Here is a 72,089-nt window from a genome sequence, read left to right on the forward strand (position 1 = left end):
AAGGAGTGCTCACATTCATCTTTTCGCACAGTCGGTAAAGCACCAAGTCCCGCTTACGTTTGCCGAATTACTCGACACGCTAAAGCTGTCGTATGGCCGAATGCCAAGTAGGCATTAAGGAGACAAAAAGAAAAACATACAAAGAGGACGTCTGAGGCGTTCACGCGTTCGTAAACATCAATGAATAGTTCAACAATCTCGTTTTCTTCTCTAAGCGAAGGAGAATCAAAAGGTGTGGAATTTTTCTGCCGATTTACGTCTGCGTCTTTTAAGCCTTTTCAATTGTACTCAGTCTTCGGCCGGTTGGCACATATTTAAAACGTGAAATGACGAAAAATTGAGAAGGACATTATTGCGCACCTAACTTATTGCGATAAGCACATGGGCTTGTAGTGTGTGTGCACTCATACATTTGAATGGAGGGGCATATAACGAGAGTCGCGTTTCTCTATGCCCTCATATATTTCGCACCATCCATTAAATAAAACAACGCATTGACGAGTCCGTTTCTGCTCGTCAATGAGGGTTTCTGTCATTTCAAGGCGCGAGCCGCGTCGAACGAAGAGCGCATGCTGCCTAAAATCCCGTAGCCAATTCAAGCCAGCGTCACGTTGAGCCACCTGCTGCTGGCTACGCGTTTATGCTCCACTGTCAAAAGATAATTTTAAACATACCGCCAAGATAACGCGGAAGCTATACTACTGAGCTTAGATGAAGTTCAGCAAATGTCTGCAGCAGCATTCCAATAGAATAAATGGTTCAAGACCGGTCAGAAATGGCTACCAACTTATTACGAAGACGGCAGGCTGGGAACCACCAAGCCGATCCACAATGTAGTTTCCGCACTGTTTTGACACCTCAAGTCTGTTGAAAAGCTACCATAAACCGCTATTTTGTTAAAAACGAGGAACATGGCGACCTGGCTTGGTGCCGTACTGGTTCTGACGTCGAACTGCTAAGCCTGAGGGCACGGAACAAAAAGGTAATCTGGCGTACCTCGTTATGGCTTGCCTCAAAATCATATTGTGGGTTCGGCACGTAACACCCCAGCACATAAGAAACACCGCGAGAGTGGTAGTCTTGAATTATCCGGTTAAATATGCTGAAAAGCATGTATGATTCTCTTCATTGCAAGTTCTAATTGATCGCGTGTTTCAGATGTACACTTTTTGGTAGCGCTAGCATGTCTTTAGTTCCTAATGTAGTCGTAGCAGGGGGCTCCGAAACAATTTCGTTCGCCTGACGTTCTTTTGTACGCACGCAAAGTATCCTTACAAGTACTTCTGTTTTGCACGCCTGCAGCAATACGGTTCCCGGAGTACGGAATAGAACGTGCCACCCTATACTCAGCATTGTTAAATAGTGACATACGCATACGACTTCTCGGAGAGCCCTGAAGTCAATTCTTCTTTATTTCAAGGCATGAACAGCTTATAAATCTGTTGATGGGGGAATCTAACGCAGTTTTAAGCGAAGGCCTTCACATAAACTAAATTTACCCAATTTACAAGTATTTGTAGCTGGTCGAAATATAAGCAAAACAGGATTTTATTGATAGTGAAGTTCCATTTGCCAGTGCTAGGAGAACAGAGTGCTAAACTTTCAGCTGGGCATCTGGCTACAGAAATGTAAAAGTGGAAAAATTTTTAAAATTTAAAACTAGTTCTGTGTACCGGTGGATAACTAACATTGGCTGAAAGTGGCATTCTAGAGTGCAAAGATAGAATATTGATACCCCAGTGAAGAAAACCCGAATGATCTCTCCTTGATACATGCAGACTATTCCTGGGACAATATTATAGGATAAGTAATCTTAAGTCTGCGATAAAAGGCCATATGAGCGATACACACTTATTTATTTTACATGCTTTCAAAGTAGGCGCTACTGGAAAGGATGGTACACACACAGAAACAGAAATGCAGAACAATGAATAAAAGATTTATTAGATGGCATTGAGAACAGCGGTCTTGAACCTCGATTCGTCTGTAATAGTGGCGACCGATGCGGGAAGGTGGTTCCAGTCATTGCACATACGAGGAAAAAACGAGTAATAGTACGCATTCGTACGACAACATGGTACGAAAGTTTTATGAAGGTGATTGCTGCAGGATGAAAAGTGAGAAGGAGGTGTTAAAAGTTTGTTTTTTTACTGTGTTGTGGTAAATTTTGTGGAAAAGGCAGAGGCGACTGTATGCGCGACGTACTGAAAAATCCGGTACGCTTAGGGCTCGCTTCATGAATGTTACGCTAGCATGACGAGAGTGATTAGATAAAATAAAGCGGGACGCGCCATTTTGGATGGCTTAGAGAGAGAGGGTTGGGGATGCTTGAGGTGGATGCCCGATAGCCGAGGGATATTCTAATTTTGAGCGAAGAAATGCTTTGTTGAGCGTCAGGTTGAAAGATGCAGGAACTGCGTATTTTCTGCGCAGATAGCTTACGTGCGACTTGCGTCAGAGGATATATTCAGCATGCTGGTGCCATGATAGACGGTGAGTGATATAAAGGCCGAGATACTAGGTGAAATTAACTTGCCAGAGAGGGGCGCTATTCAGAAAATATGTGCCTTTGTCAGTATTTTTAGAGCGGCGTGAAATGTGCATATATTTTCATTTATTCACGTTTAATTGCATGCTATGGGTACATTATTAAGGTCTTGAAGTTTAGTTGAATCGACGGGGTCACTAATCTTATATTACGCAGGCATCGGCGAATAAGGTATTTGCCTACGATTTCACGCAGTAAGGGAGGTCGTTAACATAAAGATAAAAGACCCGAACACGGATCCCTGCGGGACTCCTGATATAATTGATGAAAAAGCAGAGGGAGCATTACTAGTTGTCACGTGCTAGGTTAGATTAGAAAGAAGGTCCATAATTCAAGCAAATACTATAAGATCAATGTTAAACTGATCGAGTTCGAGGTTTAGCAGATCGTGCGTTACGGTATCATAGGCATTAGCATAGTCCAAAAGATACAGTCAACGTGAAATTTATTGGCAATTGCAGCAAAAACATCATTAGTAAAGAAAGCCAGTTGGGTTTAGCCCGAGAACATTTTTCTCAAGCCATGCTAACAGGAATGAAAGAATTAATTTGTCTCGGAAAAGGCAACAAGGTGAGAGTGAATGATACGTTCCAAAGGTTTGCATGAGATGCTTGTCAATGAAATAGGGCGGCAGTTCTAGAAAGCCTACGCACTGCCTGACTTTGGGGCTGGAACCACCTTTTCCTTTCTTCCAATCATGCGGGAGCGAAGAACACTGCAACGACTGAGCGGAAATTTTATAAAGAATAACGGATGAAAAAGGCCTCAGTGCATTTTAATATTTTAGAATTATTACTATCACGCCCGCTGGCAGACAAAATCTTTAGGTTATTGATTAGCCGACTAATAGCAAACCAGTTATTTATTATGGGATCCATCACAGGGAAGTTTAAGCTTGGTGCACTCGGTGAATGGGCGATGATATTAGTATTGAGGCAACGAACGCCTCATTCAAAACACTGCAACATTGATTAGGTGGAATACAGATGCCCTCAAGGTAAGTTCAATGTATAATATATGTTTCAGTGCCATCGACAACACCCCAAAACATGCGCGTGCTGGTTTTTAGAAACGAAGGCAAGGTAACATTTGAGAAGGTATTTTTAGCTTTTCTAGTCGTCTGGGTGCACTTGGTCTCCACGTGACGGTACGTTGACCAATGAGCAGGCAGGTTCGTTTGCTTGACCTTACAGAATAACCGTTTCTTTGGGTTGCGTAGGCGTTTAAGAGAGTTGTTGAACCATAGCGATCGTATGTTTGAGGGTATCTTTCTTTGAGGTACATAGCTGACAACTAAATATAATATTTCATTTTTGAAAAGTTGGCAATTAACCTCCACTGAGCGGTTGGCTAAACCGGCGATGTAGGCTTTTGTGCACGATTGCATTTCTGTTATGATGGAAGCCGTAACGGCATGCTTGTAATCACGAACTACCTAAAGCTCTTTTTAGGAGAAACATGCGCACGCAAAGTGATATGAATAAGCAAGTGATCACTTAAACCCGGGAGGTAAGTAAGTTCGGAAACTAAGTCAGGTGTAGTAAGTAGCAAAAATGAGGTCAAGGATAAAAGTACAAAGTGCAGTAGTACGAGTGGGTTCATCAACAAGTTGTGCAAAGTTGAAATTGGAACAAACATAAAAAATGCGCGCATTCTGAAGAATTTTTTTTTAATAGTGGCAGAACCATTGTGGCATGAGATGTTTGAAAAGTTGAAATCTCCAGCAGAAAAATAAAGCAATGTGGGGTATCGCGTCACAATATTATTTGAGATGTCAGGAAGTTCGTCACAGAAAGAACGAGATGCAGTTGGGTTCTGAAACATGCGCAAAAAATACAATTCCTATTGTCAATGGTAATACGCACGCACACAACTCCTAAAGCTGACACGACTGGGACACTTGAGGAAGAAAACGCTTCATTAACAGCGATGAACGCACCCCCGCCCACACGAATATCTCAGTCTAATCGACAAATAGCGTATTTATTTTCACAGTCAAAGATTTCACTGCTTTGCGCTTTTACAGAAAGACACATTTCGGATAAAATAAAAATGTCAGCACAACATGAATCAGTATGAGCTGAGAGTGCCGTTAACCTGTTGAGCACACTGCGTATATTGATAAATAGTAGAGACGCATCATTTGCGTGGCGGGAAGAGGGCTACGCTAATGAAATGCCAGTAGTGCTTGAAGCTGCGTTGCGATTACCAGGTAGGCGTGCCTCACGAGGAGGAGTAACCTTCGCAAACGGTATCAGTAGGAAGTAAAAGATCCTTGAATAACATGAATGCAGTTTTTCTGGTTCCAAATGCTGGCCGACAGCACTTGCTGCACTTGATTGATTATATGCCAGTGGTAACCACATGCGGTTCCGAATGACCGCGCTAATAGTCGCCTTCTCCGTCCGGGCAAAGGTCCCTGCTGTGAGCAGGAGCGATGACTCCGCAAACGTCGACGAACTGATCGATGCAGTGTTGGGGCACGTTGTCTTTAAATTGCAGTCGTGTCCACAGCGTGCACACTGGAATGTATGATTATAATTACTTATGCCACCTGCAACAATACGTGATCTGTTTTCTCTCGTGTATGTAGCAGCGGCAATACAACGATGAAGTCACTGTGCCAGTACTATTTAGCGCAAGCTATGCTCATATAAACACAGTCGTTACCGCTTTTATAGCACAAATGAACAAGACGTCATCGGCCTGACTCTCTAAATGGTGAGTAAGTATAAGCTTCGAATGTGCCTTATTTAATGACTTACCTACATTGTTTTTTTTTTTGTTCAGTCGAGACAGAATTCACAAAACAGCAGTACTCTGATTCATGCGGCGTCGGAACCATCCGTTTTGTTGCGTGGTTTGAAATCATATGGTTCTATTTTTTCATCTTCCAGAGACTTTGTTAAGGTCCTAGCTAACGTTTGGTAAATGTGCATCACCATTTTTTACGGAAAGCAAAAAAGTCCAGTACAGCACCGCACCACCCAATGATACAAAACGGGGATATAAATGAACGAAGATATGGTAGATAAAACACAATGGTAGCTGCTATGTTTCCGCGACGTTCAGCTGCATATGTATGGCCCATCTTGTCTGGTTTTTCAATTCTCAGAAACGTTTTCAGGAAGCATGTCGAATATACAAATGATGAGAAGGGCCCGGGACCATCAAAGGGAAACTTAAGTGGCTGCAGAATTGGGTAAAAGCATTAGCAGGCGCAACCACACCATTGGCCTGCCAGTGTTCGTTGTGCGCGCCTACCGGTGCGAGCTTCACCGCAGCGGATACGTGCTTAAGGCAACGTTTTCCAACTACATCCGTGTTTTAAATGCATCAACAAAACTTGGATACTGCATAGAGAACGTTAACTGATGTGCTGACTTCACACGTGCTCACTAGTAGCGCAGCTCCTGCATCTGGGCTAGTGGTGTCGTTTCGGTGTTCCCTTAGGAAAGACTCGTGGCCCTCACCAGGCGTTGTGCTTACACGAACAAAACAACACTCATAAAAGATTTTAGGCAGGAATGTTCAGGGGTAGAGACGCTTCTTCAAACTCTTCGACCTTTTCAGCAAGCGAAAATAGTTAGCTCATTATTGACGACCGGGATTTGAAGAAGGCCGACTTGTATGCCTGCGTTTGTGCTCCTGTAGAAGTTTTTATGCGGTTTTTAACTTTGGGGACCATTGTTACAGCAAATGTTACTCGTGATAGCGATTAGTTAAATGAGCGACAGTTAAAGTTATTTTTTACCTCCCAATTAAGAACAATAGCAACAAATATATGATAAGGACATAATATTGTACACCCCAAAAATTCCTTTTTCGGATATTATATCAAACGATATCTTTCTTGAAGTTCTGCAAGTGAAGAAGTTTGCCACAAATGCAGGCTTTCTTGAAACAAACGTAAGGTTCGCTTGAAAGTCATGTCATTCACAAACCACTTTGAGCCTTACGTAAGGAGGCGCCACCAGATGCCTGCTAGCACAGTTTGAACCTGCGAAATTCGTGAAGTCAGACCCTCTCGGAAGCTAAAGTATCTGGAGTAGTGCTAGCCAGTAAAACCTCGCACAGGGACGTTTTAACTACGATGAATGTAATCAGGCCTGTGTGGTTACCAGGACAAAGTAACTTCCTTCGATTTTGTCCACTTATCTACCCCACGCAAAAAGCTTTCCATCCTTAACAATGCAGATTTGATAAATCTTTCTTTCCCACTAGCTGTCTATACCAGTCGGTTGCCGTTTACTTCATTCCGTTTCATTTCTTTTCATAATATCAGCCATCCCTGCTGATAATATGTGGCCGGAGCCAACCACAACAATGTTTTTTTTCTACAAGATCAGAATGACAGGAGCTCAAATCTAAATATTCCTGCCGCTAGCACGCTGTTGACATTTGAGGCATTCTCCTACTGAAAGTTAGGCTCACGTTAACGTTAGCCCAAGTAGCACACAACGTCCATTCGGCTGTTGCGTGCTCACGTTTGTGCATCTCAAATTTCACAACACATATGCCCACGCTCACCAATTTGGAAAAGAAAAAAGAACACAAATCAAATGTTTAATCTTGATAGATGCATAGCGAATGTTTTAAATGGCTTGGCAGCGTGCACATTAATCTCAGTGAGCACGGAGACAGGTAAATTGTACAAAACGCTTAGTTGGCGTAGTCTGTTCTAATACCAACTTACAATTTTGTTCTCCTTGCAAATCCAAATTTGCCACGACGCAGCTATCGTAGTCTGCGTAGTAGACCATGCCATATCTCGGTTCGGGATCTGGAAGAAAATGGCACATCAATTTCGTCTGCGTTCGAGACACAGGTCTCACTCGGTTCCTTGAGCCAATAGAATCAGGACTGGTTAGTGGCTGTGCCAATTACAGGTGTAATGGAGGAAAAACTTGTCCACTAATGGGCTGCGAGTCATGATATTCATTTGAAAGCCTGGAGGTGCAGAGCTGTACATCTCTATAGCGTGTTCTAGGTATAGCGTGAAACTTTACATTTCTGTCCTGTGCTCGGTGAGGCTGCATTAAGGCGAACTTAGGATTCTGAGCCGCTTGCTCAAAAGTTATCGAGGACAATTTAGCAACACATTTGCTTGATCAACGGTGGATAAAGTGGTAAACCTTTCAAGTCATCTTCATATGAACATGTTATTTTCTTGCAGTATGTGTATCAACAAGGCTGAATTCCTCTCATTTACTCTAGCGGAAACACGGGGAAGGCAGGAGATGGAAATTCAAGACGATGAACAAATTTTATTGCTGCTGTGCTAGGATTTACTCTATATTTTTTTTTCGGACCTTCAACTAGCCTTCGGCTACAGGTCCGCCAAGTGGTTGTTACTTGTGTATAATAATCTGGAAAAAATAAACATCCTTCTTCGTGCAAAAAAGAAAACGAGGACAAGGTAAAAGCGGGCGCCCACGTTTTGACAAGTGGAGTAGTCTTTTTCAAGGTGACATAGGCTTTCCTCGGCACAGCATATATAAGTAGGGGTCTCCTAAATGAGAGAGGGGCTAAGGCGGGTGGGCAAGGCAATGACTGAGGGTGTATTAGTGGCGAGGGTGTAGAATGGAAAAGAAAAATGTGCTATTCAGGGTTGGTGGAGGAATGTGAGGCAGCGCCGTGTGTCAGCTGGTCGACGCACCACTGTAGGTTCCTTTTTCTCAGGGAAGGGCCCTTGGTGCAGGGGGGAAGGCGGGATTACCTGCTCCGCTCGAGGTTCATGAATGATCGTTTCTCTGCAAAAGGTAATAAAAAAAGCGGCAGAAACTGGTGCTCGTTAAAAAAAGCGAATAAAGCGGAATAAATTTATAAATAAGAGAAACAAAAGAAAGGAAGGAAAAAAAATAAAAATAAGCGATTAAAACCCAATAAAAAAAAGCTAAGTGCCGTTGCCTATAGCTTGAATTTTGGCATAGCGATTAGATTCTAAAGCTCCCTTGGAGATGTTTGTGCCTATTGGTCGCAACGTCTTGAACTTATGTATTAAGTATGATTACGTTATTTTCTGTCTCATGCAGAACGGAAATTTGACTGTAGGAGGTATAGTTTAAGTTCATGACTTGGTTAGTTCAAATGCTTGGCGATGGCTTTGGGAAGCTCTAGCTATGTCCGCGGGATGTCTGTTTAAGCTGACGTTCATTGATCGTCTTATTTCACCGATATATTGTTTCTTGCAGAAGTAACATTCAAGCATGTAAATCACATCGACACTAGTGCAAATAAAGGCTTGGATGTTCCTTCTCTGAGAAAAACTATATCGGTGAAGCGGGACAATGAAGTGTACGTCAGGTTAAAAGGAGATCGCACAGACACGGCTAACATTCTTCCCAAAGCAATCGCCGAACATTTCAACCGAGAATGACATAACAGATGTACCTAAACTCTCCATCGTGCGGTGAAATTTCCGTTCTGCGCAAGGCAGAAAATACAGAGAATTATACCTCATCCGCAAGTTCAAGAAATTGCAACCAATAGGCATGAACGTTTCAAAGGGAGCTTTAGAGTCTATTCGTTCCGTTAAACTTCAAGCTATGGGAAGAATACTGAGTTATTTTCATTGGGTTGCTTAATGTTTTGTTCTATCTTTTTCGTTTCTTTCCTCCCTTTCTTTTGTTCTTTTATTTGTATATTTATTCCGTTTTATTTTTTTCCACGAGCACCAATTTGTACCGTTCTTTTATTCTCTCTTGCAGTGTGCAGTTCACTGACTTCCAGCAAAGCGGATAATCGACTCCCACCACGCCCTATCGTCCAGGCCCCTTCCACAAGAAGAAGGAACCTACAGTGACACGTCAACCAGCCGACACACGGCGCTACCTCACATACCTCCCCCGAGGTTGAATAGCGCACTTTTCTTTTCAATTCTACACCTCGCCCCTAGCACACCCTCGGTCGTTGCTATTTAATATACAATACGTCATGGTGTAAGTTTTGCAACGTGTTGAGAAAAAAACTTGCTATTTCGGAAAAACATAAGTAAGTCCTTAACCAGGTAGCATAGTACATGCGCGGGACCTGTATTGCAGTTTTGCCTTCGGTACTGTGTTTCTCTGTTGCAGCACGAAACAAGATGTATTGTTCGAATCTCCCATTTTCACTGCAACAATCAAGTTATATATGTCCTTTTGTGCTTGAAACATTTGTTTATTGTTTTCTGGAGCTGACTGCAGCACTGTTTTCTGCATCTATTTGATGGTAACGCAACTGCACCTTAACGAAACGTGATATAGGATCACTTTGACAAAACACTCACACTTGAATGTTAACGCGTGTCTTCAGTGGTTCATAAACTAGATACTCCGGACAACAGTATAGGACATTCACAGAAGTTGGTGATCTGAGAACATTATTCGGTGCTATTGGGCCTAGGTTCGAACAATGAGAAAAGCAGCAGTAAGAGAAACAAAATGCGCCAAAACATCGAATTCTATAAATGAGCGGGCTGTGGAATTTTGGGCGATTCCAAATTTATCGATGATCATGCGCTGATTGGTGATAATAAAAGTGCATAAAGAATAGAGGGTCAAAATATTTTCACCGACATTGCCCTAAATACATGTGATCTAAGGACGTGATATCAATAGTAACTTGATGAATGTAATTGATGATTCTATAGTAAATAAATACATAAATTTATAAGGACGTAATTACCTTCGGTCGAAGTAAGAGTCAGCGTGCCAGGAGAATCACCCGGAGTTATGTCAAACACAAGTTTTTGCCTGTGAAGAATTGTAAAAACAATAAGTTATTTCGGAAAGTCTTCTGTTAATTACACGTATCGTGAAAAAATTATGGGCGCATTTTTAAACTTAGAGTAGTGTTTCCTTACGTGCAAAAATTGAGAATTGCCAAAGCTGCCTATAAATATATAGCGTTATAGGCCTTGTTATCCGCATTGTTTGGACCGAGCCAACGAGGCGACTGGTTCTGGTGATCAGAAACTCATTAAATATGCTTAATCAGGCGTCTAGTCGGCCTTCTGTCGCGCGAAGAGGGCTGATTCAGCCGCTGAACTAATGCCATCAATGTGGCATAATAATGTGCCTCGGTATGCAGGATCTGCAGTGTCGAACGCGGCGTGTAGAAATGTTGGAGCTCCGCGCAGGCTCAGTTTTAAACTATGCTCCGGTAGGTTCGCTTGCACTACACATCAATGTCTAAACTGTGCCAAGAACGGGTCTAGCAAGAGCACAAACGACGTTTGTGTCCTTGGTTACCCCGCTCATTAAGATGTTGCAAATAAGTAGGGGGGAGCGCCACGCTTGCAAGAAGTCACACGAGTGCTAAATGTACTAAACCCAATAGTAAAACTAATGATGGCTACATTACGGCTTCCACAGCTTCCCTTCCTTCCGGATGACCAGGAAGCCATGGTTAACATGCGTTGGATTTTCGACTTTGCCTTATGTACACATTGTTTTCATAGTGCCATACAATTTAAGGTCTGGGTACACAATTACGAAAAACAGTAGGGAGAGAAATTTTCTTATCCTGATACTGTGTATAGAGCTGACCGAACGGAAGCGCCCCTTGGTGCGTTTGTTTTGCAAATGTTTTGCCTGCTTCATGCCAAATGTACACCCTACAAGTTTTACTGCGCTTGTGCTTTGGTGGCTCCAGACGTGTGCTGAATATTTGAGTCTCGAGCCACTGTGGCTATATACAGGGTTACTCCAACTACGTGGTGATTTGCAAGAGAACGCGTTAAGTAGGCATGTGCCTAGGCCCCCTCCCCCGAAATTAAGCGGCATACACCCCCCCCCCCCCCCTTCTCAGCCCTACGGCACCACTCCTCATACACATTGCTAAAGCGCCGACAAATCAATATATTCGGCGGTCAACATTTTGCGGCCTTTTACAGAGAAAGCTGTATATGATTAACTTCCGTAGTTTTTTGGGCGTCCGTGAAGAGAAAAAAATAATTTAGGCCAGTCCTGGTGACAGTGCAGAAAGGGTCCAAGTTCAATGGAACATACGCTTGTGGGCTCGGTAAACTGAAACGCGCTTTTCGGTATCTTCGTAATGGGCCCACGTGTGGGGAGTGCTTAACGCCTGCTTCACCTCCACTGCGGGTGGGCCCAGTATTGCACCATCGTCGGGATCGGTCCACGTATGGGGAGTGCTTAGTGCCTCCACCGCGGCATAGCCTGTCCTGGCATAGCACTACCGTCGGGATCGGCCCACGTATCATCAACAACATCATCGTCATCATCATCATCAGCCTAGCTAAGCCCACTGCAGGGCAAAGACCTCTCCCATACTTCTCCAACTACCCCGTTCATGTGCTATTGTGCCATGTTGCCTTGCAAACTTCTTAATCACATCGGCCCACCTAACTTTCTGCCGCCCCCTGTTACGCTTCCATTATCTTGGAATCCAGTCCGTAACGCTTAATGACCATCGGGTATCTTCCCTCTTCATTACATGTCCGGCCCATGCCCATTTATTTTTCTTGATTTCAACTTAGGTGAGCACAGTTTATCCATTGAGAAAGTTATTTTGTTTGACAAACAAGTTGTTTATTTTTGCATGGACTGTGCGCGACCTACTGTATACATACTACCCAATAGATTCATTGTCGCATTCGTTGCGGATAGAAAATAAAAGGGCGTTGACCATTTTCACATTTAGCTAGGCTACCGTATCATTCAGCTGCGCCTCACTTTGTTACATATCGGTTCAAAATCAACAAACCCTGTCCTTCACAAGATTGTCGAGTATGAACAGTTTGTATAGAACCTGTCACCCTGGATTTCTGCACTGGCTGCGCAAATTTCATTGTTTCTGAAGTTACTGAATTTCGCTGCAATACGCAACTATCCAACGATGTCGCTGATAGAGAAATGAGGCGTCACTTTACGCCGTACATATACGTTTATTTAGTTCTTTTGCACATGGCATTGTTCATGCCACTGCGAAGCCAGGAAGTTTTTGTTCTCTGTCCAAACAGACCACGCTGAAATAAAAACGACCTATAAACCGACAATACCTTTTACACTAATAGCACTACACGCAGATAGTTAAATATAGCAAGAAGAAACTGTTCGTATCTCAATGGAAAACACTATTTCACTGCGTAACTTAAACTAGGTACACCCACCCTGATAAAGGCAAAATATAGACGTAGGTCGCCGAGTGAGTATCTGGATTAATGGCCAGTTGCTTTGATGCCAGGCACTCGAATACGGTGTCGTTGTCCCAGTCTGAGATGGCCACGATGAAGGGAAATTCCTCCATTGCCTGGGATGCACAGAAAACTTATAAATCACAGACCCACATAGTTACCACATGGACATGGAGAGTGGTGGAGCAACTTTACGGGCAATTATACGGGTGGCCACAGCCTGGGTCCTCGTGTATAAATAATGAATGATGCTTTAGTTGTGCACTGCATAGTCTAAAATCCAAGCATTGTTGATCTTCGGGGAATTTAAATCTGTCAGGTACGATTTTGCACACGCAACGCTTTTACGTAAGACTACAAAAGCCTCATTGAACTATACGGGCGACCTCACTGCCTTTCCTGAAATAAATTATCTCTCTCTTGAAAAATGCTATACTTTAATTAAATATACTTGCTGTTGAAGAGAAACAGTACACCAGAACAAGCAAAGCCGTGCTCTCAAATCATCGCTGCTTCGACAGTTGCAGAAAAACAAGCGAAAAGTGTGTAATAAAGATTTGGTTCTGATAACAAAGTTAAAGCAGGCAGTTTTAAATGCTGTTCGAAAAGCGGGCAATCACTACTACTTATTTTTTTTTTATTTTTGGCTGTGCTTGTCGTGCTTTAGACACCATCTTCTTGCCTCGCATAACTGTATTTTTTCTTTCTCTTGTGTTTTTTAGATACATATTTTCCCTTTGAACCTACAGAACGTGCTCGATTTATGTGCATCCCTTGTTTGGGCAGTTTTCTTCTCTTTGCATGCATGTTTTTTATTTGCACTGAACAACACGAATATGCAAGGCAACTTTGTACCCATACAGTTTACATTAATTCCAGCCACGATCGATCCCTGATCAACGGTATACATGGTCATGGAGGTATAACATTGGGGAAATGGTGCACAGCTGCGTGGGATATCGGGTTCAGAATCGTGTGCCTAAGTGAGGTCGGAAGTCGGCTCGAGCACGTGATGGCGACCACCGTGGGTGGGTGCTTGCGGTGTACGTCGCTAGTGCACGGGAACATACGACTGCGGACGTGACGAAGATGTGCGTGACGGAGTGCCAGGAAGGCGATGCTGCGAGCCTGAGGAAGCGTAGTACCCGATGATTGTGCGCCGCAGTTAATCTTATATGTGTGACTCTGGAGGTGGTAGTCGAAGCCACTTGGCAGCAGTGGCGGCAGGAATGAACCACGCTAAACTGGAGCTCTGCTTTTTGCAGCTTCGTCTACTCTGCCGCATCGCTGCCTTCGCTGACACCGTCTGAGCGGTACCTGGGATCCATCTGCGCCGAATCATCACACCAAATCATTGTGCTGCCCCAAACCACCCGTGGCGCTTCAGGTCGACGACCGGCAAGACAAAAGGTGGACAGCGCGGACCATCCCACACTTGGCGGCAGGGGCGGCAGGAATGAACCACGCTAAACTGGGACTCTGCTTTTTGCAGCTTCGTCTACTCTGCCGCATTGCTGCCTTCACTGACACCGTCTGAGCGGTACTTGGGATCCATCTGTGCAGAATCATCACACCAAATGATTGTACTGCCCCAAACCACCCGTGGCGCTTCAGGTCGACGACCGGCAAGATAAAAGGCGGAAAGCGCGGACCATCCCACACTTAGCGGCAGTGGCGGCAGGAAGGAACCACGCTAAACTGGGACTCTGCTTTTTGCAGCTTCGTCTACTCTGCCGCATCGCTGCCTTCACTGACACGGTCTGTGCGGTACCTGGGACCCATCTGCGCAGAATCATCACACCGAATCATTGTGCTGCGCCAAACCACGCTTCAGGTCGACGACCGGAAAGATAAAAGGTGGACAGCGCGGACCATCCCACACTTGGCAGCAGTGGCGGCAGGAAGGAACCACGCTAAACTGGGACTCTGCTTTTTGCAGCTTCGTCTACTCTGCCGCATCGCTGCCTTCACTGACACGGTCTGTGCGGTACCTGGGACCCATCTGCGCAGAATCATCACACCGAATCATTGTGCTGCGCCAAACCACACGTGGCGCTTCAGGTCGACGACCGGAAAGATAAAAGGTGGACAGCGCGGACCATCCCACACTTGGCAGCAGCGGCGGCAGGAAAGAACCACGCTAAACTGGGACTCTGCTTTTTGCAGCTTCGTCTACTCTGCCGCATCGCTGCCTTCACTGACACCGTCTGAGCAGTACCTGGGACCCATGTGCGCAAAATCATCACACGAAATCATTGTGCTGCGCCAAACCACCCGTGGCGCTTCAGGTCGACGACCAGTAAGATAAAAGGTGGACAGCGCGGACCATACCACACTTGGCGGCAGTGGCGGCAGGAAGGAGCCACGCTAAACTGGGACTCTGCTTTTTGCAAGTTGGTGTTTTCTCTCGCGCTGGTTTTTAAACAAGTTATGAATCGTCACTTCCTAAACTTCCGAAATGCTAGCCCGTACCCAAACCTTGCTTTAAACATGTGTTTGCTGCCGCTGCTGCCACCCTAATATTCATGCTTTTTGTGCTCTTTTAAGTACATTGTTCTTGTAACCAAAGTATATTCCTGCTGTGTGTGTGCTTTAGGTATTTTGTTCTCGCAACGAAAGTGTACGATGACCACAGATGTCTGCTTTTCCTGTAAGTATACGTTCGCGTCAGGAGAAAGTTTTGTATTATGCGATAACTGTAACCACCCATACCATCTCGGAACGTGTGTTGCGCTAACAGACAAACAATGCAAAAAGTCAGCAAAACAGAAATGGGTTTGCGCTACGTGCAAAACTAAGAAGCGCAAAGGAGAGAACCTGAATGAAAAGATGGCTAATGAGGAGGCAGCCGACATAAGGCCAATCCTAGTTAGCATAAACGAAAAACTTGATGAATTGATGCGACTAAAAGGGACTGCGCCAAACATAGAAAGATCAGTGCAGCTGGTGTCAGAAAAATATGAAGAAGTTCTAGAGCGACTCCCCACTCAAGAAAAGGACGGGGAAGAAATGCGCGAGAGACTGGAGGCCCTTCAACTAAATGCACAGAGAACAGAAGCAGAAAATGAAAAACTACGAAGTGAAATTAACAACTATGAGGGGCGAGGCAGAAGGCTAAACCTTCACACTAAGAAAAGAAAAGAGTATCGCTTACTCTTTTCGGAGAGTCTGGACTCGCCACGTATACGACACACTCTGTGGGAGACACCCGAACTCTCTTTCGGCAGAGAGTCCCGAGACTATCTGTGCTCGATGCAAGGTGGTTACGTGACTCCACACACAATAGTCATGCACACTCTGTTGTAGTAGTCTCCTAACCCTCTCAGAAGGGTTACACGACTAGTGCTGAGGGAGTCCGTTAATTCATCTACATGAGTCAGACGACTCAAGATAAAGGGTCACAAGACCACTGCTGAAGGATTCGAGTAACTATTCTTGATGGGTCTGATGACTCCAGCAATGTGTGTCAAGTTACCCTTAGTGCGTGGTGCATGACTCTTGCAAATAGAGTAAAATAACTAATCCATGTAAGTCGTTTGACTCTCAGATGGCAGTGTCAAGCCGCGTTTCAAGATGTGTCACCAACTTTTGCTGTATGCACACACGACTACGCTAGTTCTCAAGATGACTACTGTGAAAAGACAACGCATACGAAAGAATCCTGAGTAAACCTGCCAAAAGGACATGGCAGGTTAGCAACAAAAAGTTAATATTTCATCACCTTTTGTTATTGTCTTCTGGAAAATTCAAACGTATCAGTCAGCACAAAATCACCATGAAAGCAAGACAGTTCTTATTACTATTAAACTGGAATCAATAGCCAACCAAGCAGAACAGTCTTAAATAAACATCCAATATGTAGCCTGCAGGTGCATATGCATGACACTGCAATGCCACTCAGAACCATAATGAGACCCAAAAATATTATGTAACTCATGTAGAAGTTCAATTCACCAGTGCACAAATCTCTTATAATATCTCAAAAGATTTATAAGTAAAACCTACTTCACTGTTCTCCGAGACGTGTTTTTATTTAGAACTTACGATTTAACATCCTACAAAGGAGACCCAGACAATGAAGTGCAATACAAACAATATTCCAACTTAGATTATATAATCTATGCCTTATACTATGTTTGCTGAAAACGACTGGCTGGCAATTGATAATCCAATCTAACAGTAACGGCAGCTGTCTTACCTTATGGCACTCTTGTTGGCACTTTTCCCACACAACTTGTGCGTGTTAGCTTCAGTTGAAAATTGATCTGAAGAATACCGCATTAAAAAGTTGTGCATCAACTTTATTCTGTCATACAACATGCAACAGTGTATAAAAACTTCATAACTGACAATATTACATAAATAGATACAGCAACATTTATACTAATCGTTTATGTTGACAAACATACTTTTCTAAGACGAAGTATAATAGCTGACACAGACAACTTCACAGATTGCAATAACCACTAATACAAAACTTGCCATAATGCAAACACGCTGACAAAATATGTAGCACAGGTATTTGTTACGGCAAAGATAGCACATGAATGATGAGGACAAGGGAAGAAGCAGAACACATGAACAAACTATACCCAGCTGCATGTACGCAGCTGTAGCAATACACATTGTGCACCAAAATCCAAAAGAAACAAAGAGGTATATGTGAGAAAGGCTTCTTTTACTCATCAAAAGTCATCCTGTAAGAGCAGAATATGCACTGGCTGTAATCTACCCTAAGCACATACATAAATAAGTTACATTAGGTGCCACATTTACAAATCACTGATACTTGTGATTCTTGTGATTGTCCTTATTCCGATCTTTTACTTGGAAAACATGACTGATTTACGTAAAGCCTCCCTACGGCTTGGCACATATACAGAAAGAAGTGTTTTATAAACACTGGGGGTCATGGAAGGATGGCTGACACAAACCTCTTTTAATACTTTTGTTTTTGTCTTTATCATTATCTACCACAGTAGCCTTTTGTAGAATGAAACACATCCAGATATTGCACTCTGGGCAACCGAAGTGTGAATACCTGTTCTTGATTTCTACCTTTCTCTGGTGTCCCGCTAAGGTAAGATTGGCGCAAAAAATTTTCTTCCCAATGTATGCGTTCTCACAAAACAAAACAGGAGCAGATGATAAGCCACATTAATAGTGCGTGAAATAAAACATCTGTGCTTAACTTACCACTGCCATTCCAATCTGGCGTGAATTTCTGCATTTTTGTGTACTCTAGCACAGGTGCTACGCAGTTCACTTGGTGTCCAAAGCAACTCTCACACTATAGCAGGGTGTCAAATTTCTTTTTTCAAATTCTAAGCGAAAATCTGGATATGGGGGACAATTGCAAACTTATAGTTTTGCTTTGTATCTTCATTATGTTGTTGACCTTTAACTTTAACCACTTCACTACTTCTCTGCAGGTGCAGACAGGAGGCCTTTGCACAAATGCTAGGTTACGAAAACACCAGAGCAGGGTAGAAAGCAAGAACAGATATTTATAATTTGGTTTCCCACTGTGCATTACATGGATATGCTTCACTGAATGATACAACTACTTGGTATATAAACATATGAAAGATAAGAGAATTAAGCTCGAAGCTTACCAAAATAGTAACTGGGAATTTTATGTGTAAATGAACTTTTGTGCTTCCCAGTGATGAAGAAACAGTTTTGACAATATGTGCCAAGGCAACCAAGTCACTCATGCTCAGAAAGGAAACAAAATAAAAACAAGCAAGATTACAAGAAGTTCGAACTTGCAACCTAAAGTGAGACACCTCACCTCCCCTCACTGATTTATGTATTTACTGAGCATAAATTACATCTGGCGCATAATCTGCTTGTACAAGATGACGAACAATGAGTTACTGTTGCTTTCTCTCTGGGGCATTTGGCTCTTCTGAACACATGCACATTGTATGGCACAGCTGCGTGGATGTAGCTGGGCACAGCTGTTAGTCAGCATCAATCTGTTTTTATGGTCTTGTACTATTATCGTTGTAAGTTATAATTAGCAAATATCCTAACTATTGTGTAGATCAGCTGCATTTTCAACAAAACATACTGACAGATTTCCCTGTTTATCGCTAACAAAGAGATGGGTACATCATTTCAGATTTCAAGAAACCGCTGTGGAACAGAACAAATACTGAAAACACAAAATCTACAATGACCAGTACCTTTTTTATTAAGTACCATGTACTAGCTCTTTCTGCAATGAATACCATAATTACCAAAAATTGTAGTCTGAAAAAATAATTGGAGAATATTTACTAGCGACAGAGATTAGAACTGCATAATAATTGGAAATGTATTGTTAAACAAGATCACATTATTTGAAATTTCATTAAGTTCAGCAAAATGCTGACATCCCATTATTGAAGCTAGTCAGTGCTGAAGGTATTGTTAGTTTATAGGAGTCCTCAGACTGGCAGCTCTGAAATATTTGTCACCATACTTGGTGGAACATGCTTTGCTCTTTCAGATATTATTTTGCCAGACAATTCTGTGTGGAAGAAAAATCTATTTGATCATTACTTTTTGGGTATGAGTATCTCAGAACTGGTGCTAGTCTGAGTTCTTACAAAGTAGACGTTATTGAGTATTGTAATTCTAATGCCTGCCACTGCTATCAATTTCAGTTACTGAAAATTGTCGCACTGTCATGAAGCAGTTATGTTCAATAATTAGCAGCAGTCACCGCTGAAATACTCAGAAGAAAACACAAAATAAATAAATGGAGTCAATATGTAAATGTCGAACAAAGTTGTAATCAAGTCTACATTTCACAGAACTGTCTTTTTTTCTGTTAGTGTGTCAATACCAATTGCACATTCACAAACATTTTAGTATTGCACTTCTGGCAAATGCAGGAAAATTCAGTCCTTAACAGAAGCCCTTGGGAAGACAGCCCAGGGTCGCTTCAACAAGAGGACTTGCCTTAAACATTGCGTCGCTATGTTGTAGGTCACAGTAGCAAGGGGAAGGTATTGCTGATTGAATATTACTCGAAATTTTTTTTATTATTTCTACTAGAGATTTGAAAAGAGAGCCAAATGTAGTGTTCTTCATGCAGATTTCATATATTCCATTAGTTGTTGTTTAGCTGCTTCTTGAGTTGTCCTACACAATGGCAAAATACATAGTCATATTTGTGGGTACTTTCTTTTGTATTAAATTTTCACAAAAAGCAGTGTGCTACAGCTAACTCAGCTCCCTGTAGATTGCAAAGTGCCGATATCTATTCAAACAGCATGTAAAGTTACTAGAAGTATGCAAGATTATTAGGCAAGCAGGCAGGTCTGCCTACTAATCTTGCATGCTTCTCATGTACTGTGAAAAAAAATTATTGAGAATACTTGAATAATTTTTTCTCACAATAGCATGAGAATAAGCTTGTACACTTATAATTGTCCTATACAAATGAAATTTTGCATACATACCCTTAAAGATAATCAGAATACTGATATCTAATTGAAATTGCCATCTGTAAAAATTATTTAAAGTGGCCTAATATTTTTTGCATAGTTCCAGTAATTGTACAAGTTGTTTGGATAGGTATCGCCACTTTGCGGTATACAACTAGCTAAATAAGATACAGCATGAAACTATTTGCGAAACTTTATACACAAGAAAGTGCCCATGAAAATATTTTGCCACTATGTAGGACATAACTAAAAAAACAACAGCTATAGAAAAACCAATGACAATTCAAATCTACATAAAATTCCCTATGAATGGCGCTATATTCAAGTCTCTAGTACAAATAATAAAAAAAGTTGTTCCGAGAAGCATTTCCCCTTAATAAGTGGGTGTCACTGTTTCTACAAAATGGTTAGAAAATGCCTTCAGGCATACCATAGGGATTATATATAGCACATGCACGCATCTGCCTAAAAAGCCCCACGCCCTGCTTGTATTCCTTAGTCATTTTTCTGCATTCTGTTGTATGTCACCGTTCGGTTCCCTTAACACTGAGGGCGCAAAACCAAAAACCAGCCTATTAATACACTGAATTTTTAGCCTGTAAAGGGGTTATGTGCCAATGGGGGCAGCCAACTCTAGTGTGAGAATAAACAAATATTTGTTCTCACATTATTGAAACCAGTCAAAATATGATCTCACAAATTTGGAAATGAATGCACAAAGAACCTTGCTGATTGTCACATTAGTGTCCCGAACAAGAGCTTTTGATGTTTATAATTCCCAGTTTAATGCAGAGCCCTTTAGTAAATGGGCTCTGACCTAGAATACTCAGTGTAGGAGACTAACCCAGACCTGGAAGCCAATATTTAAACCTGAAATAAAGACATTCATTCCCTGATCACATCGCGCTGCTACGTCATCAGAAGAAGCATGCATGCATGGACATATAGTCTGTAAAATTATTTTTACATGATCTGTAGCGTTACTTTTGCTCTAACAAATTCTGAAAATTAGGAAATACATCTGCTATTTAAAGCAGTGCTGTAAACCTGTGTGTTTGAGAAATGCAATACTCAAAATGTGTAATACAATCAATGTGTGAATGAAACTTATGCTGCCTTTGACACTCGTCAGTGTCGCAAATAAGCACTGAGAAATGCCAAGGGTATCAAAGCTTTCATGTCTCAAACCTTGTATGTGAGTAGCACTAGTATCTTTGCAGTGAAAGGAAGTCACATTATTTCCAGACTTATGACGGGAATCCATGTTTCTCTAGTTTAATATTTTCTTTCTTGTGCTCCTATATCCTTGAGTTTTTCAATAACGGGAGCTTGAATTAAGTACTCTTTATTGCTCTTAAATTCATCCTGCACCAGAGCCCGTGTTTACATTTCTTGAACACATTGCAGTGCTGTAGATTTTCAAAGGAAGAAAAAATGCCGTAAGGTTGCATTTTACCCTTTTGTACAACAAGAATTAACCTATCAATTACGTCCACAAGTACAAAAGAACTACGAGAAACGGGGCATAAAGACAGGAATATCTTATAATAGCAGGAGTTGATGGTGAGAATTTTAAGAGAAAGGAACTATTAAAAACTAGGTACTAAAGACACATATGAATTATAATAACAGAAGTATTTGCAAAGAATTTGAAGAAACAAATAGAATGTCTGTTCAAATCACTCCACCCCAACATTCATCCATGGTTCGATAAGTGACCACAGCTGGTGATGCTGTTTCGATAGATGGGAGCTGAGGTACAGCTGTGAAGTAGATGGAACATGTAGAGGGGTCACCAAGTGTTGCGCGTTGGTTGTGCCGCAGGTTGCCTTGGTCTCTGGACTCACTCGACACTGATGCGTTGAGCCTGGTTACATGTCGTTCGCAAGAGGCCTGGCCCGAGTGTGTGGCATGGCTTGGGTCAAATTTCGAGGAAACCTGAAAAACACAGATCCATATATATAAGCACCAAACTATTCTGCACCATAGGGCAAATCTGAAGTTTACCATCTGCACATAGCAGATGGATGAAAACAGACACAAGTCACCAGACTCAAAGTATATAAAAGTTCAAAAGTGTAAATGAATGTGAAGGGCTGCTTATAGGATGGAATCCTTGATTTTGTCTTTTGTGGATCAATAATAGTATCTTAACATAAAGTCAAGTGTACATCACCCTCCCTATTTCTTTTTGAAAACTGGGGGCCCTTCAATATAGAACAAATCTCAATTTAACGCAATAATTAAAGAAAACTAAATTTTACTGGCGTAAACACTATGTCAAATTTTGTGTAACGCACCAAACTATGCATCATAAAATGGTATAGCCAAAAAATTGGTTCCTTCATTAAGAGGGCCAAATCTTTAACGACAATGAAGAGAGGCCTTATACCAAAAACTTAACTGCTTATTAGCCACTGCTCAGTTTATTATGGCTGATTAAAAATGGACGAAATGGCTTATTAACTTTATTTTCACAGAAGTGACCTACAGCAAAAGCTGCAAATTTATGTAATCCACGTGTTTAGGACTTGTGCTGTGCGCAAGAACTAGCTTCAGAAAGATACATTATGCAGCAGTGCAGAGAGAGGAGGATGGACTTGGAATAGAAGTCAGTTTTGGTGTACGTTTATCAACCTACTTACCATTGATGCAGCCCTAGTAAATTTATGCCAAATACCGTGAATGAGAGTACATTGTATTGTTTTTAAATTGGTAAAGCTTTATCAAAGTAGCTTTTATGTTAAGAAAGAAACGAAATTGTACAAGTGGTCTCTTGCAGTTTCAAAATTTCCATCGCGTTTCGTCCAACACACATAGTCTCTTGGCGGATAAGACAAAATGCATGGACTTGAGGATCCCTGCACAGATATCAGGGTGTTCTAAACTGCTTCGAAGTTACTTCTTTCATTGCTGAGTGGCTACAAGCCACTTCACTCAAAAAGACGCCGCCTAATTACAGGTATTTACCTGAATCTTTCCGTCGGCTGTCAGTTTGTTTGGCATCATCACTAAGGCTGCCAACTCTTTAGTGGACGTAGTCGGGACATGGTGGTGGCAGGATGCAGTGGCAGAAGCCGCCAAAGGCTCCCAACTCCCCAGTGGACATAGTCAGGACAGGGTGGTGGTAGGACGCAGGGGTACGAGCCGCCAGAGTGTACCTGCAACAAATTTGCACAAATGTTCTTAGTCCTACCATGTCACGATTTACAATAAAAATTGAGTTGTCTGTGTAACATGTTACCAATACAAATAAAGGCAAACAGTCGGGTCCTACGACACAACTAGAACTCCGGCAAAAAAGAAACGGTACTTATGTTCACTAAAATCCAAACAATTAAAAAAATGTGCCACCGATTTGTACATGGAAGCGCGGTTGAAACCTGAGCTCATACAATCAAGTGATCTGCTAGTCAACTGCAAGCCTGCCACCTTAAAATGTCATTGTAAATTTTTTTCACGCATTATTTTAAGCTGCATTAATAAAAGTTCGAAATCTCTCAACCAAGCTAATTCAATTAACGAATTCCAGTGGTCGTTAATGCAACAAAGTGCAAGCTCAGAATGAAGCTGGCCAAACTGGGCCGTGAAAAATAACAATGTGGTTCTCTACATCTTGTTTTTCTGGCTTCCACTCTAGCATTGGAATATAGAAGAATTCTGACATTCCTGATAATTCACCCTGCTAATTTTTATTGCATAATACTTCAGCAAGAGCAATAAAGCTTTCTTTTAACCGTAAATAGTGATAGAGCAAGGAAATTCACTGGAGCCAGCGTTTTGAGAAGAAAAATCTCCTTCTCTTTGTCAGAACATTGGCTCCAGCGATGGTCCTTCATCTACGGCTCTTCATAATTTCGAATTTAAAAAAGAATTGCGGGGTTTTACGTGCCAAAACAACTTTCTGATTACGAGGCACGCCGTAGTAGGGGACCCCGGAAATTTCGACCACCTGGGGTTCTTCAACGTGCACCTAAATCTAAGTACACGAGTGTTTTCGCATTTAGCCCCCATCGAAATGCGGCCGCCGTAGCTGGTATTCGATCCCGCGACCTCGTGCTCAGCAGCCTAACGCCATAGCCACTGAGCAACCACGGCGGGTGATTTCAAATCTCTGCCTTCCTGTGTACCTCTGTACTTTCAATGTTATGTCTATGAAATTGGAATAACGGATCATTAGTAAATGTAGCTGATGAGGAACTTGGGCTTGTTGGTAGATAACGACAGAGCAACTGCACAACATAGAGATACAGACAAAGGAGGCTTGTGTGTGTTGTATCCTCCAGCCATGTCTCCCCTTTGAGCAATTACTCTGTCTGAATCTAAAACCACTGCCCTTTGCACAATAATACTAAAATGCATAAAGACAGGAAAGTGGACACAAAAATTACAACAAACAGCATCATATGCTAATGAGACATGTGAAAGTGCCTGCTACGATTTGTCTCACCCATAAAGTGCTGGATAAGATGGCGATTTCTGGTTGTTGCCATTTCTTCAATACCTAAAATAAAAGACATTTCAAAATTATAAAAATACACAGGACAACAGCAGTAGCCGAGCACATAACGCATTGTTTAGTACAAGAAGGTAAACTAATCTCTGATACACGACAGACGAAATTTCCTTTATTAAGTTAGTAGAAAAATACACCACACTTCATTTCATTCAATGCTCTCAGCGTTTCTTGGTACAAGAAACAGGTATTTCTGCATGGAAGCAGTAAAATAATAAATAGCCTTCTACTTTTAGAAAATATGCTGCAGCGACTAAGCCAACTAGAGCTGTATATACCTAAAATTGTGGTATGCACAGTACAATAGCCAAGACAGGAAAAACTTGGGTTCATATGCAGCCCACTGGAAGGTATAACTTTGCAATGAACTCATTTCTGCTTGGCAAATATACGCACTAACATAAAACTACAAATAAAAGGACCTTTTTTTTTTATAAAACACCGCACTCAATATAGAAAATCCAGTAGTAATATTACAAATTCATCACATAACACACGCAAGCTTTGTAAGCCTTACTATAGACTTACTATATAAATGTTGCAGCAAATTCATGCTTTTAAATATTTACAACAGTGAAAATAAAGATTACGTAAAAATAATACATTACATATAGGCTTAGATTGTGAGCTAATGTGTTTTCTACTTACAGTCAAATGCACATAAAATGTGTTCTGTTTCAGCGCTTTTAAAGCACTGTCTGTTCGTTTGCGCATGCAGCAGCTTTACCGCTCTGAAAATATCTGTGCTGCCACATCGCCTGACACTGCCAACAGCGTTGTAGCGCTTTATATTATTCGCGGTAATATACCTAAAGCGCAAGTAAATCTTCAGAATACACAAGCTGTCTTTTCGACTATACCAGTCTTCGCCAGCGAAAGTCACACTGGTGCTAGTATTGTATCTACACTTCAAGTTACGCAGTACTTGATATTCTACGGATTTTTCGATGCGACAGGCCACTCGTCACTAGAGTCGTTAAGAACGGTGTTTCTCCTGGCAGTACAGCTTTGCAATAACTTAAGATGCTCTCCTGAGGCTTCCGTCTGCCAGTAGTATTTTCGCATACATACGCGCACGCATGCCTAAGAAACGTCTGTGAAATGCCAAGAGAAACGTAGCGCAAAATGTAGCTATACCGGAAGGGCCGAGTATGCGCCGTTTGTAAACTCGGAACAAAAGCTCATCTGCTTACCTGAAACGTTAAGAGAAATATGGCACAGGTCACTCCTCACTGGTAGTCTTTCGTATGCATCTGGCCGTCTCTGTGCGTTGCGATCACTCATGTCACAGTGAAAGACGCAGTGCAAACCGCAACACTTCGGGCGCTTGTGACGGTCGGGCGAGATGCACTTGCTCGATGTCGGCAAAGACGAAATCGGCGACACGCTGCTGCTGGCGGCGGTCCCCCTCGTCGCAATCATATAGCACCCAAAGAAGTTGCCACCGTAACTTGCCGCAACGCCTGGTTGCAGTCGCGCCTAACGCAGCGCTTTCAGAACCACTCAACAACAACGCACTCGCGCATGATGAAACGCAACTGCGAAATGGCGTCATGCTATGGACGGCTTCGGCTTTGGATAATTTTGTACGCGCACAACTGCGGATAACCTTAGTTTCTGTTTCCTTTCCTTGCGTTGAAATAAAAACTGTTTTGCTCACTGATAATATTGCGTCTCGTAAGTGATGTTCATGGAATGAAACAGCCATGAATTTAACATGCGTCTTGAAATACCTGCTACGTTCACTTCGCAGAAGCAAAATTTGCTCGTCCGAGTGTGGTTGCGTTTGAAATATCTATCGTTGGGCTGTCGGAGCGTACTCGAAGTGTGAAGACGCGATGCAATGGTCCTTAATTTGCTTAGCTGTAACGGTGTGGTGGCGCTTGATTTCTGTCGAGTGCAGTTTGCTCTGATGTAAGGTAGAACTACAAAGCTGCCCATGTTACTGCCGGAGCGTGCTCGAAGTGTGAAGACGCGGCGTAATTGTCCTTAATTTGCTTAGCTGTAACGGTGCGGCTGCCCTTGATTTCTGTCGAGTGCAGTTTGCTCTGATGTAAGGTAGAAGTACAAAGCCGCCCATGGTAGTGAATGATGTAGTGCTCTTGAAGCTGCCAGAACTATGATATTTCCTCCACAAGTTCTTGCGACTGTGTGCCGCTGTCACCAAATGCGAGCGTAGTCATTTGGCGAAGATTTAGCAACACATTTTCTAGAAATATCGTTCACCGCTCTATCACGACATGGAGAATCAGCGTGGTTGGTCCTTGGTAAAATTTTCTATTTATTGCGACTTTTGCGATAGCAATTTTATGGACACAACCGCCGAAATATATATATGTGTTGGTGTTGCAGTGAGCTTACGTATAAAGTCAAGTGCGATAAGCTCCTATCCTGCGCCGTTGGCTGTGCGCGTTAAAGGAAGTCTACGAGGGTGAATCGAGGTGTATAGTGCCTGCATGAGTGCCCCAAGTATCTATATGTGGTCACGTGATAAAACGTGCGCAAGCCGGGGAAAGGAGGCGCTGGTTGAGCCCGCTTCTCCTCTGGCCATTGCTCTAGCCCGGTCTGGCGCCACTCTCGCTTTGTCTTGGAGATAATTTCTGATGGGTGCAAAGCTGGGGGGGAGGGGGGGGGGGGCGAGGGCGCTTAGATAGCGCCATTTCAAGTTTCGGAGACGCTTTGAAGGACGAGGCAGCAGAAGCGTTGTGTCCGCTCTGTTTTGCTCCCTTCAACACGCCGACGCTGTGACAACGAGTGTTCGCGGTCATTGAGTGAGATCTGTTCATGTTTGCACATGCGCGCGATACCCGTGCTCGCTAATATAAGCAGTAAGCGAATGTTTGCTGCAGTTTATTCAGGCGATGAAACTACCCTTGGTTCGTGCGTTCGTGCAATGGTTCATGCAGCATTGGGGGGAAACTGCTACATTTTTATTTTTATATTTCTAGGGGGGTTCAAAAGCAGTGCTGCGTACGGTAATGTGTGTTTGCGGTCGCGGAACGCAACGCACTGCGGTAGCCCGGCTTTGGTGTTGCGCTGCTGAGCTCGAGGTCACGGGTCCCATCACAACCGGTGCAGTCGCATTTCAATGGGGGCAGAATGCGAAAACGCGCGTATACTGTGCATTCCGTGCACGGGAAATAAGCCGAGCTGCTGAAAATAAATCTGCAGTTTTCCATTACCGTGCGCCTCATAACAAGATCTTCATTTTGGAACCTAAATCCTCAAAATTTAATTTTACGTAGTGGAATTACATGTACAATCGACACTGTTGAGTGCGCCTAATGAATTGTTATCTCGTTGCTGTGCTCTCTTTAGTAGCTAATGCTTTTTTTAGATTTACTTATTGTCAGAATCCAGTGTGACAAAGCCGGGTCTTCCTTAGCATAGCAAACCAGCTGTCGCTTAAGCGTGTGAGATATTAACAAACATGGTCAAGAAAAATCGATATTTAGAGTTCGTTGTAATTGAAGAACATGACAAAGACGAAAGAATGATACACTGCCTTACAACCAGGACAGGAACACGAGGGCCTGCTTAAAACAGAAGACGTTGTCTGGTATTTTTTCTCCTGTAGTATAATCTTTCTCTCGCCAGACTCATCTCGAATATCAAAGGAGTCGCGATCTTCCACGACGACTCTTCGCGTGCTATTGAGAGTCAAACGACCCATACACCAATGTTGACTCTTGTTTTGTGACTCTACCCGTGCAAAAATGGGTCTTCGGAAGAAAAATGAGAGTCAAGTTGCCGTGACTCACTTTTTACTCTCTTTTTTCTTAGAGTGTTGAATTTCACAGAATTCAGGTATCCAATGATGACGATCTGTTAAGCAAAGTGAATTCTGTGGCCGACGTGATCGGTGTGTCCAGGCTTGAAGATACAGACATTGATGCTATTCACAGATTACCGTCCAAACTTGAGAAACGTCCCGGAATTATTGTCAGATACGCAAGGCAAGCAGTGAGGGATGTGTGGTTTGAAAAAAGGCATAAATTGAAGGAGAGAAAATGTAGCGCTTCCATTCTAGACACCTTGACAAACCATAACCGTCAATTGCTACAACAAACAAAATACTGGGCTAAGCAAAATACGCACCACTATGTCTGGCACAGAAATGGTAAAATTTTGATGCGTAAAGCCAACGGTGATTCAGTGATTGTAGTGCGCCGTGCACGTGATCTTCTTACATAATTCTCCCTATTACATCTATTCCATGTGTCTGAAAGTTATTTTTGATGTTTGCCATGGCTAATCGCAGTTACCTTCTTCCTGATGAGGTGAGCACAGTTGTAGCAAGTTATAACAAAACTGCACTAGAATGTCTTCACTTAAACACCCGTTCACTGTGTAACAAGAAAACCGAAGTTGACGCCTTTATCTATACTTTTCCTTTTGGTTTGATGTCGTCATGTTGACGGAAACTTGGTGTAAAGACGGTCAAAATAACTACACGTTCTCCTCTTATCAGTCGTTTTCGTTAAATGGATCCACGCGTCGTGGTGGTGGTGTTGTGTTGCTGATAAAGCCAGGTGTCAATTGTGAACTGCTTGATTCGTTTTGCGCTGTTTGCAATGACCTTGAAATACTCTCAGCACGTGTGAACAAACACGTATTTTCTGTTTGCTATCGGCCTTCTGATGGAAATGCTCCGAACTTCTTTCACTTTTATGAGCAATTCCTGCATTTCATTTCTAACAATGGTTACTATGTGATTTCGGGCGGTGATTTTATTATTGATATGCTGCCAAATACTAATCTGCAAAAAGCAATGGAAAAGCTCATTACCTGAAATGGGTGTGAGAATACAATTGCATTACCCACAAGAGTAACAAAAGACTGTGAAACATTACTTGACCTTTTCAAAACAAACACTGACAAAACGAACATCACAACGGCAGTTGTATCATCCGATCTTAGTGATCGCCTTCCGATAATTCTCATGATACAGAAACAAAATATGAAAGCCCGTAAAATGCGACAGCGCGTTGTTCGTCAACCCATTACGAAGGCTGGTCTAGGTAGCTTTAGAAACGAATTACTGCAGCCTGACTTTAAATGGCTTCTGGAAATAGAAGATGCTGATGACACATACAACAGGTTTATTAATAAGATAACGGGGATTTATAAGAAAAATTTCCAGCTGAGAACGTTTACCCTGGGTAGAAATATTCGTAAGCCCTGGATTACACGCGCACTGCACAGCAAAATTAACTACAAGAACTCGCTTTACCATAGTTTTGGTAAAACAAAAGATCTGAATCTTCTCAAGAAATATAAAACATATCGAAATAAGCTAAACAAAGAGATTAGAACGAGCAGATCTCGTTACCTTTACTCTGAATTTGAGAGTTGTTTATAAAGAAGTGATCAACTGTGGAAAAAATTAAATATCTTTATGAGGCCTAGGAAATCGACACCATGTATCTAGCAATTGTCATTGGATGGCAGGGAAGTAAGCGGCAACACACTTGCATATTCCTTTAATGATCACTTCCTTCAGTATTCTGATTGTGGAGTACTTAATGAGTTCATCGACTTCATGCCTGCTCACAACCAACGTGGCGCTTTTCTCAGTCCAGTAACCGGATCCGAGGTGATGTTAGTTTTTTCCTCTCTTAAAAATAGTCCGAGCTGTGACGCTCAACTTATGCAAATTCGTCCAATTAAATATATTCTTGACATTCTGTGTCCCTATATAACTAACATTTTTACCATCTGCTTGTCGAGCGGCTCATTTCCGAAAAGAATGCAAATTGCAAAAGTGCCTCATAAGATATAAAGGGTGATGCGAATGACATAGGTAATTATCGACCAATTTAAGTACTACCCATATTCTCTAAGGGATTAGAAAAAGTTATTCTTATTCGAATGTCCAGCTTCCTTGATAAACACAATTTAATCTCACCTGCAGAGTTTGGATTCAGCAAAAACAAATCTATGGCAATGGCGTTACTTGAACAGAAAGAATTTATTTGATCACATTTTGAAAAACAAATGTTAGTACTGGGTATTTATGTGGATTTCTCTAAAACCTATTACTGCTTCATCACTGTACACTACTTAAAAAACTTGAAATACATGGAATCCGCGGTAATTTCCTGCAACTAATTCAGTCATACCTTAGTCACCGGTAACAGTTTGTAAAAAATGAATCATATCAATCTGACTTAAAATCTATTATTAGAGGTGTTCCGCAAGGGAGCATTCTGGGTCCACTGCTCTTTGATATTTACATCAACGACCTTACAAATATCTGTACAAAATTAAAATATATTTTATATGCGGATGACGCCAGTATTTCTATAACAGCTCCCGATTATAATCAACTGGTAAGTGCAGCAAACTCCCTCCTTATAAACCTGAAAAAATGGTCAATAGCAAACCAGTTGAAAAGAAATGTTAATAAAACAAAAGGTGTTATATTTAGGCCGAAATCAAAGCAATTCAACGCTCCAGTAAACTTAACGTATGGGCGCGAACCACTAAAAATAACTGATAACATTAATATCCTTGGCGTAAGTTTTTCCAATAATATGCTTTGGGATAACCACATTGACACTATTTTGACGAAGTTAACTCGTGTAGTTGGCGTCTTATCTCGCCTAAGAACATACCTACCATTCGAGGTCAAACTTCTTTATAATTCGCTTTTTTACTATCATCTAAATTACTGTTTATTAGTTTGGGGCACCACTACTCAAACTAACTTACAGAAACTTTTTGTCCTCCAGAAAAAATTTGTCAGACTGCTTTATGACTTACCATATAACAGCCATACGCACAGTTTTTTTTCTTCAATAAACAAACATTATACCAGCAAAAGACCTTTATGACTATGAGCTAACACTAGCCTTCAAACGCGAAGTATTTGAAAATAGAACGTCTCTACGCGACTTATCATCACTAAAAGAGAACATTTCCATACACATTACCCGGCAGAAAGAAAAATGGAATGCTATAACCCCTCAGGCTAACTACTCTACAGAAAAACTGTCCTTCACCCTGCCCACTCTCCTGAAAAATTACAACAAACTGCAATACGGCAACACTATGTATATGGTATCTAGTCTTTCTCATTGGATAATTTTTGTGTTCATTTCAAGTGTTCATTTCGGTGCCTATGTATGTTTTCGATGTTCTTTCCTGTAACCTTTTTACTGCGCCTTGTAGAGGGAGCTGCGGGCCCCTGTCAAGCTGCCGTTTGTTCGTGCAGCTTTTACCTGCAGCCTCCTCCATCTTTCTTGATGGGAAATGAACATTATTATTATTATTATTATTATTATTATTATTATTATTATTATTATTATTATTATTATCAGGCCCTCTGAAAGCCTCGCTGTCCTTCGGGCTAGTGTAGCGGTGGGTCAGTCACGTTCTTGATGAAGAAATTGCTTCCAACTGCGTAAACCAAATGGCCGGATTGGCGTCGAACAAGTGCTACAGCCTGTAGAGTCGAAGGACGTCTGCTGGCACAGGTGTGTTGCCGTCACACTCGCCGCGTCTCAGTCGCTGCGTTGATGCTTGCAAAGCCGGCTTGGGCGCCCGGAGTCACTAATTACCTGGAGGCGTCTGAAGAGGGTAGGCCGTGGCGGGAATGTTGATTGTAACCCGCCAGGCAGGGTGTCTGGAGTCTAGGGGCGTGGCAGGAGGATAGTGGGTTCCATTTCCGTGTAGACGTGCGCATGGCGCTCATGTTTTCTATGTGCCCGGGGCGCGCCAGTTGATTGCCGCGCCGCTTACAAATGTATTTCTCGTTACCTGTTATCATTCCGTCTTAGTGTGGGTGGGCTAGGCTGTTGCTTTCGGCTCCGTCCCACCGCTCTGCACCTGACGCAACGTTTTCTGCTATTTAGGTCGGTTAAAACAATACAAAATAAAAGTAAGTCATAACGAGCCGCCACAGAATGATCTGATTTAGTGTTTCTAGGCATTCTGATAAAAAAATAACAAGGTACACTTACACCATCTTTCCTTCGCAGTTGCCGCATTCTTGCGTTCAGTAAAATATCACTACAATCGCAACTTTTTTTCTTGAAAGATAGAAAAAGCGTTTCATAAGATTATATCTACATCTTTCTTGGGCAGGGAAACCCATCACAGTTGCAAACATAGTTGTGCCAAAATCGCCATATTCATTGGGAAAATTATTGTGCATGAATGCTAGCCTGCTTGGTTGTAATACTTCCCGGTGTATAACAATGATGGGGAGTGGTTAAGGGTCTTCGTGGAAAGAACTATGCTTTGCACAACGCAGCTAAGCGCAACCCCAGTTCTTATGTGGCTGGCGAATGGGCCATAGCAGATTACACCTATTCGGTGTCCTTGTTACAAGTATCACGTACGCTGTCAATTCTTTCGCTGCCCATGACATCGAAGTGCGACTAGATTTTCCTAAATATGTTGATCCAAAGCATTGTGGGAATCGATGTAAGCGAAACTTTCTTTGCTGATTGACAATGCTTGGCGGCAATGCTTACGGTACACGCGTGTAAAAAACTTGATTCTATCGGTTTACCCGCCAAAACCACGACCTGATTATGTGGCCTGTCGTAACGGGAGACTCCGGATTAATCCCGAGCACCTCAGGTTGTATAAAGTGCATCAACGTCACAGCAGACAGGCGTTTTTTTTCATTACGTTCCCATCAGAAGGAGTCATCGCAGCCGGGATTTGATCCGGCGACATCGTGCTTTGCAGCCCAACGCCAAACCCACTGAAGAACCCAGGCGGGTGCATCGGTCGGTCGTGAGTAATGGTAAATGCCACCTTGAGCACCACTTGAGTTCAGCTGCAGCTTCATATATCGCGGTGGCGTTTGGAGCTTGCGAAGAGCTGTGCAGACGAGGCTCTGAACAAAAAGACTGCGGTCGTTTTCAGGCTTGAAATGACAAACCCTCACACAATGCAGAGGTTGGAAGACACTGGTGTTAGTTCTTCGTATGTACACTTACCAGAAGTAGCATAGACACAATCAATAAATCTGAAAGACTACGTGCTACTTGGTTAACTAATCAGGCCTAGAAATATATCAATGTAGTACCTGCTGGCAGCACTTAAATTAATAAAGCTGGTTTCACGGAAGGTCAAGTGAAATCTGAATTGGTAACCACGTTTAACGCAGCGTTCGACTTTGATGAAAAGAACAGAGACCACAAGAAAGAAACAGAGGTTGTAAAAAGTGCAGCAGCTCTAAGGCGTAGCTGTTCTTCTCGTTGTTTTTGAGGCATGGAGAGAGATAAGACGAAGAGCTTTCTCATCTCCGCAACTCACTGTAGCTTCCGTGCGTCCTTGTCACTCCAACCCGGAATAGGAAATCTGTGCGCATGTTTAGCAACATTGCTTGCTTAAATAACTTAGTCATAGCTCGACGTATTATGAGACCATGGCGACTACGAAAGAATGTTGCTCTACGCACACCGCCGCTTTTTTCACGTTCTCTTTAGTGAAGCAGATAATTGGATTGAATAGCGTAGAAAAGTAGGGCGCAGGACGCCTTTCAGAAAAACTACGAAGCTCGAATTTCTTGAAATTCTCAATTTTCAATTTTATTGAGGCCAGCACATCGGTCAATGGTGATTACTCGGCAGCTGCGGCATGGTTACCGTTTTGTACAGTGAATATCATACGAAAGATTGCATAACACCCACAACAATGCACTAGCCACACAATAAGCACGGTGATCTGAAGTGCAAGAAACCCAGTTTGGAACTTTTGAGAAGTGCTCGTTATTCTGCAGCGCTTAGCGGTAAATGCGTCTAATCTTTTAAAGAGATCCGCAACAAGGATTCGTTTATTCTGTCCCTGTCTAGCTGTAGCAATAGTGCCTATCTAACTGTCAAACATGTAGGACCTTTGAAGTACTTAGGAAAAGTTTTACATCAATAGTTTGTAAAATCGGTCACAGGGCTCGCTTGCTAAAACCACATGTGGGGAAGACATGTACCAATACCGCTTATACTTTGGCAAACCTATTACCCTTAGTTTCGTAGTGTTGTGTAGTGGACAGAAGCCATTACTCGAGCATACATCTGTGGACAGAGAAATGTGGAGTTCGATAAAAAAAGGGTACCTGAAATACATCTACCGGCTCTCGTTGTAGTTTCATGGGGCCTGGTGGTGTGCCCAACTTGCAAACGGCCGTGCTGAAACATAGAGCTAAGAAAGCGAATACCTGGTATCTCCCCATCGCTGTGGCCTGCGAGCCTTTGTAATTCGAGGATGGCCGCTGTCTATTTATTGGAAGCGGGAGCATGGTTACAGAAACGAAAATAAGGAAAAGAACGTTTGACTCTGCTTGATAGGATTACGAGAGATTGCTTGGTAATGTAGCGCAGCGACGCAGGTCGCACAGCTGGAGTTGACGCTGTGTCAGCTGTCAGATACTAAAGTTTCGCAGTATTACTAAATGAACGCTAGTCTGCGAGAATCCGACACACGTGTTTTCAGATCAATTTGAACTATCCAGCACAAGAACAAAAAAGATAGTTTTGGTGCTCCACAGTTTTTATGACTGGAAATCCGGAAACGAGAAATATAATAGGTGCAAGCAAATATCTACATGGTCTCAATGACTTTGTCTCAATGACTCAGCGTCTGCTAATAGGAGCCAGTGCTCCTGAAGAATAGCGTAATAGAATATTGGCTGCGTTTTTTTATATTGTCGTTAGATCGGAATTATCCGTGTTACAGGCAGCAGGTCTGTGGACCTAGCTATACCCAGGATTCTAGTCGGTTCTCCATTGTTCTCCAGTCATATTTCACCGCAATTCCTAGGTCAACTTTTATGAGAAACTGTATTTACAAAGATTCCTCAATTTTCAACAACTTTTTATTAACAGCATACGCATAAGCGGTACTTAGTCGAAGCTTCCCTTCTTTTGGTCCTGTTAAAACGCAGCTGAATTCCTCATTTTGAGGACATGTTCCCTCGTTCAGTCATTCACACACTCACGGGTTTTACCAATATGCCTTGCCACAACTTATATACCATGCTTACAGCCACAGAGAGATATATATACATAATTTACTAGAAATGCAGAGAAGTAGGCCTTAGCTAGTATGCTCTAGCTTGCTACTGTGCACAGGGCAAAAGTGAAAGGGGACAAAAAAGTGCGATGAAAGAAGATGATGAGGACAGGAAGAAGGGATGCATATGTATACCTAGACAGTAGTTTTCTTAAAGCCTTGCGTCTAGTCTGGTGATATTTAAGTAGTCCAGAGCAGCCCTTGTACAACAGGGCACCATGTCTGTTGCTATGTGTAGGGGGACACATTGCGGACAAAGTAGTATTTCAGACACTGTTTGCCTGCCAATGCTTAGTAACGTCTAAGACAGCGTCTTCCGCCGTGATAGTAAGCCATAGAGTTATGCCTTAGCTCTATGGGAGTTTATGCCACAGCCTGTGGAAGATTCCTAACCCGCACTGTGCCGTCATGGAAATGACGGTATATATGGACGTCTGAGGCTTGTGTTGGCTGGTGTTTTGCGAGTATTTGTATAAAGCGCAGATATGGCTGCATAGATAATGCTTTTTATTCCCATAGCAATTCTATGGGGACTCCAGGCTCATTGATGACGTCGCCGTTACCGTGATATTCCATACAAATTCCAAGGGCGATAACATTGTCATCTCGCGGCATATTCTGTATGTGCGAGTGAAAGCATGCAAACGGGCGCCGATAAACGTGGTTAAATCTCACGCACGCAAGGAAAGAAAGCGCTGGAGAAGCCCACCATCTTCCGTCGTGCGCAAGGAACCAGGGGGAAGGAAAGGGAGGGGGGCGTTCTACTCCGGCTGCGGTTGCTTATGGTGTGGCCGCAGGCACCCTATCTTGAACACGATCTGCGATGCACGGGAAGGAGTACGCCAAGCACTGATAGCTTCATGTCTGCTGTGTTCTCGGGGATGTTTTTTGCGTTGAAGCGAAAGGCAGCACGAAGCCTAGTTTGCTGACTGCTGCTGCAGCGCTTTCCCAGAAAACTTCAGTGTTTTGATGACGAGTGCGCGTGGTAATCGAGAGGCATGTGTTCAGTTTGCGTGTGTGCATGTGACACCATGTTCGTTAATGTAGTTAGTAAGCGAATGTTCACAAGTTTACACGGCCGGTAAAACTACTATCCTTATTTCGTATAGTTGTTTTGCCAGTTTGCTATCGCAATCGATCATTCGCCTTACGGGCGAAACGGGCTTTCTAAAAATAAAATCTTCATACTATGTTTTCAATTACCCATATTACAGTTTTTAATGGAGTTTACTCGCCTTCAGTAGATGGTCATGCGAAAAGAAGCAAAAATACACGACACGCTCGCGCGTACCGAGGGCTAACCTTCTTCATTTAAGATCCAACTTGGCGGCCACCTATAAAATGCTCGTGTGCATGCCATGGCTGAAACGAGATGACGCGAGAAGTTGGGAGCCTGCAGAAGTGCTCAATATGGCCGGGGTCATAAAGGAGCAAATAGTGCTTGCTTGCTTTCTTGGCCACGTGCTTGATTTCGAATAATAGGTGCGCAGGTGCGTGTGAGCTCGGGATGAGAATTGCATGCCTAATTGAGGTCGCAGCTCGAGTCCACCACCTGATGGCACGGCACTGGGCGGGCGCTGGCAGCGTATGTCACTAGTACGTGAGATTATGCGACTGGTGACGGGGCGAAGGTCTGCGTGACGGTGTGCCGGGAAGGCGATGCTGTGAGCCTGAGAAAGCGTAGTACCCAATGATGGAGCGCCACCGGTTAACTTTGTCGTGTGACCCTGGATGTGGTCCATGACTAGCTGCAATGTGGTCAGTGCAGGAAAAATACACCGCAAGAGCATGACCAGACCGATAAATAAAGGCACGGTAAGTGACACATGGCGCACAAGAATGCCACTCGCAGCAGTCTGGTCGCGCCGGCATGGTAGCCACAAAAAAAAAAAAAAAAACAACGGCGGGATACGTTTGCAAAACATCCACAGTGTGCATTGCCTTACAACCATAAAAGTTGTTGTGACTATAATAATAAATATAATACACACAGAGGAAAAAAGCTACGTATTTCTTACATCTCCTCCACCAGCTAGTCTTGAGTGTTGCCTTAGTAATAAATAGTAATTTTTCCATGAACACACTTTGCTCAAATTAAGAGAATGATAATCGATGTGCTGCTTACTCACCGGGAATACTTCTTATAAATTGTCGCATATTACCTTGAATGTATAAAAGCGCCCACAGATGAGGACAGTGGGAAGAACAGTGCGCTACATCGATGCGCTACACCAGAAAACGTTGTCTTCTCTTCCCCAACAAACTTTCCAGAACTTTTTGGATGGTCAATCCTGATATTAGAAAGAAAGCAGGATGCTCAATAAACCAGAATGTTCAGTTTCTTCATTGCGAGGAAGGTTTAATTTAGTCTCTCCCTTTGGACTGCCGGAAAAGCCATATCGGCCAATCTAATAGGTATGTGAAAGAGACTTAGGGAGCACAAGAATCTGGTTGGTCGGACTGTCGTATCGGGCCATCTGCGATTACACTGTAAAATTGTACTTGTAAACCGGCCTACGGGGAGCGCTCAGTGATTAAAAAAACAGAAGGAGAAGCTCACAAGTCAGGGGGTCGAAGCATATCAAGTCTATCTTGAGAAACATAAATTTGTAAGCGCGCATTCAGGAACACTTTCAAAAAAGGAAGCGGAATATCTGTATGACGCTTCGTAAAGGGCTGAGGGCGATATAATGAGAGTCCTACTTCATTTTGTTTTTGGTGTTTGCCTTCGTTAGCCTTCCCATTGGCTGTTTCAGCTCATATATATGTTGCCCCTTTCATTAAAATATGAGTTGTAGTTTAGCGCGCTGTACTGTTGTTGTTCACTCTGTCCTCGTGGGTGCACGCTGTTCACAATTTAGGATGCTTTGTCAATTAGCCCACCAAGCCATCCTTCTGAGAACCGCATAGTAGCTGCATGCATATTTCACTAACTTTATGCACAGGCGTAATGTGTCGTGGAAATTGCGTAGAGACTTGCGTAGAAAATTAATTAATAAGTTATAGTTGTCTTGGTTGTATTAGGCGAAAATAGCAGTAGTGTCACGATAACTCGATAAAACAAAACGTGGCAGTTGTAGAGGACGGATCATTGAGCGGCACGTAGCGAAACGAAGTCGCCACGCATGTAAAGAGTACATAAATCAAGGGGAGTGTAACCGATCACAATGCGCTTTAACTGACTACGAGATGATTCGCTGGAGAACCATTCACACGCTTCTGCTGTGGAGACCTTAATCTTGCTTTAAGAAATTAATATCTGCATATGTAGCTTTTCGCACGTGAATCAAGTTGCGCATTACGTTTTATCGCACAATAAGGCAGATCGCTCAAGTTACATAATTGCATACTTTGGTTCAAAGATCGTTCCGCATCCGCCACTATGGCTGCAAATGCCACAGGCTAGCGCTTCCAGGGCTAAATCTGCTCAAGAAAAAAGCTACCCCCGAAGGGTAAATTATGGGATCAGCGCCACTGTCGCTTAATTGCTAAAAAAGAATGACAGGCATAATGCAGAAGATGTCGATTCGTAGTGTTATGGCTGACGGGTGGCAAAAGGTTTAGAGCGGTGGGTTATCTAAACACGTGTAGATAACTGGAGAATATTAGTTTTCTTTCGTGTTGCAGGCGGATACAAAGCGCAAAGAAATTTTTCGCAGGTATCATAAGTAAATTTTATGTACTCTTATCTTAATATTTTGAAGGAATAGGTAAGTATAATGGTTGCTGAAGGCGGCGCCAGAAGGTAGCCGCTGTAGCCACAGTTTGTCGAGACCGGCCAGCTATGGGGCCGCAAGATCTTGGAAGTGGCAGCGGTAGGTCAAGCGCGCTAGCGTGTTCTTCCCTCTGGCTACCTGCATGTGAGCCGTCTTTTTCGCAGGCTCTGGAGACTATAGTCGTGCCGCTACAGTGTCCCCTCATAGTGCGAAGCGCCATTGAAATATGCGAAAAAGGCGAGCCTATAGTGACGACCAGCATGGCCATGATCTCGAGATAGCGTGGTCAGTCGGGCTCCTGCTCGTCTGTTGCGTAATTTGCCAGGGATGTTGTCAAAGGATCTATGGAAAGTAGATGCTGTTGTTCTTGCTAGTGTCGGGTTCACGCAATCCGAGAGGCATGCACCAGGTAGCACCGGAAGCGTAGGTTATGAGTGAGGCGCTGGCAAAGTGATGGCGTTGCTCAAAATAAAGATCGACCGCAAGTTTTCGTAGATGCCTGGACCTGGTAGAAGTCGGAGCTCTGTAGGAAGACCGTCTGGCTGCTCGCCACTTGCGTAGAGATAGCGCAAGCGTTGGTCACTGACGTTCTTGCTGCAGAAGTGATTCTCGAGCTGAAGGAACCAGATGGCAAAGCTGCTCCTCTAAAGCTTCGGTAGGGCATGCATCCGCGGACGGGGCGAGCAGGGAACATCGGCTTCTGGTGAAATCTCTATTGTCAATAGCATCAGGGTTGCGTTGGTCGCTGAAGGCATCGCGAAGGTACGGCTTGTGGCGTCACAATACCTGCGAAAGAGAAATTTGCGCCTAGTGGAGCCGGTGGAAGAGGTTCTGAATTGGTGATGAGCGAGGTGCTCGCGCATGGAAAGCGGATAGCTTGCCGGTGTGCCTCGGAAAGGAGAACAGAAGGCCCTAGAGCACCTGAAAGCCCTTGCGTGCGCTCCAGTGAATTTTTCGGAAAGACTCGTTGCGCAGCGACCTTTGTGATGACAAGGAGCCTCCCAGATCGATTAGAGGTTTGATGCTGGGGCTGGCCCCTGCTGACGATCGACACGGGCGGACGCAGGTGGTGTGGGACGGTAAGACGCAGAATGACGTGGCGGTTCACGTGGCGAGACATGTTGTGACTAAGCGCTCTTAGTAACCCATTGAGCAAGGAAGGCTGCCCGCAAGGCCTCGTAAAAGTTCAGGCAGGGGTTTGGCAGCCTGAGCCTCGAACGCAGCCGGAGCCTAGGAACCATGTTAAGGGGCAAGTGACTGTCCATGTGGATGAAACAGGTGTCCTGCATGTCGATGTAAAATTTCCGGGCACCCAACAACCGCAAGATGCCTGCCAGACCACGTGACGCCTTGGTACAGTTGGTGCGTTCACGTTGGCCTGGCTAGGCTCACTCGTCCGGGTCGCCAATTTCTGGGGGGCGGCGCGTAGAGGTACGCACGGCAGCCACTGTTTATATCGACCGTTCAGTCATGGTGCCGTGGGATCTCTGAAGCGATAGCTATACCGCGGTCGCTCAGGTCAAGTGCGCTAGCGTGTTCTTCTTTCGCGCTACCTGCATGTGAGCCATGTTTTTTCATGTGAGCGCTCGTGTTTGCCATCTTGTTATCCTTCTTCCTTCGTCCTTTGCTACCTTTTTCCCGCACTTCTGTGCTTTGCACTGCAGAAATTTGCACTATGATTTCTTCTTCAGCTGCTCTGGAGGCGATAGTTTTACTACTACATGCTGATGCACAGGAAAAGTTTGATGTCTGTAGCCCAATGACATTTGCAGCAAACTGATAATTCAAAAAATTTAAAGCTCTTCTATTCCTCAATACTACCTACATTTCTTGTAATACAAATTGCACAGAAAAACTTAGGCTTAATGTAACGTTCCACATTTTATGCGTCAAGTGCTAACTGAGTCTGAAGTTTATATGACAAATGGCGGGTTCGTAGTATTCTTGCTCAAGTAGCCTATATTTGAGAGCATATTTTACCGGCCACGAGTAGACTTCCCCAATTATGGGAGAACGAAGGGTAGTCGCGAGGCGATATTCCGTGCAAATAGTGGTCATGCTGCCCTTGGCTCATGAGTTTCGGATCCTTAACATGTCTGCGTAAGAACAAATGCTGCAGTAAATTACTGATAGGTAGGGGCGCTCACAGGCATCGTACAAGCGCTGTATATGCTTCTTTTTGATATTGTGGGCGACGTAACCATGACGTCAGCATTAAATTTGCAGAATATCGCGGTGATTTTATTGGCTAGATGCGGCTATGTTGTTACTCGAACGAAGGATTAAGAACGGAAGACTATTTACATGGTTTACTTACAAAGGACACCTGCAGCGCTGGCCTGTTCAGCCGACAGCTCGAGAGCCAGAGAGCGTTCGTTGTCTTCGTCGGGGCGCCCGCGTGCATCGTCCACAAGAAACACGCAATATGCATGTATCATTAACCCCGACTGCAGAAGCACCGTCCCAGGGCGTCTAAAAAATTAATATCTGTGATAACTGGAGAGCAATACAGTTTGAGGCATGCGACATGCACAACATCAGGGTAATTCGAGGCAGATGAGGCACTGGTAGGCACTGCAGCAATGAGGCACTGATGAGGCACTGGTACGTAACTGGAGTGAGGGCACACAGCACTCGATATGAGCATTTGTACCGAGAGGGGAGTTTTTTTGACAGGCCAACGTGACGAGTCGGGGCCGACAGGAGTACCAGAGATCCAGGCAAAAAGACGACGTCTGTGTGTTGGCGATCGTACAAACGCCGTCCCTTCTCTTGGGAGGTCAGGAGGCGAGCACTGGCGATTTCGCATGCTTGGGCTGCCATGGTGATGGAGTCAAGTGCATATTCGCTGGTCTGTGCTGCGGCAGATGGAAGGGATGCATCCAGTGGCAATGTGGGATCTCGGCCGAACCACAGAAAGAACGGCGAATAACCGGCAGCGTCGTGACGCAAAGAATTACATGCAAAAGTGACATACTGTAGGGCAAGGTCCCAATCAATATGGTCGGACGAGACGCACTTTTCAAGCATGTCTGTTAGGTTGCGATTTAGACGCTCCATTAGACCATTAGTGTGTGGATGGTAAGACGTAGTCAGCTTGTGCTTGGTTCAGCAGGACTGCATGACGTCGGCGATGACTTCAGAAAGAAACGTCCGACCACGGTCTGTGAGCAGTTGGTGTGGAGCACCATGCTGCAGAATCACGTCGTGTAAAAGAAAATCGGCGACATCTGTGGCGCAGCTCGTCCAAAGCGCTCTGGTGATGGCACAGTGCGTGGCGTAATCAATCTGTCGCCGACCCACTTGTTGCCAAACGTGGATAGAGAGCAAGGGCCAAGTAAGTCGAAGGCAACGCGAAAGAAAGCGAAAGAACGGCTCCGAAGGAATGTCGAGCGGTTGAAGGCACCAGGCAGGAAGCGTCGACGGTGCTTTTCGGCGCTCGCATTTTTCACACGCCGCAACGTATTTCCGGACAGAGCGGGCAAGGCCTGGCCAAAAGAAGCGTTAGCGAATCCGGTCATAGGTGGGGGAGAGGCGAAGGTGACCTACCGTTGGTAAATCGTGAAGTTCTTGGAGAACAGCTGACCGGAGGTGCTTAGAAATGATGAGGTTTAGGGCAGGACCGTCGGGGCGTACATTTTGACGGTGTAATACACTATCCCGGAGAACAAACAGGTCAAGGGACGAATCAGAATACTAGGATTCCAAGCCAATAATGACGGCGCGCAAAGTGGCATCGCGGCGTTGCTCGTAGGCAACGTGTAGCAGCCGGGAAACAGTGAAAACGGAAGCGTCGGTATCGGAGTCCGGATCAGCGGGTGGTTCGTCCCGTAGAAAGCGTGATAAGCAGTCTGCGTCTTGATGAAATCGGCGCGACTTGTACAGTACTGCATAGCAATATTCTTGCAGTCGCAGAGCCCAGCGGCCAAACCGGCCGGTAGGATCCTTGAGTGAGGAAAGCCAGCAGAGTGCGTGGTGGTCCGTGATTACAGAGAAGTGCGTGCCATACAAGTACGGGGGGAATTTGTAACCGCCCAGACGAGAACCAGGCATTCATGATCTGTAATCGAATAGTTGTGCTCCGCTGCTGTGAGGAGGCAGCTAGCGTACGCGATAACTCGATCTTGACCCTGTTGGCGCTGGGCTAAGACGGCTCTGATACCGTCACCACTGGCATCAGTACGCACCACTGTAGGAGAGGACGGGTCAAAGTGGGCCAGTATAGGTGGCGCGGTGAGAATGTGGGTAGGTCCACAAATGCGGCAGTTTGAGCGGGGCCCCACACAAACGGCACGTCCTCCTTCAGAAGATCAGTAAGAGGTTGGTCAATTGCTCCGGAGTCTTTAACGAAGCGTCGGAAATAGAAGCAGAGTCCTACGACAATTCGGACGTCTTTGACAGATTGAGATACAGAAAAAGACGTGACAGCAGGAATTTTCTCCAAGTCTGGTTGAATACCGGAAGCGTCGACGAGGTGGCCCAGCACTAATCTGCCGACGACCGAAGTGACACTTCTATGAATTTAGTTGGAGCCCAGCCTTGCGGAAGACTTGAAGAACAGCTGATAAGCGTTTAAGGTGTGTATCCTATGCAGGCGAAAGTACGAGAACGTCGTCTAGGTAGCAGGGGCATGTCGACCATTTGAACCCTTGAAGCAAAGAGTCCATCATACGTTCGAACGTTGGTGGCGCGTTGCATAGACCGAATGGCATAACTTTGAATTAATATCGACGATCAGGAGTGATGAACGCGGTCTTCTCTTGGTCTTTTTCCTCCAAAGAAATTTGTCAGAAAGCAGACAGAAGGGCAATTGATGAAAAGTAGTTGGCATCATGCAGACAATTGAGGGCGTCGTGCATGCGAGGCGAGGGGTAGACGTCTTTCTTGGTAATGCAGTTGAGAAGACAATAATCGATGCAGAAACGCCATGCGCCATCTTTATTTTTAACGAGCACCCCGGTCGACGCCCAAGGGCTCGGCGAAGATTCAACAATGCCTTTGGCAAGAATCTTGTTCACTTCATCTTGAACAACCTTACGCTCTGAAACAGAAACTCGGTATCGTCGGCGATGAATAGGGCTGGCATCATCAGTATTTATGTGATGTTTAACAATTGAAGCCTCGCCCAATTGGCGATTGTTTAGGTCGAAGGTTCCGTGGTAGGAAATCAAAATGCGACAAAGGGTTGCTGCTTGTTTAGGCAATAGGTCCGCAGCAATCATGGGACGAAATGTTGCGGCAGGGCACATTGCGTCCTGTAGACATGGTGATGAATCTGAGCAGACATCAAACGTCGTGACGTGATCATGTCCGACAGCACGCAGCGTTGCAACCAATATGTCTCGGGATAGATCTTTCTTTGTCAGGCCAAAATTGTCGATGGGGAGGCATGTCCGATTATCGTAGACGGTGACCACGGAGTGGGGCACAGTGATATTGCGCATCGAAACGACATCAGGAACATGTTGGGCGACATAATCACCATCGGGCGCAGGAAAAGATGATAGTAAATCGACGAAAGTCAAGGCTTTAGGCGGCAGGCGGACGAAGGGGATGGACTAAAGTTCTTCGGCCTTTCGGCACGAGTATACGCGAGTAGAGAAAGTTCGAGGCAAAGGCTACCGGCAGAATAGTCCATTAAAGCTGAATACGCCGTAAGAAACTCGAGTCCGAGGACTTGTCATGGGGACAATTGGTCAGAGCTGTAAAAAGAACAGGAACCTGGCGGTCGGCGATACTTATACGGGAAGTGCGCATTCCGGTGACGTCAACTGTGCTTCCAACGGCCAGGCGTACGGCTCATGCAGTTGCAGGCCTAAGCACCTTCGTCAGTCGGCGACAGAGGTTACAATTCATTATGAACACCTGAGCTCCAGTATCTATTAACGCTGTCGAAAGGACAGCGTGGACGTGAAAATCAAGTACGTTATGGTTCGTTGGCAGGGTCAACGGAGGATTTTGACACGGCAAAGATAATGCAGCACTTCCTCCAGGAGCTGCATGGTCTAGTTTTCCTTCCGGGAGGGTCCATAACTGGTCGTCGATGAAACGTGGCATGGCTGGAGCGACGGGGACCGACTGCGCTGAGGTGATGGTGCGCGAGCAGGATGACTGTCATGGAAGGAGTCGTCAGAGGTAGGAGGCATACGGCGAGGCGAGTAACGGCGCATGTTGGCATATGAGCGAGGAGACGTTGAAAAGTAGCTCGAATACGGCGATGTCCAGGAGGTGCGGCAGTGGCGAGCGACGTGGCCATTGCGGAGGCAACGGAAACAAATAGGCTTGTCGTCCGGAGTTCTCCACTCAGTAGGGTTGCGATATCTAGGAGGGAAATGTAGATTGCTGTGAAGCGTAGCAGTCGGCACCGGTCGGGCGTCAGGTCGGGAGATGGAGCAAGCAGCAGGAAAACCTATGTTTGCAAATTCTTGCAGCACAACTGCCTGAATGAGAGAGATCGCTGGTGCTGGTTGGTCAATGGTTGGGTCAAGGGGGCGTGGATGGAACGGTGCAGGACTTGTAGCCTTGAGCTCGCGGCGAACAATACGTGTGACGTGCTCTTTTAAGGGTAGTGAAGCGGTAAGGTCGACGCAAGACGACGTCACAGCCGTGTTAGGCAGCCGGGAGAACTGTGGAATGACGCGGCGGCTTTTGGCGAGCTGAAAGCCCCGGTATTCAGTGACAATTACATCGATGGTCGACACATTGTTGAAGACCAACAAGATCAGCGCGTCGTCCGTGATCCCTTTGAGTACGTGGCCGACTTTGTCAACCTCGGCCATTTCCTCGTCCACTTTTCAGCAAAGAGCGAGCACGTCTTGTATGGACGAGACATACGATTGTGTAGAAGACTGAACTCGGGTAGCAAGCCCTTTTCTATCAGCCAGCTGCCGACCAATGGTATTTCCAAAGCGGTCGCTTAGCTTTTCCTTGAAAGCATCTTAGCTAGAGATCTGGTCCTCGTGTGTCCGGAACCAGACACGAGATAGAATAGGACATTCGCAAGCATAATGAAAGGGTCCACATCGGTTGGTTCGGGTAACACGCTCATACAGGCTGAGCCTGTCCTCAACGTCGACATTATCTTGGCCGGAGAATACGCCAAGATCGCGGGGATGGGTAACCGTAATGTTGTTGGCGGGGTCGCGGGAGTAGGAGGAGACGATGTGTCCTCACTGGGAGCTATGGCGGAAAGCAGCACGGTGTGGCCGCTGCGGAGCTCCGTCGCGAGGATGGCAAACGGCACCCTCCACCAAAATATTATGCGAATGAAGGATTAAGAACGGGAGACTATTTACAAGGTATGTTTACAAAGGGTAATTGCAGCGCTGGCCAGTTCAGCCGACAGCTCGAGACCCAGAGAGCGTTCGTCGTCTTCGTCGGGACACCCACGTGCATCATACACAAGAAACACGCAATATGCATTTATCATTATTTTAGAAATGTAGAGCTCATTTACGCGTATTAGAAAGTATTACAACAGCTACTCGAAAGACTGCTCAGATGAAGATTGGAACCTTATTACACAAGATCTTGTTTTTCTGCTCCTCCATATTTTTGAGACAATGGATTGCCGGGCTGGTCGTTTACTTGAACTCGCCATGCATATAGAACAGTCAGTTTGTATTACCGCAATAAAAAAAAAAAACTGAGGGTACCTAAGCCCCTTTTAGGGGTTGCAAATGTGAAAGAAGTGATTTCGAATCAAATGCCGCTGAGCATTCTGCGAGTTCGGCACACCTAGTAATATACTGGAGTGTTGCGGGTTATGTTGCTCAGTTGTGTGGTTAAATTGGTGCGGGTTGTATTGCTTTAGAGTTTCTAAGCTTGTTGGCTGAAGATGCTGCACTAGGCGAAAAGGCGGCAGCCTGCGCTAGCTTTCAATGATGGTTCTCTTCTTCACACCACTGCCCTCTCCGTTCTGATAAATACTGCTCCGTAGCACTACCCGCGGCGGTATGAGTGCCGTCCTGGAGCATCTAAAAGCTGGGCTCGAAAGCGGTGTAGTAAGTCTTGAGCCTATTGACGTGCATGGTATCACTAAATGCCAGAGCAGACGGCGAGGTACAGCTGACGTGATCAATTTTGTAGGTCACTGGCATCACCTAGGGCAACATGTGCTAGGACCATTTGTATCTCAAAAGGAACATTGGTGAAAGCCTGAAATCACAAAACTGCGGCCGCAACAGCTCGAGCACAGCAGGATAATCTATGCATCTCAGAGACAGTTGTCGAATAGAGGGTGCTGATTGGAAATGGGGTTGGAACTTCTGAAAAAGAGAGTGAAACAGGACAGAGAGAAAGAAGATCGCGAGTTAAGAAAAATGCAACTTGTACTTGAAAGAAAACGTTTGGAGTTGTCTCAAGGAAATGAAGGGGCTCTGGGGCAATCAAGTGAGGCAGAATCATACCGCATAGACTGGCCGTTAAAGTCATTTGAGGTCGGGACCGACATAGGCTTGTTCCTAAGCAATTTTGAAAGGACTTGCGAGAAGATCAATACCGGCCCGAGTACATGGTCACAGTGGTTGCATTCTATGTTGTCGTGTGAGGCTCCAGAGGTAATCGCCAGACTCAGTGCGGAAGATGCACATGATTACTCGAAGGTCAAGGCCAGTCTTCTGAAGAAATACCACCTTTAAGCCGAAGCTTTTCGGCAAAGGTTTAGAAACACAGGCAAGAAAGATAGCGAGGGGTATTGGGAGTTTGCTTACGGCTTAAAGGCCAACCTAGTCGAGTGGCTGAAAAGCGCGGAAGCGTACGACAGCAGAGACAGGATCATTGAATGCATGTGTATCGAGCAGCTTTACAAAAGCATCCCCCAAGCTGTGAAACTGTGGGTGCAAGACAGAGGGAATGTAATCAATGGGGAAAGGGCGGCTCAATTAGCCGAACAGTACGCAACGCGTAGAAAGTGGAACGCCAAGGACGGAAATTGGGACGGCCTAAATGGACCGCGGAAACAATTTCCGTACAAAAAGGGTTCGCAGACTAGACGACCGGAGCCTGTAGACGTGGACGAAAAGCCCTCAGAAAAGAACGAGGAGAAATCAAACGGGAAAACAATACCAAAAGGTCAGACAAGAAAATTCGAATCTGTCAGACCAATCCGCTGCTATAAATGCCACAAACTGGGAGATATAGCTGTAAACTGCGGAAAACCTAGCGTAGGTGTTTCCTACGTAGATGAAAAAAGACGAGAATATGGAATTTTTGGGCCCGTATCTTGACGACCTGCAAGTTAATGGCAAACCATGGCGGATGCGAAGAGAAGAGACAATGCCGCCACGATGGACATTGTCCATCTGTCTTACGTGACGGTAGATGACTTCACTGCAGAAGTAGCATGGATCAAGCAGGTTGCAGAAGAACACAGCGTTTGCCTGCCCATGGACAGTCAAAATCAGTGGACCATTCTGGGAGCTAGGGACAGAGGCTGCAGTTTCCAAATTTTTGTCTCTGCAGTACCCTTACATTTTTTTCGAATCGTTCGAATCAGTTACTGCGTGACAAAGGGCTTAAACTGGGAGAAGCCGTAGTACACGCATTGACGCGAGGCCAAGCTAGTTAAACCGCGTCGCTTTCGGCTGAAAATGCACAAGCTGCTTTAGCGGAATCAGCAAAAGAGATAACTTCAATAACCGAATCCGAGCTAGGCTCGAATGATGAAAAAACAGTTGAGGAAAGCCTGCCAGGTGACACGCTCAATGAGAGCGCATCGCCAGGGTGTCAAAGTTCACACCTGCAGGAAGAGCCCGCTGATGCACTCGCAAGCGAGACAGGGTCATTACTATCCCCGGCCTCAAAGAAATTTGATCAGCTCTTACCTGTGGATAGAGAGTCACTGGCAGCCGAGCAAAAAAATGATGAGAGCTCAGCTAAATTACATCACACAGCTAAAGAAGGCATTGCTAGGCGCAACGTGACGATACATGAGAGAGGAGGATTGTTGTATCGGCACTACAGAGATCGAAAGGGTAGGATTTTAGATCAGTTAGTCGTACCTACTAAGCACAGGGAGGACCTTTTGAGTTTCTGTCATAGAAATGGGTGGTCCGTCCACCTAGGCATAAACAAATCAAAGGAAAGATTGCTCACGGAATACTACTGGCCTGGCTGTTTCAAAGACGTAGAAAACTTTGTAAGATCATGCTACGCCTGCCAGTGCTCGGATAAACCAGGAGAGACATGGAAAGCTCCACTAAAGGTAGTGCCCTTAATAACAGAACCTTTCTGACGACTTGTGATAGATACGGTAGGGCCTCTACCAAAAACAAAATTTGGTTACAGGTACTTGTTTACCATGCTGTGTCTACCTACAAAGTTTCCAGAAGCAATCCCTCTGAATTAACTCAGCTCCACCGATGTAGTAGACGCGCTTTTGACACTACTTGCACGAGTTGGGTGTCCAGCCCAAATTCAGGTGGATCAAGCGTCACTATTCACCAGTGCACTGACTTCCACATCCTAGCAAAAGTGCGGGGTAAAGTTACTACACAGTTCCGGCTATCACCCTCAGTGAAACAGTGTAGAGAGGTGGCATTCAGTGCTTAAGCGAGTTTTGCGTACGCTCTGTTACGAGCAGAAGGAGGACTGGGGGAACTGTCTGCCGGCAACTTTGTTTGCTTTGCGAACGGTTCCACATGAAGCGACGGAGTTTTCGCCAGCAGAACTAGTGTATGGCAGGGCACTCCGTTCTCCACTAAGAATGTTAAGAGAGATGTGGGAGGAAAGAGGAGAGAGTCCTACAGTGGTTGAATACGTGCTAACTTTGCTGGAACGGCTAAGCGCAACCCAAGAACTAGTCGAAAAGAACATGGAAGTAGCTCAAAAGAACGCCAAATTCTATTACGATAGGAATGCGAGGCTTCGTACTTTTAACGCCGGAGACCAGGTAATGATCTTCAAACCTTCAAGAAAGAACAAGCTTGAAATTCACTGGGGCGGGCCCGTTAAAGTGTTGCACAAACTTTCAGATACTAAGTATGCTCTGAAACTGCCCGGTCGCACGAACGAGGTGAGGATATATCACTGGAATTTGATGAAGCCGTATGTAGAGCGGAGAGGAGTCGTTAACTTTACCATCGAAGAGCAGGATGACACTAGTACCAAGTTTAAGGAGTATAAGGCGACTTACAACTCTGAAATCGGCCTAGAAGAAGTAGTAAAACAGTCGGTAAACTCGCACGCTCAAGGACCCGAGCAGCTAGATGAGCTAAAAGGGGTGTTAGGGGAATATCTCGACAGATTCAGCGATCAGCCAGGTAGAACCGAACTAATAACGCATGAAATAGAGCTGACATCAACCGAACGCGTAAGATCAAAGCCTTAAAGGGTGTCTCGAAAACACAGAGACATTATGGAGGCAGAGGTCCAGCACATGCTAGAGTTGGGAGTTATTGAGCCCGTTGAGAGTGACTACACGCCACCGCTAATACTGGTAGAAACCCCTAACAAAGACCCTCGTCCGTGTGTTGACTACAGGAAGTTAAATGCAGTCACTAGAGATCAGCTGCACCCGATACCCAAAATTGACGAACGAATTGAAAGAGCTAGCGCTGCTAAATACATTTCAATTATAGATCTCGTGCGGGGGTACTGGCAAGTTCCCCTTCCAGAAAGTGCCAGCCACTATGCCGAATTCATCTCACCTGTGGGCACTTTTCGCCCTCTCGCACTCAGCTTCAGGCTGAAGAACGCGCCGTTTGGCTTCTCTAAGTTAATGGATATTCTCCTAAAAGACTTGCAGGAGTTCCCCTTGCCATATCTTGATTATGTAGCAATGTTTTCGGACAGCAGGGAACAACACGTTTCGCACCTCAATGAGGTGTTCTCATGGTTGAGGGAAGCCGGCTTAACAATGAAAGCGCAAAAGTGTAGATTTGGTTGTTCGCAGGTTACTTATCTGGGCCATGTTGTCGGCCAGGGCACGAGACGGCCGGCCGAGCTGAAAATAGCTACGATTGGAGAATGTTCTCAGCCGCGCACGAAAACAGACCTTCGTTCATTTTTGGGACTTGAGGGGTACTATCAACGGTACATTCCGAATTACTCGCAAATGGCAAGTCCATTAATGGACGCCCTCCGAAAGGGAGCACCGAGTAGTGTACACTGGGATAAGGACAAAGAGAACGCTTTCCAAAGTTTGAAAACGCTATTGGTTTCTCGTCCTGTGTTTCGCACGCCAGACTACACAAAGGAATTCATAGTTCAATGCGACGCAAGGGACAGAGGTAGGGGCGTGTACTTAGGTAGGCGACGATAACGAGGAGCATCCTATCCTCTATGCCAGCCGTAAACTAAATGCAAGAGAGGAAGCCTACAGCGCTTCAGAGAAGGAATTCGCTTGTTTAGTTTGGGCCGCCCAGAAATTGTCGTGTTACTTGTACGGGGCGAAGTTCATCTCCGAGACCGACCACTGTCCTCTGACGTGGCTCAATCAAATGTCACACAAAAATGGCCGCTTGCTCCGATGGAGCCTCACTCTCCAAGAGTACAACTTCTCCGTTACATATAAGAAGGGAAAGTTGCATAGCAATGCGGATGGTTTGAGCAGGCTAATTTGAATTCTGCGTTTAAGGATCCCGCCTAAATTTTAGGGTTACTATTGTTAATCTTGTTAAACCAGGAAGATCCCCTCTCATTTAGCAGTATTCCCTCCATGATTGCTGAATTTGTCAGCATGAAATTGCTTCAAAATTTGGCACAGCGAAATGCAGCATTTTTCGTTTCTGCACTTATGTTCTCTTTGGAGCCTAGCGGATCTAAAGGAAGATCCAAGGTACGTCATCTCAGCGCAGAGCCGTGTTTTGGGGTTCGTTTTGCACTTGCCTGTCCTTGCTGGATGTTTTGGGGGCGGTGACATCATTACACAAGTGGTCGCTGCGAGCCAAGGCATCACCCCCTGGCCACCAGTCGTTCTCTTCCTGCCCAGCGGTTGTCAGCGCTGGACAGTCGAGATTTTCCGGGCCAAGGAGGCGCTGTTAAGAACGGCGCGCTGAGGTGCAAGCTTTGCCAGCCAGTTGCGACAGCGGCGTCAACTTTTCCTGGAACGCCACCGCAAACCTCTCGCCACGGCGTCACTAAGTCGACTGTGTGCGAAGAACAATACGCGCGTCCTCGACTCTCCGTCGATGGAGCCAGATGCGTTCGAGGAAGCAGGCTTTGTGCCTGAACTCACCACCGCCAACCGGGTCTGCTGTGAACAGAGCAGTCCCCGAGGGAACGTTGTTCGAGGTCCCTTCCCACGCACCGTTCCTGACGTCAGCCCGAGTTCTGCGAAGTCCGTCTGACGTCGGTTGACGACCGTGAACTTGTGTGGATGTGTGTGTGTGTGTAATCCCTCGCGCAGAGAGGCGACTTGTTTAGGATGACTGGTCAAACGTTTCCCTCACCTTGGGATCAAGGGAGGACCTAGTGTTTATAAACCGCTGTTGTGCGGCCGCTCAGGACACTTTTCTCCCGCAGTCATGCTAGACTGATGAACTGCAACGTCCTTATGTAGATACTGTAAATAAACCCATACTCCTCGTTCTCGATGAGAAGCAGTCCTTCCCTTCAACAGCGTCCTCAGCGTGGATAAGTTGGACGACGGCATGGGCCAGCTACCTACAAATTCATGCCCGACTCCAATCTTGACAACTGATTACGAGCGATGGGATTGAACCCCCAATCCTCACAACTGGCTGACAGCGGTGAGATGGACATTGCGACGTGGTGCCGTGTCTGCGGTGAGTTCTTGGTTCTTGCTTTGACTCTCTAGCATTCATTTTGTGGTTGTTCTATTTAGAACAGTAGGAAAGCTAGATTGTTGAGTGTTAGCTAGGTTGTGTTTTCCTAGGTAGATTGACCGAGGAGGACCAAGGCAGTAAAGCAGCAATCATGGAGTTAAGGACACTGCTGAGCGACAAATTGTTGATTGTTGGTGAGGAACTGGGCCTAGATGTACGCAAGGAAATGCTAAAATCGGAATTATTGCAGCTAATTTCCGAACAGGCCAGTGAAGAATAAATTGAAATGGGGTTGGAACTTCTGAAAAAGAGAGAGAAACAGGACAGAGAGAGAGAAGATCGCGAGTTAAGAAAAATGCAACTTGTACTTGAAAGAAAACGTTTGGAGTCGTCTCAAGGAAATGAAGGGGCTCTGGGACAATCAAGTGAGGCAGAATCATACCGCATGGACAGGCTGTTAAAGTCATTTGAGTTCGGGACCGACATAGGCCTGTTCCTAAGCAATTTTGAAAGGACTTGCGAGAAGATCAACATCGGTCCGAGTACATGACCACAGTGGTTGCATTCTATGTTGCCGTGTGAGGCTCCACAGGTAATCGCCAGGCTCGGTGCGGAAGATGCACATGATTACTCGAAGGTCAAGGCCAGTCTTCTGAAGAAATACCACCTTTAAGCCGAAGCTTTTCGGCAAAGGTTTAGAAACACAGGCAAGAAAGATAGCGAGGGGTATTGGGAGTTTGCTTACGGCTTAAAGGCCAACCTAGTCGAGTGGCTGAAAAGCGCGGAAGCGTACGACAGCAGAGACATGATCATTGAATGCATGTGTACAGAGCAGTTCTACAAAATCATCCCCCAAGCTGTGAAACTGCGGGTGCAAGACAGAGGGAATGTAAACACTGGGGAAAGGGGGGCTCAATTAGCCGAACAGTACGCAACGCGTAGAAAGTTGAACGCCGAGGACGGAAATTGGGACGGTCTAATTGGACCGCGGAAACAATTTCCGTACAGAAAGGGTTCGCAGACTAGACGACCGGAGCCTGTAGACGTGGACGAAAAGCCCTCAGAAAAGAACGAGTAAAAATCAAACGGGAAAACAATACCAAAAGAGCAGACAAGAAAATTCGAATCTTTCAGACCAATCCGCTGCTATAAATGCCACAAACTGGGACGTATAGCTGTAAATTGCGGAAAGCCTAGCGTAGGTGTTTCCTACGTAGATGAAAAAAGACGAGAATATGGAACTTTCGAGATCGTATCTTGACGACCTGCAATTTAATGGCAAACCATGGCGGATGCGAAGAGAAGAGACAATGCCGCCACGATGGACATTGTCCATCTGTCTTACGTGACTGTAGATGACTTCACTGGAGAAGTAGCATGGATCAAACAGGTTGTAGAAGAACACAGCGTTTGCCTGCCCATGGCCAGTCAAAATCAGTGGACCATTCTGGGAGCTAGGGACCGAGGCTGCAGTTTCCAAATTTTTGTCCATGCAGTACCCTTAAATTTTTTTCGAATCGTTCGAATCAGTTACTGCGTGACAAAGGGCTTAAACTGGGAGAAGCCGTAGTACACGCATTGACGCGAGGCCAAGCTAGTTAAACCGCGTCGCTTTCGGCTGAAAATGCACAAGCTGCTCCAGCGGAATTAGCAAAAGAGATAACTTCAATAACCGAATCCGAGCTAGACTCGAATGATGAAAAAACAGTTGAGGAAAGCCTGCCAGGTGACACGCTCAATGAGAGCGCATCGCCAGGGTGTCAAAGTTCACACCTGCAGGAAGAGCCCGCTGATGCACTCGCAAGCGAGACAGGGTCATTACTATCCCCGGCCTCAAAGAAATTTGATCAGCTCTTACGTGTGGATAGAGAGTCACTGGCAGCCGAGCAAAAAATGATGAGAGCTCAGCTAAATTACATCACACAGCTAAAGAAGGCATTGCTAGGCGCAACGTGACGATACATGAGAGAGGAGGATTGTTGTATCTGCACTACAGAGATCGAAAGGGTAGGATTTTAGATCAGTTAGTCGTACATTTAAGCGCACACCTCCGCAGACGGCTTTTGCGGACGGCGCGCGACTTGGTGAACATTCTGCGCATGCTCCGAAGATAGCAGTCGACGGCGCGCGCGTTGAAGTTAGAGGGGATGGCATCTCGGCTGGCGCAGCGCAACCGACGTAGCGTGACTGACCGCAAACGACGCTCGCCCGCGCGCAGATAACGTCGGACTATAAACGTGCCTTTAGTTTTGCGTGTATTAAATTTTAGTGGGACAAATTTATGACACTTTATATGGCCCTGCAACAACATATATCTTATTTCGGTACTCACGCTTGTCGAAAACGCGACGAGCGATTGCAGAGAGTGATAACACGGGAGTGTTGCTTGCGCCGACAGGAAGCGTAAGATAACACGGAGGAGCTCAAGAACTTGATGTTTATGTATTATGAGCGACAGAAAACAGGCTTTGCACCCATGAATCTGTCTTGAGTGCGACTAGAAGGCATTCTGCGAGCGTGTAACATGGTCGGGCTGAGACTGTGTTGTAGCCACCTTTGTGTACTTGGCGTACCATCGCGTCGACTGAGGCCAAGTCGTTTTGGAAACGCGCAGTCACCAGTGTATTTGTGCTCTTAAAGTGCAGGAAATAATGCCAGGGAAGGGAGGGATGCTTGAAAATTGGATGATGTTTGCTTCCGATTTTATGGCATTGTTTGGGAGGAGTATTTGCTACGAAATATACGGAAAAGTGAATTTATCTGCAATGCCGCTCATTCAACACTTACGCACGTTTCGCCTCTACACGCAATATTCCTGTTAGGTCAATGTACCAAAATGATATATGCTTGTAATTTACTTTATTTTTAACTGATGGCATCCGGTGAAGCTTCGTACGGCAACGACTGCTGCTTACCTGGTGCCACAACTTTGGATGAATGCAGAAGCCCGGAACGAGCATTTATATATGCAAAATAAACATTTCATCATTTCCGAAGACGTGTTGCGTTTTCTTTATAAAATTGCCCGTGACGGATTCGGCGGAGTATTGTAAAGGTCGTTCGCAATCATTTTTACTAAATAATGAAATGATTCCTCGCCAAGGCCACGCGTGGTTCAGCAGAAGCGAAAAAACGAATGCCGGATGCCGGAGCCGGCGCGGCATGTACCAACTGGTGTTCAACACGCGCGCGCCCAAAAACGAAACCGGATGGTGTTAATACCATCCGCTTGGTGTGCTACAGTCAATTCGGTCGCTGGGCTCTATGGGAGTGTCCGCTCTTGTTGAAATTTCTTTCTCTATGGTTTAACAGCGATGTTGTATAAGCTGGTGGTTAAACCAGCAAATGTGCGCAGCAAGACCGCCCCTAGCAATGACGTCATCGCGCGCCCCGGCACCGTTTCACCGTAGCTTTGCCTCGCCGCGCCGTACTGATGCCGCTCATGCGCAGACGCGGATCTAAGCCGTGACGTCACCACGGGGGTAGAAAGGCAGCTGGGCTCCGTCGCCGCGCCGACAGAACAGCCGGGTCTCCGACGAAGAGGGAGATGGGGCGACAGAAGAAGAACGTCACTCCCGAGGAAAAGGTAGCGCGGCGTGAAAGCCGCAACGCCGCTACTCGACAACGGCCCAAGCGTACCGAACCGGCACGCTTCCAAAACAACGCGTTGCACATGATTTAATGACCGAGTGTTCATTGCTCTTTGGGGGCTAACGACGACACACGCAGAAAACTTTGCCGAGTCTCCAAGCATAAGCACGCATAAACTTAGCCGAAGCAAGAATAGCCTAGGTGGGGTCGCCAGCTTCGCTGTTTGCCCATTATTCGCGCCACTAGTGCGAATCGGCAACATACATTGTTTTTCTAGCTGTCGCTTTAGTGTACAGTAATTTGCTGTCCGTATTACCAGCGTTCTTTGCTTCGTTTTTCCAGGGGTTTAAACTTTGTGCCAGAGTACAGCGTGACCATTTACCTTCTCTCGTAGATGAGAAACGCCGAGAAAAAGGTCACGCATTGCTTTGATACAACAGCTCGAAACTGCGCACGTTCCGTGCAACTGACAGGTAATCTGCTAGTGTCACTTGAGCTCGGCCGGTTCCACTTGCGGCATACTATCAAAAAGCGAGATTGCTACGATTTTGCGCATGTGAGGGGGGGGGGGGATGGCTCGCCTGCGCAAAAGCGTGGCAATCTCGCTTTTTGAAAGTATGCCGCAAGTGGGACCGGCCGAGCTCAAGTGACACTAGCAGATTACCTGTCAGTTGCACGGAACGTGAGCAGTTTCGAGCTGTTGTATCAAAGCAATGCGTGACCTTTTTCCCGCCGTTTCTCATCTACGAGAGACGGTAAATGATCACGCTGTGCTCTGGCACAAAGTTTAACACCGACAACACGCAGGGTGTTTTCTGTCAAATTAAAAAAGAACTGTTGTGATTTTATTTCGAAGTGTTCAATTTTTGTGAAAGTTGTCAATTTGGAAGGACAGCTGTAAGAAATACGTCGCAATGACTCAGCAGAGGTGACATTTCCGGTGGAACCCTAAAAATATTTGCTAGCGCAAAATGTTGCCATGGAGACGTAGTTTACAGAACACCAAGACGGCAGCTCTAAGGAGGATAGATGTTTCTATATTGTGCGAGACATTTATGAACGGCTTTGCGAGTACTAATGAGGCTTGAATACATTCTATTGATTTATGATGGGTATGTTTTGTTCATTCCATAGTTATTAAAATGCAATTCTCAAGAACGAAATGAACAGTCATGACACCACGATATGGCGAGTCTCAACGTGCCGAAATGGAAAGAAGAAATAGTATTAGCTCCTAATATGAGCAAGGTATTCGTCGTATTTTCTTGCTATAAGCGCTTTTGTAATGTCAGATCATGTTACAGTGAAGCTGTATATGGCTACTTTCAAGAAAAAATTGCGTGCTGCTATTGAGCTTTGTAGATTGAGGATCTCTCCCCGTACGTCCGCCGATTAAAAAGATAGTGCAATACCGGGCCTACCCGCGGTAAAAGTCAAGCAGGCTTTAAGCAGTCTGCGAAATTGCAAAAATAAGTTTAATATCTTGGGTCCGAACACAACCAGCATGAGATATTAAGCTGGTTAGAACAGGTACAACACATTGACCCGCGTCGGCCATGTCTACGTTCATATCAGCCTCTCTTTGTCCGCTCACCCGTGGTGGCGATGCTGTAAGCGTGCTGCCTGCCGGACTGCAAGGCGGAATGAAATGGAAGCGTCCACATGGCCCCGATCTCGCAAACTTGGAACATTTCTCCGGATAAACTTCGAGGTTTCAGAGAGAATTTGCGGGGAAAGCACCTTTTGTCGCCTTTGTTGCGTGTGACCACTTGTGTTTTTCGAGTGACCTCACAACCTTTACTGCATTGCCGGATGTTGATCAATGCACTATCGCCTTGGCTACAGTGAAGCATTATGTGCCTTTGGAGTGCACTGAAGTGCGTCCCTACTGAAAATTCCTTTATATATATGACCCGTACATACCATGTAATTGGATATGGGGTTTGCATTATACGAATGATATGGGGCCATATGGGTGACATGGGTTGTATGGGAACATAGTAGTATGGGTGATATGGGGCCATACGAGGCATATAGGAAAGTGGGCCATTTGCGGGTAGGTATGGCCAATTTGTGTTCTAATCATGTGCTTCTATGAGTACACAAGACTGTCTAGAGATGTGTAAAAATAATTGTGGACCATATGAAAGAAAAACAAGGCCTAAATTATTTCCCTCTGATAACTATTTATTTAAATAATTGAGTATCTCTGCAGTAAATCTGTTCATTTTTCGCAGACGATCTGTTGCTGGCACTTCGAACGCTTTCTTGTTGACGTAGGCTGCAAAGCCATCTGTTGAGAAACAGAAACAAACGTGCAGCACGTTTAAGTATTTTTCAGTTGCTCATCCGTAAAATAATATAATATTCTAAAATACGTTAGGATTAACATACTAACTCGCACCAGCGTGCTGCTTTTCCGGTGCCAGTGCCTTTTTTCGGTGGCCCCTCTTTCTCTTGCTTTATGAAATGCCGACAAGGTGCTCCTGTGAGGCTCCTATTCCTTGAGTTAGGGATACCCCACAGCAGCTTCGTGGCCTCCTTGGAAAAAGAGAGTCCTTTGGACGTAACAACAGCCACTTCCACTGCTTCTCTTTCAAAAACACTCCTTATCCAAGGTGCACCTGCATGGGAGAGTAAAGTTGACACCTAAGTAAGAACATCATGATTTAATAAAATTGTTATGTCCTAAAATAATTCTATTAAATAAATATCGCATGAAAAAGGTTACAAAAAGTTCTTTACAAGAATAGCACAAACTTTATGTTGATAAGCTCATGAGATTTTTTATTAATGTGCAACTCATATTTAAGTTGAATCCTCAAAGTAATATCAAGACAATAAAGTGCCAATGTATGTCGTGTAGGACATTGAGACCTAATTGATAACAGCCTTTAATGAAACGTAGGGCTTGCGGTGTATGGTCTCTTTTCCTGAAAAAAACACCTGGCAAAATGTTTAAATTACCTCGCGAGAATTAATGTCCCCGCAGCAATGACATCAGTAGTCTCATAAGTAAATTTAGTCACCTAGCACGTTGTACACTGCATGTGTGCAAACGACGGAAACGTTTGCAGCTTATTGTCAACCACAACCCTGCGGCCAAGCTACATGCACCATCAAACACACACTCCAAAAATACTGAAGCTAGAACGGGTTGCTTAGACTTGGGTTCCAGGGCTATATAACAACACAGTTGCGGCTGTGTAGCTCCCACTGACCGCCCAGATACTGCTAAATTAGGGAACCTCCTTTGATGTTTATACTTTGCTGCAAGATAGCACAAACGGTTCAGCACTTCCACTATCTCTGCTATTTATGAAATAATTTGAAAAATTCTTGCAGTAGAACACTTTTTAAAGGACATACAGTGACGTCCAGCGTATAACCGAAATTTGCTGTCTATCCTAGTGAGTATTTTAAGGTAATTTCTTTATCTATGAATGTGACGATTTTGATTACAATTTACAAAGAAGCGGTAAGGTAAACAATGTAAGCAGGCACGCGAGAAACTACAAAACCGGTGTCAATTGCATCAATGCCGTTTGTATAGTCAGCTTATATAATCATAGTGTTGTGCAACACTTCAGCAACTTATTAATAGTGCATCAAACAAATTCCGGAAAAATAAGTCTCCCTACCTCACTATTTATGAGAGTCAATAGTAGAGGCAGTTTGGTCACGGCATCTGCACTCCAAAAGACGAAAGAATAGGGAGTTAATGAGTAGCACAGTAAGTTAATTTCACGTATGCACACCAGTGCATGTCAGTTTGCTCCGTCTTGCCTACGCACCTACCATTTTCCATAAGAGACATGCATCTTTATGGATATGCCTCTATGCGCACAGCAACAGCTGACCAAACTGTAAATGCACTTTTCTTTACAACCGAAAAGTGCTACTGTACATCATCTCAATTCAGTTCAAGGCTCTTGAAACCACAGGTCATTTCAACCCTGAGGAACATGAACCATAACAATGGCTTGTCCATTGTCTACCTTCCTATGAACATAACTGCATTTCATTACAGGTTGGCATTCGGAATATGCAGCTTTAAGTAAACTGCAAAGTACCTGTTTGGGAAGACGAAATACAAGAATTACAATAAATTTCCAGTGTTTTAAATGCAAAACGCACCATCTTATTACGAGTCACACCATAGTAGGGGACTCTTTAATATAGATGTAAAGCCAGATGGAATATATTTACTACATAAAGTTAGCTAAATAGCAATTGTATTAAAACAGTACGTTCAACGTGTGGTACATAAAGCCATATGTGTCGTACTCAATGATCCTAGTTTTCAGAATATTGAATGGCCTTATTATGCCCGATTATCAAGGGAACACAAAAGAAATGCTTACTACATCAACACATTTTCATTTACTGAATGAATCAACAATTACTGTATTTATACAGCATAAATGAAGTGGAGAAGCTACAATTACCTGCATGTCGTGAGTAATTATGTTCGCAGCAGCTAGCACCTTGCGACTTCGCGGTGGGGCGACAATGCGAAAGACAGCTACACCTTCACCTGAGATGTGCTTCACTACACCATGCACATCACGACTGTTTTTCGCCAGTGAGCTGGTCAGAAACAGATTGTGCACCCATTAAAATACAGCCGGCAGATTAGATGCCAGCCTGTAGGCCGCGGTAGAATGCCTTCATCCCCGACAGCTTCCACTGAATTTGTGACATTAGAAAGTTTAGTATAGCCTAAAGGAGCAAACGCAGAGTTGGCTCTTTGCGTAAAGCGCATGCGCACCAGACTGCGCATGCGCTTTACGTAAACGGTGCTGGAGCTCTTACGCACGTACGCTACTTTCGGGATTTAGCGGTGAATGCTAACGCACGCAAGGGGAGCCTTAGGTACGGCAACATGGCGGCGCCAGTCGAAGTGAGACCTGCCCGCTTCGGATCTGTCGAGTCGTCGACCTGCACTGCACCACTTGGCAGTGGCGAAGGAACTGTGAACGTCGTGTTAATTTATCTGTTTCTGTACAGGCTCACGTGCATTCATTCACCGGTGACACCCAAGCGGCCCAAGCTTGTACGCAAGGTTGGCGTGGAACAAGCTGCGCCTGCGTGCTGTCGTGCGCCTGCGTGCTACTACTGCCTCATACCACGTGACAAGCTACAGTCTACAAGAGCAGCATTCCCGTCAGCGGCAGTGGCGACGGAACTGTGAACGTCATGTTAATTTATCTGCTTCTGTAAAGGTCAGTGTTTAGGCGAATTGCATTTCTTCTAGCGAATTTTTCTGTTAAGCGTTCCGCCACTGCTGCCAAGTTGTCAGTTCTATTCCTGTGTGTTCCCGCATCAGTCTGTAATTTCCTTACCTCGGTGTAAAAAGTCAGTAACTGATTTGTTATGGCAAAAATCAACGAGGAAGTAAAGATTGAATGCCTGATATTTAAGGAGCAAATACAGCAGGAACTTAAAATGTTCCGCGAGACTGTAGAAAGAGATTTCAGAAATGAAATACGAGAATTGAAAACAGAGCAACGAAACATGACGAAAAGTATCGACTATGCTCATGACCAAATCGCGGACTTAAAAAAAAAACTGGACGAAGCTGCCGGAAAAAACGTTCAGCTCGAAACCGTAAATGCCGCTCTGCGCCAAGAAAACGCGACCCTAAAAAAAACTCTTTGAATGATCTAGAGCATCGAGTAACTAGCAGTGAGCAGTACTCTAGGAATGTGAATTTGGAGCTACAGGGTGTCATTAAGACGGAAAACGAATCTCTCGTTGACCTGCTGTGCAAACTTGGTGCAGCCACCGGAGAGCCGATTGCTAGAGGTGACATGAAAGCATGTCACTGCGTACCAAATAGAATAGAGAACAAAAGCCACATTGTTGTTCTGTGCAAGTCTCGTGTACAGCAAGATAATGCACTGAGAAAAGCCAAAAAGGCACCCCTCACTAATGCAGACTTGGGCACAAGCTGCTCAACACCTTTTTCGCCGCCTGTGTACGTCAATGAGCATCTTTGCCCGACGCTGAAAAGGCTGTTGCCACTTGCGGTGAAAAAGAAATATGAAATGAAATGGAAAGCAGTGTGGTCCTTTACCGGAAAGATATATGCTAGAAAGTCCGACGCATCACCTGTTGTGCACATACCAAGGGAGTGCGACATCGCTAAGATATTTGTAAGGCAGGGTGGTTGTTGAGTTAGAGTAACGTGCTTGCCCTGTATTTATAGTAATTTTTTTTTCTTCTTGATATGGATTATCTGGAACTTTTCCTTCCCCAGTGCGTCAACTCACGTCACCAAACAAGTGACCCAGTTCTACATATTAATACAAGATCACTTAACAACAAGAAAGATGATGTCGCAATTCTTCTGGAACAATTTCAGTTAACCTTTGGCGCTATGATGTTGACGGAAACTTGGGGAAGAAATGAAGCTCAGGCATTCCATTTGGACGGTTACAATTTATTTTCCCTAAATCGTCCAAACAAACAAGGTGGAGGTGTGGCCCTGCTCATTACAACAAAAAAGAATTGCCATATTGTCACTTATTTTACTGTAGTAACTGATGATTATGAAATACTAACAATACATTGTAAGCTTGAGCTGTTTTCTGTGCTGTATCGACCCCCAGGCGGAAGTATTGCCAGTTTTTTGCAGTTCTATTAAACTTTTTTGGAATACTTTTGCAATGACAGCTTACATCTGGTTTGTGCAGGAGATTTCAATATTACTATGATGGCAGAAAGCAATGTCACCCGCGAACTAAACATCCTGTTAAGTTCCACTACACTTACTAACTTAATTATGACGCCCACTCGTAATATATGCTCCCCAGCATCGTCTTTAGTTCTTATCGTGACAAATATTGACACTATTGTCTACAGCTCAGATACTATCATATCTGATACTAGTGACCACTGTCCTGTCTTTCTAAATTACGATAACGAATCACTAGATTAAAATTTACTTCAGGAGCAGCTGATTATTCAACAAATAACAGCTGAGAGTATTGAATAATTCAAAAACGGCATTATGAATCAAAGCTGGCCCACTGTAAAGTAGAAGAAAACCGCAAATGACGCTTATGATTACTTCATTAAAATTTTCATTCGTATCTACGCGAAACATTTTTCTTTCAAAACTTTCAAACCTGTGAAAAACTCTAAAAAAACCTTGGGTCGCCCATGAACATCTGAAAATGATAAAAAGTAAAAATATCTGTTATTCATTCTTGCGCTCACGCTCTATGGACGCGTTGAAAGAATTTGAGAAACTTCGGAATGGACTAAATGCAGAACTCAGACGTGCTAAAGGAGCCTATTATCGTCGTATTTTTGAAAATGCTGGTCGACAACGATGTAACGCCACTTGGAAGCTCATCAATAATATACTTGGGTGTGAAAGTAAACATGCTCTGCCTGAATCCATAACACTTGGCGGTCGTCATTTAACTGGCACATCACTCGGAAATCACTTCAATAACCACTTTTTAAACGCACTAACTCCATGTAATGAACATATGGAATTGGCTACAGGACGCGGTAATATGAAGCAGAGCAATATTTCTTGGTACAACAGATAAAAATGAAGTGTATTGCACTTTTATGTGCTCAAAATAATACTAATTCACTCAAAGCCAATAATTTGCAGATATCTCCTATCAAACACGTTATACATTTCATCACAGAAGTTCTTGCACATATCTTTAACTTAATTATCGAATCATGAGTTTTTCCAGAAGCTATGAAAAGAGCCAGAGTATCAGTCATTTTTAATGGAGGAGATCGTAACATAGAAAGTAATTACAGACGTATTCTGTCCTTCCTGTCTTCTCTAAGTGCCTAGAAAAAATTATCTTTGTTCAAATTACGCGGTTCTTCAATAAACTTAATGTTTTAACAGATGCACAGTTTGGCTTTCGAAGCGGCAGGTCTACTGAAACTGTGCTGCTGACACTGAAAGAAGCTATAGTTCGTCGCATTGAAAAAAAAAAAAACGAATTCCCACTCGGTGTTTTTAAAGATTTCAGCAAGGCCTTTGATTCCCTCGACCACAGCATTCTTTTGGACTAACTAGAATCAAATGGCATTCGTGGTAGATGTTTATCTTTACTGAAATCTTATCTTCAAAATAGATTGTAGAGTGCACACATTAATAAATGTAGCTCGTCATTCTTACCTATCTCGCGGTGTACCGCAAGGGAGCATTCTGGGTCCCCTGATGTTCAATGTTTATATCAACGTTATCGTCAACATGGACACAACAGTTAAGTACGTAATATACGCAGATGATTCAACGATACTTATCTCTGACATTAACCTGCAGCATTTAATATCCAGAGCTAACGACGTACTTTCGGAGATTTCCTCGTGGTAAAAAATTAATTGACTAAAGATTAATCCAAATAAAACTAAAGTTGGTAATTTCATGCTAAAAATAAAATAGTGCCTACTCACCAGCCGTTAATTCTTCATTCACAGCGAATAGACATCGTTGATACGCATAAAATACTTGGGGTTTACTTTTCATCGAACTTAAGTTGGGATGCTCAGGTTAACTACCTATGTAGGAAAATCTCATCTGCAACAGGAGTCCTGTCTCGCTGCCGTTTTCTGCTGCCACTCAAGGCCAAACTTCAAATATATCACGCATTGTTTACTCGCATTTAAATTATTGTACGTTGATTTGGGGCACAACCACAAAAACAAACATAAATAAAATAGTTGTTCTACAAAAAAGGATAATTCGCTACATTGGAAACGTTGAACGTCTGGGCACCACTTGCAAATCGTTTGAAAGGTTCAGTATAGTTCGGGTTGACAACATTACTCATACCGTTTGTTGAACACACTTTACTTTTCAAACAGAGAACTCTCGGACTTTATTACAGCCTTATCATGCATTAGCGTCGTGTTGTTACAGTACCTACAAGAAACACCCATATATGGTATATACCTTGATTTCGTACAACTTATAAGTATGAAACTTTGGCATACTACGTCCCAACAACACTAAACATATTGACTTTGACTTTATTGAAATTTGGACAATACACAGTTGTCCGGGTGAAGAGGGCTAAAGGTGACACACGTGGTCACCTGACTAGGCCCTAGACACCCTGAATTCCCGCAGGCACAGTTTCGACATGGTAAGTTGCGAAGTACAAATTTTTTTTTTTTTTTTTACGGGAAGATTATAACAATTCACATACAGCAATATACACACTCTGTACAGTCAAATCAATCTAATTAATTATGTATAATACCTGCAAACATGTTCACTTGACCAAGAAAAGAAAAAAACAAAGCAAGGAATCCTAACTGCATCTCCCATACGACAAAAAAAAAAAAATGTTCACATCACAAATATGTTCACTTGACAAAAAAAGAACGAAGGAAACAAATTTCTAACTGGTTTATACACGATTTAAGAAAAATCTCTTTGCCTGGCTTCGGAAAGCAGGCAAAGAGGAACAGTTTTCCATAAAGTCTATCAGAGCAGGATAAAGGTTTAACACATTAGGAATTTGCCAATTTAACAGTTGTGTCCCGTAATTCGTCCTGCATTTAAACTTGGTGAAGTGGGTTCTCCTAAACTCGTAGTGGGATTCATGTTTGGTATACCTCAAAGAGAAAAGTTGTGGATCAATTTTGAAATCTGAATATGCAAGCTCTGATAGTCGCAGTTTGTATAGTGATTCAATGTCCAGGATGCGATTCTGCGAAAAATATACAGATGTTGATTCACGTTGTGGTAGATTTTCAATAAAGCGCACACTTTTTTTCTGTAATCGATGGAGGCTTTCCATGTTAGACCTAGTAGTGGTGCCCCAGACAAGCAGGCAGTAATGCAGTCGCGAATGAACGGTATTAAAATACAGTTGACGTCGAATATAACGAGGCAACAATAAGCGAAACTTATTAAGCATACCAATACAGTGTGCAATATTACGCTTAATATAGTGAATATGGCAAGACCAGCGAAGGTTTTCATGAAACTGAACACCTAAAAATTTAATTTGTGCTACCTTCTTTAGCGGTCGCGACTCGAATGCCACATCATTATTAATATAAACAGGTCTGTTAATAGGGGTAAAAACAATGTACTTAGTTTTGTCAACATTTAATGAGAGTTCATTTGTAACAAGCCAGTCAGATAGATTGTTAAGCCATAAGTTTACACGCGGGATTAAGGAACCTAGATTTTCACCAGAAAAAAATACACTTGTGTCGTCAGCGTAAAGGATAATAGAAGGGGTTTGTGGGATAGATACCATGTCATTGATGTATAAAAGAAACAGAGTAGGTCCTAGGATTGACCCCTGAGGAACCCCAAATTTTATTAGCTCAGAATTAGACGTAGCATTATTAATTACAACATACTGGGAACGACCGGAAAGGTAGTTTTGCAATAATTTAAGTGAAGTGCCTCGTATTCCATAATACGGTAGTTTGCTAAGAAGTATGTTATGTTTAATAGAATCAAACGCTTTGCTGAAATCTAGAAAAACACCTAATGTGTACAATTGATTTTCTATGTTGTTAATAAGTTTATCCTTAATACTGAGCAATGCAGATTCAGTTGATTTCTTTCTCTGAAATCCGTACTGGCTGGGAGAGATTAACTTGTGTTTGTTAAGATAGGTAGTAATCCGTGTATTAATCACTTTTTCTACTATTTTGGAAAACAACGGTAGAACTGATATAGGTCTATAATTACCAATTATATTGGCACCACCGCCTTTAAACAAAACAGCAACTCTTGCCATCTTCATTTTTTCGGGAAAAATACCTGTTGTCAAGATTTGATTTGTTATATGACAAAGTAGATTAACTATTAGGTCAGCAATTGCTTTAATTGGTGCTACCTTTATGCCATCAAAACCGCAAGAACAGTTATTCTTGAAACCTAATATAATATCATTAATCTCTGCAGGAGTAGCTGGATATAAGAAAAGGCTGTGCTGAAGATTATGTTCCATGTATTTTCCAATATTACTGGGCGTTCCGGCAGGAAAATCTCCAAATGCCAAAAAATGTCTGTTGAACTCGTTGGCAAGATCTTTACCACTCAGAACCGCTCCTCCAATTGTCATTTGTGTAGGTATATTTGTTTCTGATTTCTGTAGAAGATCTTTGACTGTACGCCACGTTTTTTGAGGGTCAAAGGAGATATCTGAAAATTTATGAGCGTAGTATTGAATTCTAGATTTCTTTATATCTGCACCTAATTGATTTCTAACTTTTTTATACTCTTTCAAAACTGTCAGGTCTTTAGATTTTATAAACTTGGAGAAAAGCCTATTTCGTGCCTTGATTCGCCTGAGCAGGTCTCCTGTAATCCAAGGCTTCCTTCCTTTTCTACACTTTGCTATTGTTACAACTGGGAAAGCGCATTCATACAACTCTGTCAGTTTGTGCAAGAATTTGTTGTATAAAATATTAGGATCTTCATCACGCTGCAATTGGCTCCAGTCAACAGAGTAGACGATTTGACGAAAGTATTCAATTTTGCTTTGGTTTATAACACGGTAACTATTTGGTGGGTAAGTATGTTCGAATATTTGTTTATTTGACCTTTCCATAAAGCAGAAGGTTGACAGGTGATCACTAATGTCGCTCAGGAGTACGCCTGCCGTGGTACCACCAATATCACTGTTGGTTAGGCATAGATCAATAAGTGTTTCGCTGGAGCTTGTGATACGAGTAGGCGTTGTGATTATATTGGAAAAGCCGTCGGCCAACATCATATCAACAAATTCATTGACAGAATTTGATGTTTCTAGTAGGTTAATATTAAAATCACCCATTATTACCACAGGCCTACTTTGTAAGGAGAGGTCGCCCAATACTATTCCTAAAAAGTTGAAGAACTCTTGAAGAGACGCAGAAGGTGGCCGATAAATTACGCCAAAGATGAATGCATTTGTCTGAATAAAAAGTGATTCGTACGAAGGGCTGAAAACTGTGCACTGTGGCATTATTTCGTAAGAAAAACTGTTTTTAATGTACAAAGCTACACCTCCCCCTTTTTTGGCTTTCCTAAACAGCGCTTCACACCTATAACCAGGAAAGCGAACAACATCATTCGATTCAGTATACCAGGTTTCAGTGAAAGCCAGCGCATCAAATTCATGGTTCAATGACGACAAAAAAATATCAATTTCTTCTTCTTTGTTTCTTAAACTGCATGCATTCAGATGATAAAAGGAAAAGCATCCGGATTTTGAAACCTTCATACATTTAAAAGAGTTAACATCCTGATAAGGACTGTTATCCATTTGAACTGTCATTCACACTAGATATACACTATCTAAATAGCACATCATATCATGTTATCAATGTCACTTTCATCGCGGATGCGAATCGCGTTGGCGCCCTCAGTTTTACGTGCAAATATGTGACCATTCTTTTGCCACACAAACCGATAGTTCTTTTCCCTGCCTTTTCCACTTGCTAGCCAGAGAAGGCGTTTGTTGAAAGGTGTCAGGTTGTCCAAAAATTTCACGTTTGGTGCTTCATTCTCAAGGCGCGAGCGATTGCGCATCCACTCTTCCTTATGTAGGACGGATGAAAACCGAGCAAGAAGGATAGGCTTCTTTCCCTTTCGTGCAGGTAGCCTATGAAGCGCATCAAGGTTACCGTTCTCAAGCAGCGGTAGCTGAAGTTTGCATGCAAGATCATTCATTTTCGCCAGCAGGTCTTCGTGTTCCTCCACTATGAGGCCATGTACTTCCATGTTTTGCCTGCGACTGTACTGTTCCAGCTCATTCAGCTGCAGTTTGACTTCCCTCGTGCTTGCGGACGTTCCCGATTCTACGGCCTCGACCCTTCTTTCCAAGACTGCAATGTCAGAGTTTTGCTTGTCTAATTTCCTTAATATTGTATCATATTTGTCGGAAAGATGCTGTATCGATGTTTCAATGTCACTGACTTTTTTCAATAGTTGTGTCAAATTGTCAACTTTAGTGACGAGGGGAAGCATGAGGGTTATCTTTTCATCTAGCTCTTTCAATCTCTTCTGAATGTTTGAATCGTCTGTTGGTGTCACGGTATTGCCACATCTTTTTTTTTCCAAGTTCACATGTTGCACAGTTCCAGCTAGATTTTAGTGAGTCACCCTTGGCACGGAAATTGGATGTTTTCACCCCCGAGCATTTACCTAGATGGTACGAGTACTTGCAACCAGTGCATGTTATGTACATGCCATCTTCAGGCAACACACTATGACATGTCAAACACTCTTTTTCCTCCATATCCGAGATCACCAAGAATGCTCTAATAAACACCTCACTGAAAACACAACCAGTTGCAGGAAAAAACAGTTACGTTCTTTCTTTGGTTAATTGTTTGCTAGTAAAAGATTCAGTATCTTATCTATAAATATCTACTATATATAATATATATGCTGCTTGCAAATCGGTCATTAAAAACATTAAATTTCTTTTTTTTTTGCAGCATTTTTAGTGTGTTTGTATGAGTGGTAAATATGCTGTACTATGTGTCGAAATTTACATATGCATTTTCATGTGCATCATATTTCAAGTGTATTTGTGTGATTTATGAATGTTATATTATGCATTGTAAGCTGCATGTTTTTCATTTTTGCCTTTGTAAAGGCGCAGCTTAGTCCTTTTCCTGTGCACCTTGTATAGCCGCTGCCATGTAACGGTCACCTGGGCCCCGTCAAGCCGTTTTTACGGCTTTTAGCCCAGTGGACCTTCCAGCATATTGTCTGGTAAATGAACCTGATCTTGACTAATTCGTTCCTCACTAATGCTCGTGTTTGCTTTAGATTTGTGTGATGATGCTTTGACAGCGGCGTACAGGTGACAAATGGACGTTGTTTATATACGATATACGTTCTCGATTAGCGGCACAGTACGCTTAAGGAGAGGGTTTGCACATGTTTGATCATGTTTGCTGTATGCGCCTCGAGATTGCGCCCAAGTGTATTTCGCTCTTTTGCTTGGTGTGAAGCCGCATGTCAAGCCGATGCATGTCACGTTTTCCGCGGCAAAACAAAGTAGTGTGGTCGGTGCTGTGGTCACGAAGCGTGTGCGCTTTACTAACGACGAGGACATGAACCTCCTGAAAGAGGTTTTCGCCTTGAACCCATTCGGACAGACTTCAAAGTGGGCGTCCATTGCAAAAAAGTGGAAAGAATTGAGAAATCCGCTTTCTGAAAGCGAAATTGCCGGCGAAACGTTCCCTTCTGAATAGCCTCGATGTTCACCAGGCCAGTTCTTGAGGACACGTACAACCTGCGCGGTCGCTCTCGTTCCCGACGCATGAGGGCGTCTATGTCATCCCGACTTAAAAAGGACAGGTAATATGGGTCCCACAGAACGCTCGATTGCGGCATGCTAAGAATAATCGGTGTGTTTCGCGACTCTCGACAAAACAACACTGAAACCAAACACCTACATGCATAATTAACGCAGCGACTGTGGCTTTGGATAAGCTTGACTTAGGTACACACTTGCGGATTCGGCATTGGATTAGCTCGACATTTCTTGTGGATTTGGCTTTGCAGTACTTCGTGTTTTTACATCTAGATGGTGCCGTATACGTTTGCGTTAACGTTAGCGCTTTTCTCCGTTCCGCTATTCTAAAACACTAGCTTGTGCCGCGCAGTGCAGCCTTTCTTTGCGTTAGCGTTGCGCCGCACGCAAGCGCTAACGCAAGCGTTTTACGCTATACTAAAGCTGTCTATTGCTCGCACGTTGGACGGAGTCAAATGAAACTTCTGGATGCTGCAACAGGTGCGAACGAAACAATGGTCGATGGGGGCGAAATGCGAAAACACCCGTGTACTTCGATTTAGGTGCACGTTAAAGAACCCCAAGAGGTTGAAATTTCCGGAGTCCTTAGACTACGGCGTGCCTCATAATCAGAAAATGGTTTTGGCACGTAAAACCCCATAATTGTTTTAATTTTTAATATCTAATCAGAAAATGGTTTTGGCACGTAAAACCCCATAATTGTTTTAATTTTTAATATCTAATGATTTATCATTACTTTAATGCAATTGGTAGCTATAGGTAATTTCCCCTATTTTGTCCTTGGTGCATTTGTTGGCTTCTTATGGAATTACCAATAATAGTGGGGCACTCGGTATCCTTTCTTCTCGTTCATTACATAGCGACGCCTCGAATCCGGCCGCATTGATGTTTTTAGGTAGCACGTGTGATTTTATTAACAACTTGCCTTCGCCCAAAAAGATCACGTACACATGACGCTTGTGACAAACAAAGAAGAGTGTTCCAAATCCGCTGTCAAGGTCATGATGTGTGGCACTGGCTAACACTCAGTCCCAGGTTTAGTGGCAGTAGACAAACATGAATACAAATAAAATGGATGGGAAAATGGTGCCGCAGTAGCTCAGTTGGTAACAGCAT

At 44.0% G+C, this 72,089-nt stretch overlaps 1 protein-coding gene across 1 annotated transcript; it reads right to left on the minus strand.

Annotated features, from left to right (window-relative positions):
- Positions 1 to 1,918: 1,918 nt before the first annotated feature.
- LOC129382442 (uncharacterized) lies at positions 1,919 to 34,839 on the minus strand. Its single transcript, XM_055066374.1, has 5 exons — positions 34,717 to 34,839; positions 12,666 to 12,805; positions 10,217 to 10,284; positions 7,245 to 7,331; positions 1,919 to 5,070 (listed from the first exon to the last, which is right to left on the minus strand). Exons 1-5 carry the CDS (start codon positions 34,831 to 34,833, stop codon positions 4,934 to 4,936), a joined length of 549 nt encoding a protein of 182 aa, XP_054922349.1. The 5' UTR covers positions 34,834 to 34,839; the 3' UTR covers positions 1,919 to 4,933.
- Between the last annotated feature and the right edge of the window lie 37,250 nt (positions 34,840 to 72,089).

This window comes from Dermacentor andersoni, chromosome 6 (assembly GCF_023375885.2).
Source record: "Dermacentor andersoni chromosome 6, qqDerAnde1_hic_scaffold, whole genome shotgun sequence".
Classification (NCBI taxonomy): domain Eukaryota; kingdom Metazoa; phylum Arthropoda; class Arachnida; order Ixodida; family Ixodidae; genus Dermacentor; species Dermacentor andersoni.

Excerpts from the sequence above, each read along its gene's own strand:
- LOC129382442 (XM_055066374.1), bottom strand. The coding sequence starts at position 34,833 with ATGGGGAGATACCAGGTATTCGCTTTCTTAGCTCTATGTTTCAGCACG. Across the intron at positions 7,332-10,216 it reads GACTCTTACTTCGACCGAAG|ATCCCGAACCGAGATATGGC; the intron begins GTAATTACGTCC and ends ATTTTCTTCCAG. Across the intron at positions 5,071-7,244 it reads TTTGCAAGGAGAACAAAATT|TGTGCACGCTGTGGACACGA; the intron begins GTAAGTTGGTAT and ends CATACATTCCAG.